Source organism: Oratosquilla oratoria, chromosome 30 (genome assembly GCF_046742065.1).
Source record: "Oratosquilla oratoria isolate Oo_2021 chromosome 30, ASM4674206v1, whole genome shotgun sequence".
Lineage (NCBI taxonomy): Eukaryota > Metazoa > Arthropoda > Malacostraca > Stomatopoda > Squillidae > Oratosquilla > Oratosquilla oratoria.
In genome coordinates, this window is record NC_134806.1 from 43,059,013 (window position 1) to 43,111,512 (window position 52,500).

Consider the following 52,500-nt stretch of genomic DNA (forward strand, 5'->3'; position numbering starts at 1 on the left):
TCCCCAATTGTAGTATACTGAAAAGATTCAGTGCTCGTGAGGCCCCGTCTCCTACGCTCTGATTCATCCTGCCTGGCTACCAATTTGCGGATTTATCACTTGTCAGACTTCGATTTCAACTCATGGATTGGTCTAGATTGGTCTATATTGCCTTCTAAGCTATTCCTAGCACTGCATTCATGCATTTGTGCGTGTGTGTGTTTGTGTGTGTGTGCGCGTGTGTGTCACGACCCACCTATGAGCCAGGCTAGTCGCGACACGAAAAGAAAAACTAAATAAACAAGGCCGTGCGCATCTCGGACGAGTGAGACTTCAGGCAGAATAATTACACTCTTCGTTAAAATTACTTATTATTTACAATAGTAAAATATAAAGAATATATATATATATATATATATATATATATATATATATATATATATATATATATATATATATTGATTTAAAATATTCCTCGTATACTTCCTCCGCCTTCAGTTACACACACACACACACAGACACACACACACACACACACACATATATATATACAGTATATATATATATATATATATATATATATATATATGCATATATATATTGTTGGGTTGCCCGTCTGTGGTGAGGGAAATGCTGTTTCGTTTTTCTTCTTTAATTTCTGATCCTAGTCTGATACAACTGCTGGCAAGCCCAGAGAGACTCTGGAGGTTGCCAGACTTCCCTAGCTAAAAGTTACAGAAAGCAAAAGGGGACGTTCCCCACGAAGGGGTAGCCAATAAGAAACATGGTAAAATTGTGGTACTCTTGAGGGTTGCCAGAAAGGGGTATCGATGTGGAGACCGTTGTTTACCTGTGCAAATCTTCGGCGATGACCTTTGACCGTGCTCGCCTCGCGTCGTCTCGAGTTTGTTTTGAATATGTCCTGTGTGCTCTCTGATATATGGGGGCCTTGCTACGTTCGCCGTCCCTGGGTGCTTGGCCGAGAAGGCCTCTTGTTGTCTCTTCATACCCAAGATGAAAGAAATCATCCGACGCCTCTCGTAGACGGAAGACTTCTCCTGGCGTCTCTCAAATGGTATATCACGTGATGAAGCAGAGTTAGTTTGAGCAGTTGTGCTAGAATTGCTTGACGTTAAATCAGGCTTTGCCTGCTTGGCCACGTTGAGGTGGATGACTTTAGGAGAATTTGCTGATGGCAATGCAGGGAGGAAGTGATTTGCATAAATGATGGCATGTTGAGCAGGATAAATAATGATATTATATTGCTTCGTCAATGTTAATCCTATGAGAATATCAGCAGGGAAATGAATATCAGCTACTTAGGTGGAAACTGAAATGGATGGGCACTCGCTTTTGAAGCTAATGTCAGAGAGAATTTTCCAATGATAGGGAAAGGTACTCCATGCACATTGCACAGATTTACGTCTGGGGGCAAAATGGCTACTCGCTTTGTTAGGGTGCAGAATTTATGAAAACTGTTCACTGACAAGATGTTTACTGGTGAACCCGTGTCGAGAAAAACTGTCAGTTTGGTGTTTCCAAATGTGGCGTTGAAGGTTAATGTATGGGAAAATGTGTTTGGGATGTCCCGTGTGTATACTGATAACGTTGACGTCTGTATGTCTGTGTAAGAGTTCAATTTCCTCGAATGGCACTGAGACTTCGTAGTATGGAGTCATGCGGGAGATGTGTCACGTGACTGACATGCGGGGGATGTGTTACGTGCATATCTCACAGTAGATGTGTGACGTGAATATGCAGGAGATGGGTTACGTGATTACCTTGCCGGGAATGTTGATCCTAGTTTGTGTTGCGTCTGTGATCGCAATACACGACATTTGTCGGAAGTGTGAAAGCACATACCTTGAAAATCGCAGTGTATTTTTGGCTGTGTTGGGTATTTGTGGTAGCACATGCTTTCCGTGTTCCCTGGTTTTTGGCAATAGGTTCAAAACTTACGTGTTTTCCCACAACCTTACTGATATGTGTCTGGTGTCAGGCTATCTTTTATCACCACTCCTATATCTTTCTCTTATTTTGTTTTTGTATCGCATTCACTTCCTAAGTAATACTTTAGAGATGGTCTTTTTGAGCTGTTGTCAATTTCCAATACTTTGCATTTTTTGGTACTGAAATTCTGTTTATGGTCCTATACAAATGTAATGTCTAGACTTTTTGCAACAATAACCCTTTGTGCTGTGTCAAAATATAATTCTCAGATAACCACTCCCTACTCCCTCCCATCCTTGCATCACAGTATCATCTACCCACAGCTATTCTCCACTCACCCCTATCTCCTGCCTACTTCCTTCCTTACTCAGCAGACATTCCCCTCTTGCTCAACGCCCCCTTTTACCCCATCCATCTCATCCTTGACTGTTCCCTCAAGTTCATTTAATCCACTTCTGCCTTCCACACCTCTTTTATTAATCTTTCTTCACTCATTCTTTCTGTGTCCAAACCATCCCAATACTCTTTCATCGGCCCTATCTGCCATCTTTTCCACCCCCCACTCTCCTCCTCGTTTCTCACACTATCCAACCTTGCAACTCCTACCATACTTCTCAAAAATTTCATCTCAAACACATTTAAACTTTTCCTCTCTGCTCTCAAAATTCCAAGTCTCTGTCCCATACAGTGCTGTCAGCACATTCATCCCTTCATATAATTTCCTGTTTGCATTCATTCCCAAATGCCTATTTCTCATGACACTTTAATCCCCAAAGGCATTTGTTTTTCCCAATCTACAATTCACCACTGTCATTGGCATAGATAGTATATATTATAGGTGCTAGCATTGAACATTATGGATCTCTGTTGGTCACTACTCTCACTCCTGGTGCCTTATCCTATAGCACTGTCCTCATCTATATACCAAGAGCTTTTTCTCCTTTATGAGGGAAGTAACTAAGTCACATACTTATTCCCACCCTTTTCACTCCATCACCACCTCCACCTGTTCCCATCTCAGCTCCTCATGAATGATGGGTCATCTCTCCCCCTGCCAACTGCCCTGGGTCAAATGCAATGCAGTAAGACACAGGACTGGCTTAACAAAAAGTTTGAGAATATGAAAAAAGCCAGGTATGTGGCTTAGGGAAAATGGAGAAAGAAAAGAAGCGATAAAACAAAAGAAGATTACAAACAAGCTAGGAATGACTATACCAGAATTCACAGGGAGGAAGAAAACAATTTTGAAAGAAAGTAGAAAAATGCAAAGATGAACCAAAACCATTTTACAGGTTCATATATGGTAAATTGGGACACAGGGAAGAAATTACCAAGTTAATAGTAGATGGTGAGGTCTTTGAAGAGGCCTCAGCTCATTCAGAAGTGATGAATGAAGGTTTCAAATCGGTCTTCACAAAAGAGCACAACTTTTTGGAGAAAAGCAAGTGGAGCAAAAACCCAGGTTTAACAGATATAAATGTAGAAGTGAGGGAAGTGCTCATTTTCCTGGGGTCATTGGATGTGACAAAAGCCTAAGGACTTGACGGGATCTCAAACTGGAAACTCAAAGAATGTAAGGAACAACTAGCAGACAAGATCCAGTCTTATCACATGTTCATTGAAAGAAGGCATTGTGCCCCTTGGTTGGAAAAGGGCAAATATGGTTCCAGTTCATAAGGTGGAAACAAGGAAACACCACTAAATTATAGGCCAGTATCACTAACCAGCACAATAGTGAAATTATGTGAAAGGATTGTGAAAGATCAATGGACCAAATATCTTGAAAAGATGAACATTCTGACAGACAGTCAGTTTGGCTTCAGATCTGGAAGGTTGTGTGTGTCAGACCTTAACTTGTACTCGAGAGTGATTGATAGGCTGCAAGAGAGGGATGGGTGGACTGCATGTACCTGGACCTAGAGAAGACATTTGATAAAGTACCTCACAGTCGACTTATGTGGAAATTGGAGCATGTTGGAGGACTGAGAGGCAAACTATTAGAATGGATTAAAGACTTTTTGAAGGAAAGATACATGAGGACAGTAGTAAAGGACAAGATGTCAAGCTGGAGAGCAGTAATGAGTGGAGTTCCACAAGGTTCAGTGCTTGCACCAATAATGTTTCTTGTCTATGTTAATGACATGATGGAAGGAACAATGAGATAGCCCAACATGTTTGCAGATGATGCAAAAATCATGAGAAGGGTGAAAAATGAGGATGGTTAAATATTGCAAAAATATCTAGATACTATTTTTCCTTGGAGCCAAAAATGGGAAATAAAGTTCAGTACCAAAAAATGCAAAATACTGGAAATGAGCAGTAATGGCCCTTAACAGCTTTCCCCCAATCCCATATATCTGCAAAACCTCCCACAGTGCCCTTCTGTCTACCTTGTCATAAACCTTTTCCAAATCCATAGACTGAAAAAAACATCCTTACCTTTTTCCAAAGCTTTCTCACATATCTGCCTTACTGTAAAAATCTGATCCACGCAACCCCTACCTTTTCTAAACTCAAACTGTTCCTCACCAATTACTCCTCTGTTCCTCTCCTAATCTTCTCAATCAAAACCCACCCATAAGCCCTCCCAACTATACTCAACAAACTGATTCCTAATTACTACACTCACATTTGTCCCCTTTTCCCTTGTAAAGCGAAACTAGACAGGCACTCTTCCAGTCCTCTGGCACCCTACCTTCCCTTAGACACTTTAAACAACCTCACCAGCCAGTCCACTATTACTGTACCTCCCTTCTTCAGGCACTCTGCATGACACCCATCTAATCCAGGAGCCTTACCTGTCTCATCATTTTCAGAGTTACTTTCACCTCATCTTTTCTTATTTCTCTCCCATCACTGTAATTTTCTTAGCACCTCCCACTGCTACCAACACTCCCTCCCTATCCTCAACATTCATCCTGACCTTCAGAAAACCTTTAATCCATTTAAGTAGTTTACTTCGTAGTCCTCCAATTTCCACACAAGTTGACTATGAGTATTATCAAAAGCCTTCCCTGGATCAAGGTACCAACACAGCCTTCTCTTTTGCAATACATCATTCACTCTTGAAATTAGGTCAGAATGCACAATGGGAGACTCTTTTTCAAAACTCCAAGCAGAGTAAATAAATAAAAAAATAAAAAAAAGCATTGCTGACCATTCCCACAAAATATTTTTGCTATTAAACTTGAATTTAGGCAACAAAAATGTGGGATTTTTCAACTTTGACTAAATCGTCTACACTTCAAAAACGGCTTCATTTATCGTCAGGAATCTTCATAAGTGTGACATATGAGTAGCCAAACATTGCTATTCACACATCATTGTTAAATATTGAATCTATCAAATAGTTGTGAGAAAATTGAATAAATTGTGGTCTAAATTTTCTGAAGGATGTTCACTAGATTCAATGTTAAACAATGGCAAAGGCATGTGAATAGTGATGTTTGGCTACTCACATGTCACACTTCTGAAGATTCCCAATGATAGCCAAAGTTGTTTTCGAAGTGCAAACAATTTATTCATAGTTGAAAAATAGTTTCTGTTGCCTAAATTTAATAGCAAAAGTATTTTGCGGGATTGGTCAGCGGTGCTTTTTTTTTACTCTCCCGTCGTGCATTATGACCATAGGTTCAAAACACATGACCTTCCAGTTATAAAGTCAAACTGTCTGTCACAATGTTAATCTATTCAAAATATTTGATCCACCAATATTTCATTATTATGCTGGTCAGTGATACTAGTCTCTAGTTCAGTGTTTTCTATTTCCACCTTTCTGAAATGGTACCACATTGATCCTTTTCCAGTCCTGTGGCACTATTCCTTCTTTTAATGAACACACAGTAAGACTATGATTCTTGTCTGCCACTTGTTACCTACATTATTTGAGTATCCTGTTGGAAATCCCACCAGGCCCTAGTTTTTCTCATCCAATGATTCAGCATAGAATAATGAATATAGCAGTTCCAGCAGCTTTCAAGCAAGTTCATTCACAGAATTTGGTCAGCAAGTTCAATCATGTGTATATGTTCACTCTGTATTTGTGTATTAGTGTGTATGTTCAGGGAACATACATTTTATACCAACCTTGGCAAGTTTCAATCCTAAGACTGATTCTAGTGTCTATGAGTGTGTTTTGGACTAAGGGACATCACAGAAGTTTATTTATAATCATTTATAAATTTTATTTTTCTCCCTGAAGCTTGCAATATCCTCATGTTTTATGGATTGCCAGTATAGTATATAAATTCTTTCTTCTTTTCTACCTCAGTTACACCAGTATGGAGTCATCATGCACATGTGCATGTTTCACCATGACAGCTGTTACCCTCCTGGATGAGAACTCATTGCTCATACATAGACTGATCTATGGGAGAAGCTTTGCCTCACCCACCCCATTGCTCAAGGGGAACAGTAATGGTTTGTAGTGTATGAGACTTTCAAGCCTTGAGTGGAACTCAATCTCTGGCCTGTGTCATCACAACCCTTGGTGCTAACTACTACACTAATAAACAGTGTACTGATGTGTATATTTCATCCACTACTACTCGTTATACATGTAATTCATTATTAACTTTTTTGTAAATTCTCATATTTTGTGTCAACACATTTCATTATTTTCATATATATTTACTTCTATCCTGCAAAATTTATTGCTATAATTGGTCTATGTTCCATATTACCAGTGGGTATAAAAAAATTAATTGTCTATAAATTTTATTATAAATAATCACTGTCAAAATAGGTAGAATTCCTTCGAAAAAAATACACTATTTCACGTTACCGACACACTGTTATTCACATTTTATAACAAGTTCAATTTAATATGTTCATTCTCATAACGAATTCTATTTTCTACGTTTATTTATTCTTTGATAAAGTTCTTTGTTTTTCTGCATGAATGACGAGCTGTTCATCTGTTGCTCTTCCCTTTCGCTTCCGGACCATGTTCATGTATTTCCGGGCAACATTCTCGGTGTCTGCTTTCTCTCCCCAGTGCAGAAGCTCCTCTTCAGTCTGAGGAACCCAGAACGGATCCAAGTCTAAGGTCTCCCAGTGTGAGAAGACAAGCTGAGGCACTGCTTCCCCTGATGTCTGTAAGTGTAAGGACACAAGTTAAAATTAGAAAATTAATAATAACAACAGTAAATCCTCAATATAACAGATGATATAGGGACAGGGGTCTGTCGTTATATCCGAAAATCCGTTATAACCAAGGATCTGTTATATCCAATGGAAATACCAGACAGATCCATTATATCCCGAAGTTTGTCCGGTAATAGAAATTAGTAGGATTAGAAATTACAGTATAACTGACAATATGGGGACAGGGGGTCTGTCATTATATCCAAAGATGTATTATAATCGAGGATCCCTCACTATAACAGATGAAAATCCATTATAGTGAGGGTTTGTCCGGTCAGATTTTTTGTCTGTTAAATCCGATATCCGGTATATCGAGATCCACTATATCGAGGGTTTACTGTATTATGATAATAATGATGACATCTTTTTCCCTCTTACCATTATTCCCCCTCCTCTCTACCCCCTTTCCATTCCTTCTCCTTTTCCTTTCTCTATCCCCTATACCCGCTGTCACTCAGGTTATGGTAAATTTTTTTATTACAGTGAGACCTCTCATTAACACACATTAATTAGCTGTGTTTGCGGTGTTTTGGAGTGGTTTTTGGGTGGCATAGTGATTGCACGCACTAAACAACAGCACCAAAAACACCGAAAACACAGCAAAAACACCACAAACACAGTTAATTAATGTCCGTTAATGTGAGGTCTCACTGTACTCAATTTATGGTTCAGGAGCATTAATGGTTAGGTTAGGTTACTATCACCACCATTAATGCTCCCAAAACATAAACAAAGTAATAAAAAACCTGACGAGTAGTGGTAGGCAACCTGTGGCTCCTTCAGGTCACTTCTGTGGCTCCAGAAGTTTCTTGGAAAATAATTATTCCATCAAATTCAAGGTGTAGGAAAGAGGGGGGGGGGAGAGGGAAGGAGAGGGAGGGAGGGAGGAGGTGAGGGAAGGAATAGGAGAAGGAGAGGGGGGGTTTCCCCCTCTTGCCTTCCCACTCTCTCCCCTCTCAAGGAGAGTGGGGAGGGAAAGGAAAGGGAGTTTCTTCCTTTTATGCCCCACCTTCCCCTCTCCCTCCTTCATCTTCATCTTCCCTTCCCTCTCCCCTCAATGTGGAAGGGAAGGGAAAAAGAGAGGGGAGGGGACAGGAGAGAGGAGAGGATTGAAGGGGAAGGGAAAAGAGGAGAACAAGGCTGGGAGGAGACAGGAGTGATGGGGAGGATATGAGAAAATGGCTGGGAGGAGATGAAAGGAGGGATGGGAGGGGAAGGGTGGAGAGAGAGGGAGGATAAGGGAAGGGGAGGGGAAATGAGATGCAGACAGAAGGGAGGAGTGGAGAGGGAGGAAGGAAGGGAAAGGGGGAGAGGACAGGGAAGGAGTCTGTCTCACAGGATTGCCACTTGCAGGTAACTGTCGCAGAGCCCTGTACTTCAACAATAACTCTGCCACATTTTGAGTGTTTTCAGAAATATATAAAGCAAATAAATAAATAAAAAATTAAAAATTAAATAAAACTAAATAAGACAATAAATAAAACTATGCAGTCAAATGTAGCCACTCATCAAACAATTTGATGCTTTGTAATACTTACAGATTTCCTGAGTTCGTTGGCTATATTTAAGCTCTCCACCACAGGCAGGTAGGCACACACATTCCATGCTGTGGAGCCCTCCGTAATATCGCCGTCCAAAATTCTTCCATTCCTTTTGGCAATGACAGCATACATCTTCCCGACCACCTCTGCCGTCACCGTCACCACACAAGAGTACATAGCCACCATAAGCCGTTGATCTCTTTCCTGGAAAGCTTTCCGGCACGTGTCTTTCACAGTTGAGATGACCTGACCGGACAATCCACCAATAGTTGTTCTGCCAAGTTCTTCACCATTCTCCTCAGGAATTTCAATACTCCACTGATCTACAATAAAACACACACCCATCATGGGTTCTTCACAAAGGGGTCCTGCCGCAGTTGCTAGCTGAAATCCAGTTACGAAATTCCTGTCATACGTAGAGAGTGGCGAATCTACACTCGATGGTGGTTCCCATATGGAACCGCGTGAATAGTTCTTAATTCGATTCAGTAAAATGTTTGGTCCATTATGATTTGGTCCAAAGCTCCACATTTGGTCAATGGCTTCGTCCCATTCACTACCCGCTTCCCTGAAAGCTGCATCTAATTTTGATTTGAAATCTTCAATGGCTTCCAGAGTGGCTTTGGTTAAACTGCCACATTTTCCAATGTTCTGCAATTCTTCGTTCAGTTCCGACATATCAATTTCGCTATGCTGAAGACCTTCACTTTCTTCCTTTAACTCGCTCCCATTCTTTGAATTTGTTTTCCATCTCCTTGACAATAATTTAATTATATCACTATTCTTCTCAAGCAGGGTGGTGACTGGAGGAGGCAAGGGTACAGCACTGATCTTCAAGCAACCAAACTTGTTTGATATTGTAACAGTGCCTTGACTTTCTTTTGAGTTCTTTTCTTCCTTTATCTGCAAATAGAATATATTTAAAAATTAATGAGCAACAATGATTTATACTAATCACAATGAAAGTCGGCCTATTAATATATAGGAAATAAAAAAAGTGAGGGGGTGAGTAGAGGGAGTTATTGTATATAGGGAAGGATAAGAAATCTTTGATTGTGGCAGTAGAAGATGGCAGGAAAATGGGAGAGGAGAATGACAGGGCTATAGGAAAAAAGAGATCAACCAAGCAAATAGCTCTACATATCTGGAGTCACATGTACCAGGAAAAGGAGGAATGGAGATGGAGGTGAGTTACCAAGTAAAGGGAGCAATATATCTGGTGAAAGTAGCAATTGCCTTGAGAAACAAGTATCCAGGGATGTACATTCACCCATGCCACTTCACCTGCCACCTCAACTTGTGGTTGGTATCCCTGCCACCCAGTATCTCCAGTGGTGGCATTCATGGGATGACTGCCACTGTCATGAACTTCCTCACATTGCCTTACAAGAAGCAATTGGCTTGGTAGTGGTTGGTACCCAAGTTGAATACTGCTCTGGAACATTCACTAGGTGACCAATTGGCCTTCCATAACCAATGATGAAGTTATAACTAAAATTGATGATTGTGCCAAAAATCTATGAGTGACATGCAATTTTATGTACCAGTAATGAATGCAGTGTTGCAGCACTATAGAAGCAAGAATGACCATCATTGTCATCCTCAGTCCAAAGGTCCCCGACCTCCTCCTTGTAGGAAGTCTGCATTACCACCAGTGACTCAGCATATATGCTCTGGGTTATGTCACTCTTATAAATGGGAGTCAAACCCATCCTTATGGAAATTGTGTGCAAGTCTGAGGACTGAGCTACTAAACACTATATGGGGAATTCACCCTATGTGGGTGCAGTGTCAATGTTCAGCATTAGTGCAAGCAGCAATCACGTGGATTCAGGTGAGCAACACAAGTAGATCCTTCTTGGAGTCCAACAATTATATTAGCCTCTTCCACAACTCCATAGGTTCCTCTGCAAGCCTGCATGTTGCCTATGCGCAAGACATCTACTCTCCACACAAGTCTACACACCCTCGCCTCTTCAGCTCCTACCCTCCAGACCTCCACATAGGCTTAGGTAATACTCCCCCACTCATTCACACATACTCTACTGGATCATCTATCTCCATATGTTATGGTGAATGCTGGGCTGGCTACTCAGGTATGGAGTATTAAAGTGGCCCTAGCTGGTGCCAGTCACAGGCTGTCAGCTCCCCATATGTGTAAAAGTGTAAAAAATCAAATTGAAGTTGATAGAGCTTGGGCCTGGTCCAGAGCTGCACCTCCTGTTGGAAGTGAGGGGATTGACAGATTTTGATAATGGGCAGCTTTGCTGTCCATCTTGTAGGACCACAATATGCAGGCACATACATACACATGCCAAGGGCTTTTTCCCTTGGAAAGCTCGTTGGCTGAGTGGGTTAGAGTGTCGTTACTTGCGGCGAAGGTCAAGGTGAGGGCATTTCGAATCCTGCCACTGGTGAAGCTGAACCAAGGGCATGGTTCATTAAATTCCACACTACAAAAGCCCTCTGTGAGGGGAACCGTCCTAGCCCCCTGATAGGGGGGGGGGGAGTGTGTGACATTAAACCATATCATCATCACAAGGGAGGTAGCCAAAGTCAAAAGGCATAATTCCACTCCCACACATTTCATCCCCACCCATTTCACCCCCATTCACCACCCCTCCCTCCTACCCTTTCATCTTGGCTCCTCCTGGATGATAGGTAATCCATGCATCTCACCCATTGCCCTGGGTATAAATGCAGGTACCCATCATTAATCTCTGATTGTGGAGTAAGTCATGAGATGTCATCACCCTACCCCCAATCCAATGCATATGGTAAGCAACTTGAACATCTTATCATGAAGACAGCACCCAATAGTAACATCAAGGCATGAGCAGTGTTCTCCCATGTAGTACTAGAACTTTGGAATACCCCCTGCCCAAAGGGAAAGCTACAAGTGTTTATCCATTTGGGTAGACCATTGTGTATGTCCTTGTCCATGTACCCTCCTGGTGCAACCCTACAGACAAGCTCTATCATGACTCCCTGTGATCAACTGACCATGGCTGTGTACAATACCCATGTGTGCCCCTCATACCATTACAATTGGGTACACCAATCCCAATTCAAAACCCTTCCTTAAAACACTGTGTCTGTCAGTGAGCATTGATTTGCTCACTGAGTGTATGATGTACAGACCCCTTCAGGCCATAACAGACATTTCCTCCATCCTATCAATGCCTGTAAATTTACTTAGGCCCACTATCACACACTCACTTCAAACCCCTGCCTAGCACCTTCATGTTTACCTCCCTCACTACTCCATCCATGCGTACAATGAACAGCCATGGTGACACTGAATTTGACCTTTGGAATGTGGTAGTAGTGGTGGTGGGAAGGGAGGTGTAAATAGATCTTTTGGTGTGTATGCTTTAATTCAGTCACATTCCTTCTAGGAGGAACTGTGGCCTTATGGATGAATAAACATAAACATAACATAAATAAATAAACAAATAAATAAGGAGAATGAAAGAATTGTTCCCAAACTCTCACCTCAATAGCTTCATTTAGTCGGTCGAGGGTTGGAGGTGGGACAATAGTTTCCCTGAAGGGCACAATGGGATCAGATGCTTTGATTGGAATCCGGGCGTAGTGTTCTCTCAAGTCCTGAATACATTTCTCTAGATGGACTTCACCAGCTGTAACTATCACATATTCTCCTGTGTCTTGTAGTAATACCTGCACACAAAAGAAAGTGTAAAACAAAGAAAATTATTAAATATATTACCAAGGTAAAATAGCTATCACTTCACTCACACACTTGGAATAAACATGCCCACCTAACACTCGAATCATATATTTCAATCCTAATCCTAGGTATGGTTTGCATTCCTTATATATATATATATATATATATATATATATATATATATATATATATATAAAATCAGTTTACTGTCACAAACTCCTCCTCTTAGAGAGGGCTAGGAGGGTACTAAAAGCCATCTTACCCTTTGCAGGGGGAATGGTCTAGTCAAAACATACAAGTGCCCCTTACGAGGACTTTGTAACATGGAATTTAATAAACCATGGCCTTGGTTCAACTCACTGATGTCAGGGTTTAAACCACTGTCAACTCAACCTCCGTTGCAGGTAGCGACACCCTCACTCACCATCAACTCATTCCGCACCCATCCAAAACCCAATGTCCCTTCTTAGTTGACAGGGAATGTAGTATGACTTAGAATAACCATACAGAACCCAGAAACTACAGACACTGAACCAATGGACTTCAGTAACTATGGACAAATTCTGGAGAATAAAGATTTCAACCGAAATACAAAAATTCAAAAGGAAATGTGGCAACACCAGTTGATTTCAGTGCTTCAGTTGTTTTAGGGCTACATTACTGAATGTTCTTTTAAATAATAACATTATTATATTAATACTATACCAAGATTTAGGGTATGGCTGTATGATTATGTATTTATTTGCAGTCAAGATTAATTACTGACAACTCCGATGATATTAATTGTTTTTAGTTAATATTGGCATGAATAAATTATTTGTGCCATATTTTATCCTTTATGTAATTTTTAAAACATTTGGCAACATCAATATAGATAATCAAGATCTGATACGCTACCGACAACTCAACAACTCGACACTATCTTCAACATGCCATGAACTACCTCATAACTCATGTTGTCAGTCAAGTCAGCATATCCAGGGCATATCAGAAATCTTAATTAACATCTCGATAGTGTCATAGCTACATGGTTTCAAACTTGCAGCTATGATAAAATATGGTAAAATATTTAAAAAAAAAAATAATAACAAAAAAAAATAAAATAGTGGACATGATGGGAGTTAACCACAGTAACAGAACTGCCTCATAGCTTAGATTTTTTTGGTAAGATTAAAATGTACTCTTATAAGACTATGTATTTAGTCCTAGTCCTACCACTCAACATTCAAGATAGGTCCATCCTCAGATTTAAGTTAGTTTTTCTTCCACAATAGGTCGCACTAATTACCGCCCAGTACTGTCTACAGCCATCCAGATACTGTCCAGAGCCATCCAGATAATGTCCAGAGCCATCCAGATACTGTCCAGAACCATCTGGACACTGTCCGGTACCATCAGGACATTGTCCGGACACCATATGTTACCGTCTAGAGAGGGGCATACTAAAGACTGATGAGGACCGACAAGTAACTCAAAATTACATCATATAAATTAATAAAATGCCTGTTTTTGTGGAGAAAATTATATACATACCCTTTACCTATCCCAAACTAAAAAAAAAAAAAAAAAAAAAAAAAAAAAAATATATATATTAATAATAATAATAATAATAATAATAATAATAATAGATAGATAAAAAAAAAAAAAAAAAAAAAAACTCTCTTCCAACTACTCCAGTCTATGACAAATTTGACCCAAATAACAGCTCATCGTTTCTTCCCAAAGAGATCTATGGAAGGACCCAAGGACCATTGCCAGCCATTGCGGGGCTGCAGACTTCCAGCCAGTAAAACTAACAGCAACAACAATGACAGACTTTACAGATTTTCCTATTATAACAGGAAAATTTTATTTACTTGAGAGATCACTCCTGAACTATATGTATTATTATAGTCTATCAAGTTCTTCTTCCCCGCCCCCCCCTTTATAAAGGAGGTAGCCAGCAAAGGCATGAACCCAAACCCCAACCAATTCCACTTCCATCCATCACCCATTTGTTTTCTTCTCCTCAGCTCTTTGTGGATCAAAGATCATCCCTGTCTCCTACCTACTGCTCAGGTCAGGAGCAATGCAGCAAGACACACCACATCCACAGCAGGGCCAGCCAATTCATTAACACAGTGACCCTCCCTTATACAAAAAATTGGGAAGGCAAGAAGAAATCCCTTTAAGTTGCATCAAATTATTGTCCATTCACAACCATTATCCACTCACTCCTATCCCCTACCCTCTCCCTTCCCTACTCAACAGACACTCACTTTTTGCTCAAAGATCCTTTCACTACATCCATCCATCTCATTCTCAGTCTTCCCTTCACATTCACTCCCTCCACCTCTGCTTTCCACACCCTTTTATCTGATCTTTCCTCACTCATTCTTTATATACCAAATCATCCCAATATTCTTTCATCAGCCCTTTACCAACTCCCTTTCTCCCCTGTTCTCCTCCTCATCTTCTCATTTCTCACTCTATCTATCCTTGTAATCCTCACAATATTTATCATACATTTCATTGTATTTGAATCATCATCATTATCAATTGGGGACACACCAGAGAGTGTCTTGCTTAACTCACATGCCAGCACCAGTTCCCAACATCTCTCCAAGTAATCTCCCATGCAGCTATCCCTTCCATTCCAACTAACTCTTGATAGGCTCATTCAATTTGCCCCAGACATGAATCATGTGGGCATCCCCATCATAGGTTCTCTAGGATCAATATCAGAAATGTGCCACATGCCCAAATAACTGGAGTTGAGGTTCACAAATTATGCTGATAACTGGCTTAAACTGAATCTCACAGGTCTCTGGTTTGATACAAAGTCATTCCAGTGATACCCCATTATTCTCCAAAGGCACTGGTACCAAAGACATTGAGACACCTCTTCAAATCAGCATTCAATGTCCATGTCTCATAGACATACACCAAGAGGGATCACAAGAGGGGGGTGTGACTAATTGAAATGGCTTTGCTGTGGATGTGTTGTGTCTTGCTACATTGCTTCTGACCCAGGGCAGTGGGTAAGATACAGGGATGACCCATCATCCATGAGGAGCTAAGTTGAGAGGGAAGAAAAGGTGGTGGATGGTAGTGAAATGGGTGGGAATGAGTACTTGTCTTTTGACTTTGCTACATCCCTTGTAAGGGTGAGAAAGACCTTGGTACATAGATTGGAGGCAATGGAGAAAACCCACTAACTAAACAAATTTCCGAATCCCTCTACAGTGTGACCATGGCATATCAAGAACCCATCTTCAGAACCTTGGTTACTGTAATGTTAAAATGCAGTAACTATGTTGCTTTTATCAGACTAATCAAGCAAATGTTACCTCTTTTTGTTTGTTAAATCAAAGGATGGGTATATAAAACACAAAGATATAACATCACTGTACCTGCACACACGGGTCAGCCTGATTGAGTAGTTTCAAACCGACTCTCAGCTTTGGTAAATCTCGAGGGTCTTCCGGCTCAACCGCGACCCTAAGGATTGGGCTAATATCCTGAGTAAGTTTGGTAAAAGGTGGACATGCTGGGGTTGAACTGAGAGTAGCGCTTTTTAAAATATGCCCCGCTAAGCCTCTGATGCCAACGACACAACCTGCAGAGGCACATGGGAGGGTAGCCATCTCACGTCCAAGAAGAAGGTATATATCTTCTACCTGAAATGAGACATCAAAAAGAAAAAAAACATGCAACAGGCAAAACACTAATACATACATACATATACCAAGGCTTTTCCCCCTTACAAGGGAGGTAGCCAAAAAGAAAAAGACATAAAATCATTCCCACCCATTCCATCCCTAAATACACTCCACTCCCCTCCACCCTCCCTCCCATCTTAGCACCTCATGGATGGCGGGTCATCCCTGCACCTTGTCCACTGCCCTGGGTCAGAGGCAGTGTCGCAAGGCACAGCACATCCACAGCAAGGCCGCTTCATTAAATCGGTCCCCTCTCCATCCCCCCCCATGCATAAAACTAAGTGACAGTAAAATAATGGATAAAGTGGAATACAAGACACCAATTGGGAAAAGTGACCACATACTAATAGAGTTCAAACTAAGAGAACTAATTGATTTGAGGAGAAATGAGAAACATAGAAAAAGGAAGACTATTGTACAACAAAACGGATTTCGAGAAACTCAGAAAATTCTTTCAAAATGTAAATTGGGAAAATTTCTTAAATGAAAAAACAAAGATGGAAAAGAAATGGAACATATTAAAAGAAATTTATAATGAGGGATTAGACAAATACGTACCAAATCAGAAGCAAGAAAGGGTGTACATTAAGTGCTGCTATAACAAAAAATATAAAGAGGCCAAAGATAGAAGAGACAAAGCTTGGAAAAGATGGAAAAAAAAGAAAAGAGTAAGTGGCAAATATATATCAAACTAAGAAATGAATATGTAAAAATACGCAGGGAAGAAAAGAGAAACTATGAAAAAGACATAATAGAAAAATGCAAAGACCAACCTAAACTATTCTACAGGTATGTGAATGGTAAACTGAAAGATACACAAGAAATAGTAAAACTGCGTCAAGGGAATAATGAATATATAGAAGTTGTAGAAATGTCTGAAATTATGAACATCTTAAATCTGTATTCACAACTGAAAGTACACAAAATTGGGAGGAAGGACAGCATTTTTCTAATCTTCTGGTATTTTTCCTTCTTTGAGTGAGGTTCTATTTATGTCATATATTTTGTCGGTTAGTTCTTCTTTACATTCTTTTAATATCCAATTTGCTATTCTGGGCTGTGTGATTTTCTGACATCAAGGTTCATTATTTGATCCATGTTTTCTTTCCGTGTTACTATTTATTTCCCTCATGGGGGGAGGGGGGCTCACTTCCCTCACTTCATCCCGATGTTGCATTTTTTCTCTAGTGACAACCGACGACGTGTTTGTTCATGACTTCAGGCATTTCTGTATCTTCTGTGTATTCCGTATTCCCTTGGCGTAGTTTCACTACTTCCTGTTTATTTTTTAGTTTACCATTTACTATAGAATACTGTAGTTTTGGCTGATCCTTACATTTTTCTATTATGTCTTTTTCATAATTTCTTTTTCCTTCCCTGCATATTTTTACATATTCATTCCTTTGATTAATATATATTTGCCACTTTCTAGGTTTTTTGTCTTTTCTCCATCTTTTCTAAGCTTTATCTCCTTTGTCTTTCGCTTTACTGTACCTTTTATTAAGCCAGCACTTAATATACAACTTTTCCTGTTTTTGCTTTGGGACATATTTATCCATTCTTTCTTTGTAGATTTTCATAAGAATTATCCATTTTTCTTCAACTTGTGTTTCTTCCTCGTCAAATTTTTCCCAGTTCGCTTCAAGAAAAAATGTCCTGTGTTTCTCATTTCTCTTTATATTTCCTATTTTAGTTCTAACTCAAGTAGTATGTGGTCACTCTTCACAATTGGTGTCTTGTATTCAATTTTGTCTACTATTTCAGATTCTGATGTAAATAATAAATCTAGTCTCAATGGTTCTTCATTATTTCTAAATCTAGTGTTTTCTTTTACCCATTGTATCATTGTATGTTCTATTGTCATGTCGAGTAACATTTCACCATTTATCATCTCCACCTTTCACTGTCATCTCTTCCCAACATATTTCTTTGCAATTGAAGTCTCCCATGAGTACCACTTTATTTCCATCCTTCATCTTGTTTAATGAAGTTCTCATATCCTCTTAACATTTTGGAATTATCTCCAAGACCTTGTTTTTGGGGGCACATAAATCACCGCAAACTTTCTGCTTTTCATGTTGCTATTCTCAACTCTTATTGAGATCATCTCTACCCTGTTCTCTCCATATGTAACTTTCGTCACATTTCAGGTTTTTTTTTTTTAACCAGGAACATGACTCCACCTTGTCTCTCCTCACTATTTCTAATCCAGTGATTATATAATCCATGACCAACACTGGTACTAGTGGACCCATTTTGTCTCCACAATTCCTATTATGTCTGGCTTTGCTTCTGACAGGTGATCATTTAGTTCGTTCAATCCTCAGATTAATATATCTATGTTGCCATGAGGTAATTTCAATTTTCTATTCCCTCCATTTCGTTCTCTAAACTTTTTTTTTTTTTAATAAAAAAAAAATTCAGTCTCATATCTAATACTCTCCAATAGAACTGTGTTATCTCAGTCTCTGTTCTCTTCTCATTTTTTTCTTTAGCTTCATTTCTTAATGTCCTAATTTTTTCTCTTTCATCATCATTCATGTCTCTTTTTATCCATATATTTTTATTGTGTTTATTTCTTACTAATTTTCCTGTTCTTGCCAAGATTTCTTCTGCTGCCATTTGTGACCTTAATTTGATCTTTAGTGGTCAACTTTTTCTTTTTTCCTTCTGCATATTTACCCATTCTATACACTTCCTCTACTTCCATTTCTAATTCTTGTTCTTTATCTTGTACTACTTTTAGAACCATTCTTGCCAATTCTTTGTCCTCTTTATCTCTCAGGAACCAATTTAGGTTATGTTTTTCCTTAAGACCATACATTACAACATACACTGGAGGAGTGCCTGTATAGTTCCACTTTACAAGGGAAAAGGGGACAAGTGTAATAGTTTCAGAGGGATCAGTTTGTTGAGTGTAGTTTGCAAGGCTTATGGGAGGGTTTTGATTGAGAGGATTGGGAAAGGAACAGAGGGAGTAATTGGTGAGGAACAGTGTGGGTTTCAGACAGGTTGCGTGGATCAGATTTTTGTGGTAAGGCAGATATGTGAGAAAGTATTAAGAAAAAGTGAGGATGTTTTTTGGGCCTTTATGTATTTGGAAAAGGCTTATGACAGGGTAGATAGGAAGGAACTGTGGGAGGTTTTGCAGATATATGGGATAGGATGTAAGCTGTTAAGAGTAGTCAATAGTTTTTACAAGAGTAGTAGAGCCTGTGTTAGAATAAGAAATGGAGAGAGTGAGTGATTTGAGGTAAAGGTAGGACTTCACCAGGGAGTGTGTTATATCACCTTGGCTGTTCAATTTATAAATGGATGGGGCGGTGCAAGAAGTAAACACACAGGTAATGGGTCAGCGATTGGAGATGGTTAAAAAAAATGGAGAAAAATGGGAGATAAGCCAGTTGTTGTTTGCTGACAACACTGCACTTGTGGCAGGATCAGAGGGAGGATTAAGGAAGTTAGTGACAGAGTTTGGGAAGAAGCGTGAAAGAAAAGAAGTTGAAGAAAATGTGGGTAAAAGTAAGGTGATGAGATGTACAAGGGGAGAATGTGGCAACAAATTGGAAGTGAGTATTAAGAGAGACTGGAGGAAGTAGATAGTTTTAGATACTTGGGTGTAAATGTGGTGAGAAAGGGAGGAGTGGAGGTAGAATGTAGATTGAGAGAAGCAAGTAAATGCCTTGGGGGATTAAAAAGTGTAATGAGAAATAGACATTTGGGAATGGATGTTAAGAAGAGATTGTATGAAGGAGTGATTGTGCCGACAGCACTGTATGGGGCAGAAACATGGAACATAAGAGAGGAAGAGAGGAGGAATTTGAATGTGTTTGAGATGAGGTGCCTGAGAAGTATGATAGGGGTTACTAGGCTGGATAGAGTGAGAAACGAGGAGGTGAGGAGGAGAACAGGGGTGGAAAGGGAGTTGGGAGATAGGGTTGATGAAAGAGTATTGGGGTGGTTTGGACACATGGAAAGAATGAGTGAAGAAAGATTAGTAAAAGAGGTATGGAAGGCAGAGGTGGAAGGAGTGAACATAAGGGGGTGACCAAGGATGAGATGGCTGGATAGGGTAAAAGGGGCATTGGAAAAGAGGGGAATGCCTGTTGAGGAAGGAAGGGAGAGGACAAGATAGGGGTGAGTGGAGAATGGTTGTGTATGGATGATGGTGTGATGCATGGAGGGGAGTGGATAGGGCATGGGGGGGTCAGGTAATATGTGTGAATGATATTTTGACATAGGTCGAAGGAATTTCTCCCAGTCTTCTCTTTTTCTGGGGGAAAAAGCCTTTGGTATATGTATGTATATATGTATATTTAGATTTGATTTCATGTATTGTTTGAGTTTGGGCTATATCACCTTCTAAGCTATTCCAAGTATTTATGCATCTATTTGGAAAAATTCTTGTCTTTCAGACATGTGATCTTTCTTAATTTGTTTCCATGAGTGGAGGGAAATGGGAGGGGAGCCAGTTGTTGATTGTGGGAGCCAGTTGTTGTTTGTGGACCCTGCACTAGTAGCTAGATCGGAAGAGAGTCTAAGATAGTGGCAGAGTTTAGGACCAGGAGGGTATGTAAGAGGTGAGAGCTAAAAGTAAATGTAGGCACATTGGAAGCAAGTCTTAAAGGAGGGAGGCTGGAGAAAGTGAAGAGTTTTAAGTATTTAGAGTCACATGTACCAGGGACTTGAGGAATGGGGGTGGAAGTAAATTACAGAGAAAAGGAAGCAAGTAAACATCTTGAGGGACTGAAAAGCATCATGAGAAATAAGTATCTGGGGATGAATGCAAAGAGAAGACTGTATGAAGGTGTGATTGTGCCCACAACACTGTATGGGGCAGTGACCTGGATTTTATGGGAGGAAGAAAGGAGTTTAAGAAATGCACTCAGCGGTTATGAAGACAGATAGAGCAAGAAATGAGAAGGTAAATAAAGCTTTGGGGTGGAAAGGGAGCTGGCAGATAGGGTTGATCAATAAATTTTGGGATGGTTTGGGTTTGACCACATGGAAAGAATGTTTGAAAACTGACAGCAAAAATAGTATGAATATATATACTTACCTCACAAACACTTATATGATGAAAATCTTTGGCCACCTCAGCAGGAAGAGATCCGTCGTCGCCCAGTAGGTGCACTACATTATTTGGGTCATGTTTGGGCCCAAGGACATAGACCTGCAAGTTCAAATGATCAATCAATCAATCTGTTACTGTGAATCTCTCTTGTGGGAGACCTCTGACCTGAGAAAGTGGCTAAGACCTTCTCCTATGCCTATAGGTCAGTCAATAAAAAGATTTTGAATTGTCTGGCATGAGAAGTAAAGTTTGCTTTTATTTGGCCATCCCCTTATCAGGGGGTAAAGACCTTTTGGTTTGGACTGTGTGCAGAGCAATGTTCTATATCTTCTGAGTGAATCTTACATCATTACATCATATAAACTTATTATTTTTTCTGTTATGAACATATGTGTTCTAAAAGATGAATAAACATTGACTCAAATAGCTGTCTATTACCTTCTGTCCTTTCTTAAGTGTCCCGCTGAAGACTCGAGCAAAAGCTACAAAAACATCATCTTCCTGAGGTGGTGGTTCTTCCACCGTTTCTTCATTATCACCGCTGACAGGCACCTGCTCACCAAGTGTCACTCCATCTGCATCTGTTTCAAACAAGAAATAAAGGCAACTGCTCAAGTAATTCCACTCTATCTGCATTTCTTTTATGTAAGAAATAAGGCAATTGCTGAACAAGTGTCATTACATCTGGATCTGTTTAGAACAAGAAATCTGACAACTCAAAAAGTATCACTTAATCCACATCTGTTTTGAATACTAATTACAACTGTTCAAAAGTGTTACAATCTACATGTGTATTTGAATTATCAATACACCAAAGTCTCTTAATCCAACACTCACCAACTGCCACTTGTGCAGATGTTTGGGCCCAGAACATAAACCCACTTTGGGAATTGGTGGAGTTTTATGTTCTGGGCCAATTCTTGAAGTGGGTTTATGTCCTGGGCCTAAACATTCACACAAGTGGTGGCTGATGAGTTTTGGATTAAGAAGGCCTTTTCCCTACAAAAAAGGGAGTTACTACACACATCCAGTGCACTAGTGGCATAACTTGAAGCATGCTGGTCTCACATCCACTTAGTTGTGGGTTTTAATTCCATACTCCTCTCCGATTCCTGGCAATGACTGTTCCTTGCCCCAACAGTCCAAGTTCACAGGTCAAAGGTGATATCTTTGGCCACAGCTATGCACCTCCTGCCATAGGCTGCTTACCAGCACCTGCACACACCCACATCACAAACAATTGTAGCCCATTCCGTCCCTCCTCCAACCTCAGAACCTCAGGGATAAAGAGTCACCCTTTCCTCCACCACAATGCTTGTGTGAAAAGGTGAGAGAAATACAATCTTGGTCCTGGTCCAGTGACCAAGTTTCAGACCTTTGGGTTCACACCTCCAGATGGAGGTAAGGGTGTTAATAGGTTTTGAAGACAAGCAGCAGGAAGATGATTCTATCTGATGTCTATCATGTAGGACCATCACATACAGGTATCTGTCATTAGTCCTACTTAATTCACATTTTCATACGACAGTCATAATTTTTGGTGGTACAAAGAAATAACCACACTCAACTTCCACAACTGAAATCTTTACACGTAAAATGATGATACATTAGGGCTCATTTACACAGTGACCCTCCCTCCTCACTTGAGGAGATGAGGAGGGAGGGTCACTATGTAAATGAAGCGGCCCTGCTGTGAATGTAATGTGTTTTGCTTCATTGCTTCTGACCTGTGAGAAAGCTTTAGCAAAAGGTAAGGATGTTTCTTGGGCCTTTATGAATCTGGAAAAGGCTTATGACAGGGTAGACAGGAAACCACTGTGGGAGGTTTTGCAGATATATGGGAGAGGGGGTTTGTAGGGAGTGATTACTTGTGAATGATATTTTGACGCAGCCCAAACAGATTGCTCCCCGTCTTCTCTTTTTCAGCATAAGAGGATGGAGAGAGGGGGTCACTGATTAAGTGAAGCAGCCTTGCTAAGGATGTACTGTGTCTTGCTGCATTGCTTTTGATCAGGGCGGTGGGTGGGGTACAGAGATGACCCATCATCCATGAGGAGCTAAGATGAGAGAGAGGAAAGGGTGGTGAATGGAAGTGGAATGGGTGGGAGTGGGTGCATGACTTTTGACTTGGGTACCTCCCTTATAAGGGGGAAAAAAAACTTTGGTATATAAATGTATAGCTCCCAACCAGGCCAGTGGGCAGGACATAGGGATGACCCTTCATCCATGAGGAGCTAAGATAAGAGGGAAACACTGGGTGGGAGTGGGTAGCCTTGGCTGGCTACCCCATTCAAAAAGGGGAAGAGGCTTTTCATATATATATACATAATGTGGGACCAGTGTCCAACTAAATGTTATACAATTTCTTTATTCAAATGAACTTTACCTTTATTCTCCAATGCTTGTGCTCGCCTTCTTATTTCATTTCTCTTTGCCGCCACTTCCTCGTCAGTCAGCAGGCCACCCCTCACTCCACCACTTCGACTGGTAACAATTCTGTCCTCTGGTAAATTCTTCCTTGGTACACAAACCATCTGAAAAAGCAAGAACAATTAAATTATTTCTCAAGATATATTTATCCATCTACATACAAAACCTCTTTCCCCTTATAAGGGAGGTAATCAACCACGGCATGTACCCATCTGTCAGGTTTCATATATACATACATACATACATATACATACATACATATACCAAGGTTTTTTCCCCCTTTCAAGGGAGGTAGCCAAAAAGGGAAAGGCATAAAAACACTCCCACCCATTTCATACATATACATACATACATACATACATACATACATATACATACATATACCACGGCTTTTTCCCCCTTACAAGGGGGGTAGCCAAAAAGAAAAAGCCATAAAATCATTCCCACCCATTCCATCCCTGAATACACTCCACACCCCTCCACCCTCCCTCTTATCTTAGCACCTCCTGAATGACGGGTCATCCCTGCACCTTGTCCACTGCCCTGGGTCAGAAGCAGTGTCGCAAGACACAGCACGTCCACAGCAAGGCCGCTTCATTAAATCGGCGACCCCCCCTCTCCGTCCCCCCATTGCATAAAATGAGAGGACGGGGAGAAATCCCTTCGGGCTGCGTCAAATTTTGCTCACACATACTACCTCACCCCCCATCCACCCGCCCATTCCACCTCATGCTATCACAACATCATCCATATACAACCATTCTCCATTAACCCCTGTCTTCTGTCCTCTCCCGTCCTTCCTCAACAGACATTCCCCTCTTCCCCAAAGCCCCCTTCACCCCATCCATCCACCTCATCCTAGGACGTCCCCTCATGTTCACTCCCTCCACATCTGCCTTCCACACCTCTTTTACTAGTCTTTCTTCACTCATTCTTTCCATGTGTCCAAACCATCCTAATATTCTTTCATCAACCCTATCTCCCAGCTCCTTATCCACCCCTGTTCTCCTCCTCACCTCCTCATTTCTCACTCTATCTAGCCTAGTAACCCCCATCATACTTCTCAGACACCTCATCTCAAACACATTCCAACTCCTTCTCTCTTCTTCTCTTATGTTCCATGTTTCTGCCCCATACAGTGCTGTTGGCACAATCACTCCTTCATACAGTCTCCTCTTAGCATCCATTCCCAAATGTCTATTCCTCATTACACTCTTTAATCCACCAAGGCATTTACTCGCTTCTCTAAATCTACATTCTACCTCCACTTTCACTCCACCTTTCCCTGCCACATTTGCACCCAAGTATCTAAAGCTATCCACTTCCTCCAGTCGCTCTCCCTTAATGCTCACTTCCAGTCTACTGCCACTTTCACCCCTTGTACATCTCAACACCTTACTTTTACCCACATTTATCTTTAGCTTTCTTCTATCACATACTCTCCCAAACTCTGCCACCAGCTTCCTCAATCCCTCCTCCGATCCTGCCACAAGCGCAGTGTCGTCCGCAAACAACAGCTGGCTCACCTCCCACTTTTCTCCATTTTCTTTAACCATCTCCAATCCCTTGCCCACTACCCTTGCATTTACCTCTCGCACCACCCCATCCATGTATAAGTTGAACAGCCAGGGCAACATAACGCATCCTTGACGAAGCCCCACCTTTACCACGAACCACTCACTCTCTCCATTCCCAATCCTGACACAAGCTCTACTATTCTCATAAAAACTCTTGACAGCTCCCAGAAGCTTTCCTCCTATCCCGTATATCTGCATAACCTCCCACATTGCCTTCCTGTCTACCCTATCATAAGCCTTTTCCAGATCCATAAAAGCCCAAAAATCATTCTTCCCCTCTCCTATAGCTTTCTCACATATCTGTCTTACCACAAAGATCTGATCTACACAACCTCTACCTGTCCTAAATCCACACTGTTCCTCACCAATTACTCCTTCTGTTCCTCTCCTAATCCTCTCAACCAAGATCCTCCCATAAGCCTTCCCAACTACACTCAACAAGCTAATCCCTATGAAACTACTACATTCACACTTGTCCCCTTTTCCCTTGTAAAGAGGAACTATACAGGCACTCCTCCAGTCCTCCGGCACTCTACCCTCTCTCCAACAAACATTAAATAACCTCACCAACCAGTCCACCATCACTGTACCTCCCTTTTTCAGACATTCCGCATGGCATCCAGGTTTCAATCTTTATATATATTTTTCTCACCATTCCCATCCTGCTCATCCCATATATCTTTTCATATTTTATGACTTCCTCCTTGAAACATACCCATTCTTCCTTTATCCCTCATACCATCCACAACAGGAGGAAAATTTGTATGAAGTTTCTAGAATCAAGCTATCAAAATGTAATACCAATATGTTTAATCTACGAACTGGTAATTATGAGAAATGACATTCAACCAACCTTTGAGACATATACAATGAGAGGGGCATTTTCATCTGAAGCACACTTCACAAAAGCTTCCTTAAGAAGTTGTGTTTGAGATGGAAGAGAGTCAAAACGCTGTGTAGCACTACACATGAGCTTCATAGCCCGTTCTTCACTTATGTCACCTGCACTTGGCAAGTGGTAGATCACACATTCTGAGGAAAGCCAAAATAGTATAAAATTAAACAAATATTAATACAGATACTATAGAGGAGAATAAACCATTGCAAAGTCACATCTGAGAAATCTCTCTGTTCACTGTTGGAGATATCTATGACTTTTTTTTTCAAGGATGCAGAAAGGAGGAGACTAAGTATGTTCGAGATATCTGGTGTTGAGAAGTATGGTGGTGTTTACAACAAGGATGGATAGAGTGATATATTGTGAAGGTGAGGGGCAGAGAGCTGGGGTGAAAAGATAGCTGGCATATAGGGTTGATCAAAGAATTATTATCATCATAAATACTTTGTATACACTAGGGAGTATGTTGCTTTACTCACATGCCAGTGCCAGTCCCCATGATAAGCTTGATAAACTTTTCCCAGCCATGAATTCTGTGATCAAAGAATACTGGGATGGTTTGGGCATATGGAAATAATGAGTAAAAAAAAACTAACAAAGATTGTGAAAGATCAAGAATGTAGTGGACGGATGGGGTGAAAAGGGGCACCAGCAAGCAAGGACGGGACAGGGCAAAAGACAGGTGCGACTATATTAAGTATGAATGGACAAGGAAATTATATAACCCAAAGGAATTTCTTCTCGCCTGCTCTGTAATTTTTTGAGTGGATATGGGGGCATGTAAGGTATTGGTGGGAGTATACCAGTTATAGCCGTCAGGCCCTGCTGTGGAGGTGCTGTGTCTTGCTGCATTACCTCTTGACTCCAGCACTGGGTGGGGGAAAAGGATGACCCTTTATCCATGCAGAGCCGAGATGGGAGTAACAATGCATGGATTTTTGGGTAAGTGGTGTGTAATGGGTGGTGAATTGGTATGTTTTTTGACTTAGCCACCCCCTTATATGGGGGAAGGGACTTTATGTATGTAAGTTTGACACAGCACGAAGGGATTTCTCCCAGTCTTCTCTTTTTCTGCACGAGGGGATGGAGAGGGGGGTCATCAATTAAATGAGGCGGCTTTGCTGTGGATGTGCTGTGTCTTCCTACATTGCTTCTGACCCGGGGCAGTGGGCAAGATGCAGGGATGACCTGTTATCCAGGAGCCAAGAAAAGATGGAGGGAAGGGGGGTGAGTGGGAGTGGAGTATGTGGGGATGAAATGAGTGGGAGTGGATTTATGTCTTTGGCTTTGGCTACCTCCCTTGTAAAGGGGAAAAAGCCATTGGTATATGTGTGTAAGTATGTATGTGAAGAATGATTAGCAAAAGTGGTGTGGAAGGCAGAGGTGGATGGAGTGAACTTGAGGGAACAACAGAGGATGAGATGGATGGATAGGTTGAAAGGGGCTTTGAGCGAGAGGGGAATGCCTGATGAACAAGGAAGGGAGAAGGCAGGGTATAGGGGCAAGAGGAGAATGGCTGTATATAGATGATACTTTGATCCAGCCTGAAGTGATTTCTCCCTGTCTTCTCTATTTTCCACATGAGAGGATGAGGAGGGGGGCTACCATAAGTGAAGCCGCTCTGCTGTGGATGTGCTGTGCCTTGCTACATTGCTTCCAACCCATGATGAGCTAAGATATGAGGGAAACAAGGGTGGTGTATGGGTAGGAGTGGGTGTGTGCCTTTGATTTGGCTAACTCCCTTATATAGGGGAAGAAGCTATTGGTATATAGATAATTTTCATATATGTGTTGATATAATAACTGAACAAACCTAAGACAGCTGGAGCTAGGGGAAGCCACTTTGAAATGATGTGATTCAGTCGAGCCCTTGTATCCGGGGTCTTCATGATGCTCATTGGTACCTTGATCCCTAAGGATTCTGCAACTCTTTCGGTCTCAACTTTGTCCTGGAAAAATAAAAATACAAAAATAATAATTGTTGCTTCAAGTTTCGCTAAGTGGTGAGCCCTCATTCCTACAGGAGGTGGCAATGGTCCTTGGTCCCTGGGAAGAAAATTTGAACTGTTGTCTGTGTTGTATTAGTGTAGGACTGTTTCTAACCGAGAGTAGCGAGAAGAGAAGAGCAGTTGCCAGTCTGTCAGCCCTCCATGTGTAAAAGGTGCAAGAAATACAGTTGAACCTGACAGAGATCCTGAGCTCAGTCCAGAGACCAAGTGTCAGCTCCTCAGGGTGGCACTTCCTGATGAAGGTGAGGGGGTTGTCGGGTTTTGGGAATGGGCAGCTTTGCTGTCCATCTTGTGGGATCACCACATGCAGGTACCCATCATTGATCCCTCCAGGAAAAAAGTAGATTAAGCTCACTTTTTCATTTTCCTATCTACTTTATTCCCCACACACAATTATTATGTGCTTACCAAAGGTCTTTTCCCTCTTATAAGGGAGTAGCCAAGTCAAATCACACACACCTTCTACATACACATTAGAACCTATCTAATGGCCCTCTCACCTTAACACCTTATGGGTATGGATGAAGGGTCATCCCTGTCTCCTGCCACACTATTCATGTCAAAGGCAATGCAACAAGACAACTACTTCCACAATAGGATCCAACAGCCAGAGTTAGCTTGCCTTGACTCCTTCATTAATGGCAACCCTCCTCCTCCTCCTCCTCCTCATCATCATCATAACCATCATCATCATCCACTAAAAGGTTTTACAGAGCAAACAAGAATATCCCTTTGGACTATATCATCCTTTCATCTATTCACAATCTTCCTCTACTCACTCCCATCTTTTGAACTCTCTCAACCCTGCTTGACAGACATTCTTCTTGTATTCAGTGACCCCTTTAACCCATTCATCCACCTCATTCTTGTTCTTCCTCTAAAGGTCCCTCTCTCCACATCCATGTTCCACTATTTCTGTTTCTTGTCTTTCCTCAATCATTCTTCCCACAAGCCCAAACCACCCTCCTATTCTTTGTTCTAATCCATCTGACAGTTCTCTTTCTATTCCCATTCTCTGCCTCACTTCCAAACTTTTCAATCTCTCCATCTGTCATGAAAACAGTACCAACACAGAATTGGCCCAACCACAGATTCAAACTACCCCAGATGCAACCACCACACAGACACAGAACACCTAATTCTATAATCCCCCATGTTAACAATCCCTATACAACAACACAATATCTCTTCTCTAAGTGAATTATGGTCCCACCTGGAGGCTGCAGGTCTTCTGCAGGAGACCAGGGGCAATGGATTGATTGATCAATCTCTCCATTCTTGTAACACCTAAGATATTTCTTTAACATTCTATCTCAGCTATCTCACTCTTCTTTCCTGCCTCCCTTAGATTCCAAGTCTTGGCTTCATTGAGTACCATGGGTACTATCACTCCTTACAACCTGTTCCTGGCAGTCATCCCCAAATACCTGTGTCTCATAACAATTTCCTTTCTACCTTAACATTTACTTCCATCCTTTATTCTATAATTCACCTCCACTCCATTCACAGTTATATGCGACTCCAAATACTTAAAAATCCCCACTTCCTCCAGCCTCACCCTTCAAGCTCACATCAAACCTGCCACCATCATCACACCTTGTACTCATCACTTTATTTTTGCCCAAATTTACTACCCTCCTTTTACACACTCTCAAACTCTGTCACCAACTGCTTCAGTCTCTCCTTGGAATCAACCAAAAGGACGTCCTCAAACAACAACTGGCTCAATTCCTATGTCCTTCCACTCCAACCCACTAAACCTAAGCCCAAACCTCTGTCTCACTGTTACATTTACCTCTTGTCTTCTACAACTATGGAGAGGGAGGGTGTCGCTGATTAAGTGAAGAAACCTTTCTGTGGATGTGCTGTATCTTGCTGCACTGCTTCTGACCCAGGCAGTGGGTCATCTTCAAGGAGCTAAAATAGGAGGGAAACAAGGGTGGTGGATGGAAGTGGAATGGGTGGAAGTGGATGCATGCCTTTGACTTGGATACCTCCCTTATGTGGAGGAAGAAGTTCTTGGTATATAGACAGATTGATACATTTACTACCCTATCAGGGATCAATGACAGGTACCTGCTTGTGATGGTCCTGCAAAATGGACAGCAAAGTTGCATATTTCCAAACCCCATCCACCTCAACCCATCAGGAGGTGCAGACCTGAGGAGTTGACAGTCTCCTGACTGGACTCAAGATCTCTATCACTTTCAATTGTATTTCTTACACCTTTTCATACATGGAGAGCTGACAAGTGGTGATTGCTCCTCTCCCTCAACTGCTTTCACCAAGTGACAGATAAATAGTCCCAAACACATACAACACAGAAGCAATTCTGACATTTCTTCAAAGAGAGATCTGTGGGAAGTTCCAAGGACCAGTACCAGCCACCATCCAGCCTTTCTAAGCTACCAGAAGAGGCTGGATGACCACATCCCATAATATACAACATATTATAAAAGACTCCACTGTACACAATCACACATGCCAACAACACAATATACAATCTATAAGGGATTTGTGAGAAAACCCTGTTCCAGCTATGTTGTTTCTCAGGGAGGTGGGACTCCTCGGCCAGTCAGTCTAGGGAATGACAACAACAACAACTGTGGGGCTGCAGGTTTTCTGCTCAGTGATAACTTTATGGATAAGAATGACAGATGGTAAAGGACATAAACTGCCTAGTGCAGACCTTATGATCTTTTGCAGTCCCCTCAATTCTTATGTTCTTAAGTTCAATTATCATTAATACTACCCCATTCATAAAAACATTAATCAAACATGGCAATATAACTCAACCTTGACAGTGTCCCACAATCACCAGAATATTCATGCCAAAGTATAAAAAGCTGTAAGAGAATGACTAATTAAAGAAATGAAATATTGCAATAAAAAATTAAGTAAATCATTAGTGTAGACTAATTCAAACATTACTAACCTTCCTAATCATGATGGTTTCATACAATTTGTAAATGTTGTCCAGAATAAGTGTCACGAACAACGGATTTTTCCGCTTGTCTCTTGCCCCTTTCACAATGCGTTTACTGCCTCCCTTGTTTGTGATGTAGAAATCCCCAAACATGGTCTTGTTCAGCACAACCTTGTTCATGCCCAACTTGGATCCAAACTGACTTGCAAAATGTCTTATTCTGAAAAAAATATGTATGCATAAATAAATACAATATTATAAATAAATAAAAATAAAATAAAACAAATAAATAAATACATACATACATACATATACCAAGGCTTTTTCCCCCTTCCAAGGGAGGTAGCCAAAAAGGGAAAGGCATAAAAACACTCCCACCCATTTCATCCCTAAATACACTCCACATCCCTCCCACCCTCCCTCTCATCTGAGCACCTCCTGGATGACGGGTCATCCCTGCACCCTGCCCACCGCCCTGGGTCAGAAGCAAATAAAAAATGTATAATTTGATGACCCATTTCTGATGGGATGCTCACTTGCAGTACTAAGAGAGCATATTATATATTCTCTGATTCAGAAAGTCCTCCATACAGAAGCAGTCCTATCCCTCTCTCAGAGGAGTTTGTGAAGTTATAATGAAAAACAATTCCTTTAAATGTGTACTAGCCAGGGGCCACGGATGACCCTTTATCCATGACGAACTAAGAACAGAGGGTGGATGGGAGTGGAATAGGTGGGAATGAAATGGGTGGAAATGGGTGCATGCCTTTGACTTAGCTACCCCCCTTAAAAGGGGGGAAAGCCCTTGGTGCATTAATAGATTATCCATGAAAATGAGGCAAATTACAGAGTGAGGGAAATAAGTAAACATCTTGGGGAATGAAAAATGTCACCAGAAACGGGTATCTGGGGATGGATGCAAAGAGAAGACTATAAAGTGGGGAAGGGTTTGTGTGTATGACACTGTGTGGGGCAGAGACCTGATTTAAAGTGAGGCAGGAAGGAGAAATTTAAATTTATTTTGATGAAGTGTTTGGGAAGTATGGTGGGGGGTCATAAGAATGGATAGTGGAAAATTATGTGAGAAGGAGAGTGGGGGTGGAAAGGGAGCTGAAACATAGGACTGATGAAAGAATACTGGGATGGTTTGGACACATGGAAAGAATGAGAAAAGACCACCAAAAAGATTGTAGAAGGTATAGTTAGATAGAGTGAACATGAGGGGACCATTGAGAATAGGATGGATGGATGAATGGGGTGAAAGAGGCCTTGGGTAAAAGAGGAATGCCTGTTGAGGAGGAAAGGAAGAGGGCAAGAGATAGGTGTGAGTGGAGAATGGTTGTGGATGGATTAAATTAATGTGGCAAGACAGAATTTCTTCTTGTCTTCTCTATTTTTGCATGTGAGGGGATGAAGCGGGAAAGTCATCATGTAAACGAAGTGGTGGGACCCTACTATGGATGTGCTGTGTCTTGCTGCATTGCTTCTGACCCAGGGCAGTAGGTGAGATAATGGAACAACCTGTCATCCAGGAGGAGCCAAGAAAAGAGGGAGGGAGGGAGGGGTGGTGAATGGGAGTCGAGTATGTGGGGATATAATAAAGAACCCATGTGTCCACATGCCTCCATCCCCAACCCTACCCAACACATACACATTAACAAATAGAATTTAAAAAACACAGGTCAAATGTTACCCCTAATTAATTTTTCTAACATGTTCCACTACCACAAATGACTTAACACACATGACTGATGATAAATGACTGATTCAGTTTTATGTTATTAAATCCATCATTTAAGTCACGGACATAACCTTACTATCAAAACATAACACTTACCCAAATCCCCAACCATCATAGGCACTGGCAAATATAACATTTCCTCTTTCTGGTGTAAAGTACAAGTTAGAATCATCAATATCTTCAATTCCCCAATCAGCAAATATGTCACTTTTCTCTTTTTCATCATTTGCTTCTCGCTCTGATTCTCTTCTTTCCCGATCGACTCTCTTCAGCCTCTCCACCTCCTCCCACGTACGTCCAAGGACTTCAGTGTTGTACAACTCTGCCATGTATGCATTAACCTAGATAAGGAAATAAAGAAAATAATTACATTGTGGTGGTCCTGCAAGACTGCACATTTCCAAAACCCATCAACCCCCTCACCTCCATCAGGAGATGCAGCCCTGAGGGGCTGACATTAAGTTTCCAGACTTGGCCCAAGATATATCTCTATCAACTTCAACTGTATTTCTTACACTTTTCTGAACAGGGGGAGCTGACAACCGGCAACTGCTCTCCTCTCCCAAAAATTTTCAGCTGGTAACACAGAAAGAGTCCCACAATGATACTGCACAGTCAGCAGATCAAGTTTCTTCCAAGAGAATAGCACATTAATGTCACAAACTCTCCCTCTCAAAAGAGGCAAAGATGACGCCTCCTTACAAAGGACTTTCTGAAGCAGGGAATTTAATGTAGTATCACTTTACTATGACCTTACTTGCTAGGCAGAATTTGAATTGCCTTCACTCCCAACCTCCACCACAAGTACCTACATACATACAGGGATCAGTACCACCTGCATAAAAGCTGGTGACGGGTATGCTGTGGCCATCTGGCCCCCAATTCTTGGGGTTAGGGGTGGTCCTACAATGCAGACGTTGCCACACTGTAGAAAGTGGTCGGAGCCCTCTGATCCAAACATCTTCCAATCATCATCACCACCACCATAACATGATACACCCCAGTTGACAGCGGTGGTGCCAGGAATTTTTAGTTGGGGAGGTTAAGGGGGGGCTGAGCAAATTTTTGGGGGCTAATAGTAATATGATAATACACATATATCATCCTCATTTCAGAAGGGGAGGGGGTTAATGGTTGGGCTAGCACTGATGGCTGACAAATCTTTAGCCCTGGCAATTAAAAATTCCACTTAATAAAATTATTTCAATGAGTGTTTTAAATTTTCAATTTGCTCATTTCAGTTGGGGGGGGCTAATGGGGGGGCTGGCCACTTTTTTGGGGGGGGCTAAAGCCCTCCCACGCCCCCCCCTGGCACCGCCACTGCCAGTTGACCACAGACACACATACAGTAATTACAAGAGAACAAACTGGGAAACTTTCACTGAAGTGACAGAACAACAATTTGAGACAAAAAACAGTACACCAATCAGACATGCTGTGCATACCCTCAATACATACATATACATACAACTTTTTTCCCCTTACAAGGGAGGTAGCTAAAAAACAAAGACATAAAATCCACTCCCACTCATTCCATCTTCACATACTCCACTTCCATTCACCCAACTCCCTCCCTCTTATCTCGACTCCTCCGGGATGACAGGTCATCCCTGCATCTCACCCACTGCCCTGGGTTGGAGGCAATGTAGCAAGACACAGAACATCCACAGCAAGGCCACTTCATTTAATTAGCGATCCCCCCCTCTCTCCGTCCACTCATGCAGAAAAAGGAAAGATGAGGAGAGATCCCTTTGGGCCACATCAAAATATCATTCAAACATACTCCCTCCCTCCCTCATCCCCCACCCACTCCCTTTCATGCATCACCCCATCTTCCATACACAACCATTCTCCACTCACCCCATCTTCAGTCTCCTCCCTTCCTTCCTCAACAGACATTCCCCTTCCCCAATGCCCCTTTTACCCTATCCAACATCAATATATCTTTATAAATACAAAAAACACAGCCATAAAACACATCCCCAGAGGTAACAGCAAATCACACAACCCAAACTTTACGCCAGAAATCCAAGGCCTCATCAGATAACGTGACACACTTAACACTATACCCCCACACCTATCCCTCAAAACATAAGACCACATACAAGCACTAAACACTGTGATCAACAACAAAATACATGAACAAAAAACACAAAATTGGCAAACATTTGTCAACACAATTATGAAACAAATACCAAAAAACTGTACAAGACACTCAACAGCATTACACTATCCAACTGTAACACAACACATTCTCACACAGCATTAACCACAACAACAGTCAGCTTACCCTCAAACAGACAAGCAAACAATCATAAATCATTTTGCCATCTCACCTCTCACCCTGACAACCAACACATCATTTGATGTAAGAAAGACTTCCCCACAGACCTGAGTACACAGCCTTCATAGACAACCAGATGAAGCATATAATCCATAACCTCAAGCACTCATCTGCCTGTGGCCCTGGTAAAATAAGTAACATCCATCTAAGACACCTTGGACCACATGGCATACATGCACTCACCTACATTGCAAACTACATCTGTTCACACAACACTATACCCGACGTCTGAAAGCATGGGAAAATCATCACCATCCCTAAACCCAACAAAGGCCCAAGAGTTCCAGCATCACACAACCCAATCACACTACTATGCACCCTCCAAAGTCATAGAAGGCTTCATAATACAACTCGTCACACCACATGCCCCCCTTGCTTAATCACAACATGGTTTTCGACCACTACATTCCACAAACACTCTTCTGATAAACCTCACACAAAGAGATTTCAATGGCATCAATTCAGATAAGTCCCCACATGGAACACTTCTCATAACACTAGACATTAGTAAAGCTTTTGATGCCATCCCCAATCATAATCTCACAAACAAAATATATAATACAAACATGCACATTAATACCAAAAGATGGTTGGCCAATTATATAGCAGGTAAAAATACCTGTGTCATATAATGGCCAATCATCACACACCATAAGCTTTAAGAATGGAGTACCACAGGGCTCATTTCTATCCCCCACACTCTTTAATCTATATATGTACAATATATCCACATCCGACATCTCAGAAATACAAATCTCTTCTTATGCAGATGACATAACAATTACATGCACACACTGTAATGTCGACAAAACTGCAGAAATACTACAACCATACCTTGATACACTCAACACCTGGTTCACTACAAAAAGACTAAATAGCCCTACCAAATCTACAGCCACACTTCTCACCAAATGTACAGTGTAACACAAATACATACCTCATCTCTATCACCAAAAATCTCATAGCACACACACATACACCCAAAATTCTTGACATAACATACAACACATCTATGTCATTCAAACAACACATCACAAACATAAAGACAAAATGCACACCTACACTTAAAGCAGTTAAATCAATTGCAGGAACAACATTCTGACAAAACAAAGAAAATATCACTACAGTATACAAAAAATAAATATGCTCAGTGACAAACTGTGGAAGCCCCATGAGCTTCTGATCTCAGAACATACCACAACACCCTACAGACCATACAAAACAAAGCCCTAAAGACAATTACAGGCTGCACAAATACAACACCTACAGAACATTTACACCATGAAATGAAAGTCCAGGACAAGGATCACCTTGACATGAGAAAAACACAAGAGTTGGAGTAACAACTCGCTGTGCAGCAATACTGAAATTATTTCAACTTTGGGTAGGATTTGAACCCGTACCACCATAGTGGCAGCTGCTGCATTTCTATATACAGACGGTCCTCAACTTACGTTTTAGTTACGTTCCGAACGGCCGAACGTAACGTGAAAATGAACGTAAGTTGTTACTGTACTATACATCCATAAATTCTATTACCGTATCTTATAAAACACCCCTAAATCATTAATTATAAACATAACATTGTTTGAAAAGAATAACATTAATTTCAAATAAATTAAATTCAAGCAACATAAATTGAGATGGTGGAGGAGGAAGAGGCAAGGCAAGGCATGTTCAGTCTGTCGTTTGTGCCATGTAAACAATGGACGCAGCATCATGCGTAAGTATCGTTTGAACTACGGAGAGCGCGCTAAACTAAAAAATTCACTCAAAATTTATTTTTTTTACAATTTTTTTTTACAGTCAGTTCAAACGTAAAATTGAAAAAACATAAAACGAATGAACGTAAGTAGAGGAGCGTCTGTACTAATAAAAGAATTCTTGTTGATATCAATCTAAATCAGACCAAACACCAGAAATCCCTCAAGGGGACACATCCACTCCAGCCCCTGATTGGCTGAGAGAGTGGTGATGTCATGGCAATAGAGACAACTGACTGGCTGAAGACAGCTGCAAGCGAAGCGAGCTCGCCCAGCCCAAAGGGCCGAACCCCCGCATAGTGGGTTCGGGTGCGGCCCTTTGCTCATATGCATATATATATATATTATATATATATATATATATATAAAATACATACATATACCAAGGCTTTTTCCCCCTTACAAGGGAGGTAGCCACAAAGAAAATGGCATAAAACCATTCCCACCCATTCCATCCCTAAATACACTCCACTCCCCTCCACCCTCCCTCTTATCTTAGCACCTCCTAGATGACGGGTCATCCCTGCACCTTGTCCACTGCCCTGGGTCAGAGGCAGTGTCGCAAGACACAACAAGGCCACTTCACTAAATTGGCGGCCCCCCCCCCTCACCGCCCCCCCATGCATATAAAATAATAATAATAATAATAATAAAAAAGAGCATAACTACACAAAAATTAAATGTTTCAACACATTTGTAAGATAACTGTAAATCACACATTCCGATCATCTTTCAACAAAGTTTCTTTTCTCTGAATATCGGATTTACAGTTTATAACCACATGACTTATTACATTATGATGGAATCAAATCCTTCAATCACATTAGACTTACCTGTTCTAAAACACCACTGATAGTGTAGTATGCATCCAAAGGGCTAAGTTGTGTCTCTAGAATAAGTCGGTCAATCTTGTTGAGGACGAGAATCGGCTTAATATTTTCAACCCAAGCTTGTTTTAAAACAACCTGTAATGAGAAGATAAAAATAAAGTTACGAAAAATATGTGTGAAGATTCCTTCAACTCAATAAAGCTGCCTGACAGCAACGAAAGTAAACGCTTTAAAGTCATAAAAAACAATGAATGGGTTTCTTGAAATAGGCTTCAGATAATTTTCAACATTTTGATTAAACAAGGAGCTTTCCTCAACTGAATAAAATTGGCTCACAGCAGCCAGAATAAGTGATGAAAGTCATACAACACTGACATATGATGAGGTGATTGTTAAGCCCTACTGTGGAGATGTTATTCCTGCATTGCTTCCAACCCAAGCAATGGGCAGGAGACATGGATGACTTCCTTCATCCACAAGGAGCTAAGATTTATAAAAGGGACAAGAAATGGGTGCTGGATGGGTGAAGGGCAGGTATTTGCCTTGGCTGAGCCATCCCACTTGTAAAGGGGAAATGCCTTTTGGTGTGTATATAATAAAATGAGAGGATTAATCATCACATGTTCAAGATAGTTAACATTTCTGCTAGAAATTGGGTTCCCCCCACTGAATAAAACTCCCTGGTGGCAGTGAGAACAAATAACTTGTAAAATGCAACATAGGTTAAATCAAGGTAAGTTCACGACAATTTTCAACTTTTGCCAAATGAATGTCTCCTCAAATTGAATAAAATCATCTAGATCCCATTATTAGTCTTGAACAAGTCAGTCCTTACCTTTGTCTGTGCACAAACACCTTCTATGACGTCCACAACAATTATAGTGCCATCACACAATCTGACTGCAGTAGACACTTCTGTGGAAAAGTCGACATGCCCAGGTGAATCGATAAGGTGAATGAGGTGATCTGTTTCATTATAGTTGTGATGTAAGGATACACAAGAACTCTTCATTGTTATTCCTCTCTCAATTTCATCCTTCCGACTGAAAAAATAAATTACAATAAAAAATCAAATAAAAAGTACATACATATATAAACCATTATTTTTTCCCACTTATAACTCTATGCGCAGTGTCTTGCTGCATTGCTTCTGACCCATGGCAGTGGGCAAAATGCAGGGATGACTCATCATCCAGAACCCAAGAAAAGAGGGAGGGAGGGGTGTTGAATGGGAGTGGAGTATGTGGAGATGAAATGGGTGGGAGTGGATTTATGCCTTTGACTTTGGCTACCTCCCTTGTAAGAGGGAAAAAGCCCTTGGTATATGTAAAAACACTCAATCTATTTCTACTCTCCAAACAATTTTTGCTAGTGTTTTCTCATTAATTTTCCATATCCCTAAACCAATCCAGTATTCTTTGATCAACCCTATCTGCCAACGCTCTTTCCACCCATGCTCTCCACCTCACCACCACATTTCTAACTCTATCCATCCTTGTAATTCCCCATACCTCTAAAACACTTCATCTTATACTCATTTAGACTCTACCTAAATTCTACTTTCAACAAATATAAAATATCTGCTTTATTCAGTGCTGAGGGCACATCACTTTATCATACACACTACTTGGATCAAAGGTAATGCAGCAAGACAGCACAGTATCTATCACCCAATTCATATCATTTAGTTCATCCATCCACTAAGTATCCTGGGCAAAATATTCTAACCAAGAGTTCAATACAACTTAGGAAATACATGTTTCTCAAAGTACATTGGATTGCAAGGAGTTACAGAGGCAAGATAATATTTTTTTCAGTTCATAATGAGGTCAAATGGAGATATTGGATGGCAAAAAATAAATTGAACTTACCTGTCCATATACCTGATACGTCCAACCATCCGCTGAGATATTATGCCATTGGAAGCGACAAGTGCATCTGCTAAAGAAGTCTTCCCATGGTCCACATGTGCCATGATGCAAATGTTGCGAATGTTTTCTGGCTTCCCTTGCAGGGAGGTCACCCGATCTGCAGTCATGCCTGCCATTTTTTCTATAATGTCAAGAAGAAAAGGTAAGAAAATAGATTCAAAACAAACAAGCCAACACAATAGCAAATGTACTAAAATAAGAGTGTGTAAAACCTGGTACACACTCATTCCATAACATTGTTTTACATAACCCCACAGAACACTATATGAAAGACACACATTTCTATGCAAATGTCCTAAATCCTATCCAATAACAACAACAATATCAACAACATCATCATCATTGACCCAATGGACTTTAGACTCTACCTATAGTTCACAGAAAAGGAGCAATGCTCTTACTCTCCAATGATCATATCTAGCTTCAAATTCATGTAGAGATCCAACTTAGACTATTAAACTATATCTTATTTTCCAATTATCATATTTACTTTTGAATTCATGTATTATCTGAGCTTGGGCAACATTGCCTTCTAAGCTATTCCAAGTATTTATACATCAGTGTGGAAAGATGTATTTTTTCATTTCCTTTAGACCTTTCGTCTTTCTCAATTTGTTCTTATGACCTTTTAAAACCCTCCCATCCCTAATCAAAAGATATCTTCTATCAATGTAGTCTATCCCATTTGGCAACCTCAATATTGTAATCATGTCACCTCTCTCTTTATCTACCAAGCTGGAAACCAGTTTAGTTGCTGCCCTTTGTATTCTCTCAATCCTGCTTATATCTTTCGCTCTGTGTGGGAACCATACCATTGACACATACTCTAGTAATGGACAGATTAGGGTTTCTATGAGTTTTTTCATCATCTATTCATCTAAATAGTGAAAAGCAACCTTTATGTTCTTCAACAGTTCATATGTCTCTCCCATAATCTTTATGATATATCTTTAAGGTGATAGGTTGTCTTTTATCAACATTTCCAAATCTTTCTCCTCTTTTGCCTTTTACAATGGATTTATTTCCCAAGGAATAGTTTCAAGGTAGTTTTTTGAGTTATTGCATGTTCTGGTATTGAAATTCATCTTCCATTTTTGGCTCTATATAATTATATCATCTAGATCTTTTCCCTTGAGCCAACAGCCCTCCTCATTTTTCACTCTTCTCATGATTTTAGCATCATCTGTATACATGCTGGGATAGTTCGTTGTATCCTCCATCATGTCAGTGACATAGATAATAAAATATTATTGGTGGTAACACTGAACCTTGATGAACTCCACTGGTCACTGTTTTCCATCCTGACATCTTATCCTTTATTTGCACAAATGAAATGATATGAGAGGCCTTTGTTCAACAATGGTTGAATGACTGATTCATATACTGAACAACTTCCTATCCTGACTCAAATTATGTAACTTGATATAATCTATACAGTATTTCTAAATAGAATAATTTTAACCTTAGATTTTTTTTTTTTTTTTTTATGTGGTAGGACAGGGAGGAGTGGAAGTGGAGGTACAATGAAGATTGAGAAAAACGAGTAAATGACTTGCGGGATTAAAAAGTGTAATGAGAAATAGACATTTGGGAATGGATGCCAAGAGGAGATTGTATGAAGGAGTGATTGTGCAGACAGCACTGTATGGGGCAGAAACATAGAACATAAGTGAGGAAGAGAGGAAAAATTTGAATGTGTTTGAGATAAGGTGCCTGAGAAGTATGATAGGGATTACTAGGCTGGAAAGAGTGAGAAACGAGGAGGTGAGGAAGAGAGTGAAGGTGGAAAGGGAGTTGGGAGTAGGTGTTGATGAAAGAGTATTGGGATGATTTGGACACATGGAAAGAATGCGTGAAGAAAGATTAGTAAAAGAGGTATGGAAGGCAGAGGTAGAAGGAGTGAACATGAGGGGGTGACCAAGGATGAGATGGATAGATGGGGTAAAATGAGCATTGGGAAAGAGGGGAATGTCTGTTGAGGGAGAATGGGAAAAGACAGAAGAAAGGGTATATGGAGAATGGTTGTGTATGGATGATGCTGTGATGCATGAAAGGGAGTAGGTGGGGGATGGGGGGGTGAGGGAGTATGTATGAAAAAATCATTTGACACATCCCGAAGGGATTTCTCCCCGTCTTCTCTTTCTGCATGAGGGGAGAGGGGGAGTTACCAATTTAATGAAGCAGCCTTGCTGTGGATGTGCTGTGTCTTGCAAAACTGCTTCTAACCCAGGGCAGTGGGCAAGATACAGGGATGACCTGTCATCCAGAAGGAGCCAAGATAAGAGGGAGGGAGTGAGGTGAATGGGAGTGGAGTATGTGGGAATGGAATGGGTGGAAGTGGTTTTTATCCCATTGTTTTTAGGCTACCTCAACCCTTTGACAGATTTGTTTATCCTGACTAAACACTTGTCAGTAACTCCCATACCCTTTGGCCTGTGAAACCAACCCATTTTCTTTGAACCACAGGAAACCATTATTTATAAATTACTTTGTAATAATCATGGTAGAAATTCCCCTTTAACTAGTACACCCTTTGCCAATTATTGAATATTAATTACCTGTACAGAACTTTTGCTATTTCTTGTCAAGTCAGCTATAAATCATTTATTGTAGATCTAAGTATCTCTAATCTATTGTTTTTTCACTCTTATATTCATAAAGAAAAAGTTGATGAACCCAGTGTTTGCCCATTAAGATTTCCTTATGGAAATATTATTCATGGCCTCAAGTTATGGCAGACTTATTTACATCATTTTTTTTTTCCTGCAGTATACATATTCCACACACCTGATTGCCCTGCATCCCATCAGCAATTTGGTGGTGGTATTTTGGAACGCTTGCAAATATTACTAAATCTAGAGAGGCATCCATGAATACTGTTAAATGTGTACTACTTAGATTCAGTGGGAGATTTATTCCTTGGAAGCAACTTGGTCTTACTGGAAAATATTATTTGAATGACTTGCCAATATCATATGGAGATTCAAACACAACTCTGTGAGAAGTAATTGACTTGTGTCCTAAATTCTATTTACATATCTCCAATTGGGTCCATAAGGCCAGTGGAGTGTCAAACAGTATCCTGAGGCCTATAGTAAACCATGACTTTTTATTCACGATGCCATTACATATCTCTCATATGCACTCTTTACTGGAATACTCTTCACTATAGAATCTGAAATATATTGGCAACCAGAAATTGCTAGAATCAATCCTGGATAGAATCTAATAATGATGAGTTATCACTGCCTCTAACTCTAGTAAATTGTCACATGTTGATATAAGAAGGCATCTTAGCATATTCACTATCAGGTCCACGTTGTATAGCAATTTTTCCAGTCTATTTCTCTTAACATGTTATCAACTGATTCACTCTAATATTACACCCTTTCTAAACTGAACTTTGTTCATGAATAAATAACCTTGGTTTGCAAATGCTAGAGGACAGAAGAACCAGAGGTGACATGATTGAAACATATAAACTTATACATGGATATAGAAATATCCCTTACACCAGATTTTTCCAGCTCAACACAAACCTGCAAGGACACTCCCTGAAGCTATCCATGCCTGGACACTGGTGGACATCATTAAAAGGTAAATGATTTGCCCCCCTGACTCATTGTCACTGACAAATGAAATGTACTCCCCAAATGTTGTAACTGCTAAAAAAAAATAAAAAAAAAAAAAACACATTTAAAGCAAGATAAAACAGACTAGTTTATATATACTGGCTGACATGTTTTCAAGGCAGGGGTCAATACAAGATGTCTATTCTTATTTTCCCCTTATCTGTTCATAGGTAAGCATAACCATTCATAGGTAAGCATAAGCACAGAGATCTGGTAGTCTACCTAATATTGTGGTTGTAATCTTATGTAGAATTCTATAGTTTATACATACATGGGTAAATATTTAGAAGTGCACACCTATACAATATAGCAATAGAAAATTAAATATAAATTTTGTAAATTATGATACATCAGCATAATATACATTTTTCTTGGTAGAAATCAATAACAGAAAAAGTTGCTAAAGGTGGTAAACAGAAATGTGACCACTTTGAGTACCTGTAGTAATGCGGTACCTGTAATTCTAGAGGTTATCAGGGTCATTATCTTCGACCTCTGAATCTATCAAAACAAAGATGGCACCTAAAGGAGTCAATGTGACTCCATTTGTTTGTGTATACCTTTTAACAACATTGGTGTTATTTTAGTTGTGCACAACTATGCAATATAGCATTAGAAAATTAAATATTAATTTTGTAAATTGTAATACATGAATGTAATATGCAATTTTCTTGGTGGAAATACAAAAAAAAATACTTTGCTACAAGCAAATATACTAACAAACGAAGTTGCTAGCATAGGATTGGGACACCATCTTGTCATTTGTCAAGTGTTTGTCATCTGCCCGGTCCAGTTGAAATGTCAGTTACATGATGGACATCACTTTGTGCACCTGTTGTTCTCCCACTCCACACGATGTTAACAAGCAGTGTTATAAAGACAACAAGGCTTCTCTAGATTTTCTGAGAGAACACGGGGTTCTGCCAACCACAGTTAATTGCCCAAAATGTAATAAACCGTGCTGGTTCCATGAAGATCAGCATATGTGGGTGTCACGATGACGATCCAAATGACCTTTAAATTACAGGTACCTATTTACTAAATACAGGTTAGGTTAGGTTAGAATAGATGAATTTATCCTTTCATTTCTTCAATGTCAGCATCTATCAAAACAAACATGGCATACCATTTGTCTAGCGCGACTTTGTTAGTTATGAAATCTGTTTTAGCAACTTTTTTATTTTTCATTTCTGCCGAGAAAATTGCATATTACCTTCATATATTATAATTTACAAAATTAATAATTAATTTTCTATTGCTATATTGCATAGTTGTGCACAAATTTTTTTTTTACCACATTTTCTGTTATTGACTTCCACCAAGAAAAACATATGTTACGTTGATGTATTATGATTTACAAAATCAATATTTAATTTTCTAATGGTGTGCACTTCTAAAAAAAATACCCATACATGCCAGTAGCACTGTGTGTGTTTCTAATGTTTACATTAGGTAGGTCAAACACCACCAGAGGCGCCACCGTCGATGACGAGCACAATAGCGCGTCATTTTATGCGCACGCCGTTCAAACGGCCAAATTTACATACCGCGGGAAATTTAATTAATAAAAATGTTGCGTGAGTGTATTTACTACGATCGTAATAAATTTCAAACATTCACATCATCAGTTACATGTCGGTCAATAAAAACATTAGATAAACATGGCGGCCTGCATTCAGCAGTATATCAAAAATTGGTATATGTTTCAACGTAAAAAATGAGCTAACAAATTTATTGTGCGGGCAACTGACCATAATTAACCAAAACTACTAGTATCGTGGATTATTCTAATACCAAAATAAAGTCAGTATGTTACGGTAGAGCTGAGAAATTGGTTGTTTAAATTAGTTTTTTTTTCTATCGGGTCGGATTATCGGATAACAACATCAACATCCATCCCGCCATCTTATCTATCACTGGTGATATGGACCAAACTTCACTCTATTAAGTTTCTTACTATTATGTTATTAGTGTAATAGACTTATAGTTGAATTATTTTAAATATTTCCTTTAAAATGTGTGATTTTCATGTAATTTGATCGAAGAGAAGTTACGTTTTCATCCTCCGTAATATTACGGACCACAGCTACGATTCGTCCTGCCCGCTATCTATGATCATTGGTGGTATGGATCAAACTACACTATTAAGTTTGTTACTATTGGGTTATTAGCGTAATACCTTGCATATAATTGAATTATTCAAATTATTTTCTTTAAAATGTGTGATTTTCATGTAATTTTACGGTATTCGTAGCTGTGGTGGGTAATTTTGCAGAGGATAAAAACGTAATTATATGATCAAATTACATGGAAATCACACATCTTATAGAAAATAGGTCAAATAATGCAACCATATGCTAATTTTTTATATAAAATTGTGCCTGTCAGTAAAAACCGTCATTGTTTACGTTTGATCGGCGATCAGTCAGACCGCACGTTTCGGCCCGATTTCCTCGGACAAAATAGGCCCGATTTAATTCCATTCAAAATGCAATATCTCGAGAACTAGGACAGCTAGATGGATAAATCAAATTGCATTATACTCATAGCGACTTTTTCCATCCCATGAGAACTACTTCAGTTCAAATATCAGGAATTCCATTTTCATATTGACCTAGCTATTTACATCACATGCTACAAGATAATAGATTGGCATCTTCAGAGACGACATAATCATATTGACTTTCCAATGATGGCACTTCTTTCCATACTAGAATGGCAACACCTCTTCTAGCTCTAGGATTTCTCATACTCATAACCACTCTACCACTATATGTCCCCTTTGCTTGCTACATTAGCTAAATTTACTAATTTTGTTAGCAGCATATGGTGCACTTTGACTTTCCAACTCTCTTGTTCTCTGTCTGCATATTCTTTTCTTTAGGGCTGGCATACAAGCAATAAATGGTTTCATTAGTCTCTGAGTACAGCTGGTCAGAGAAGCCCACTATCTATGTAAAGAAACCAAACTTTTTTGTAAACCAAATTATACAGACTACAGTTGTCATTGTCATCTGTACTCTGTAGTTCCAGTGACTTTCAAAATCACTATTTCCCAGCATCTTAGGGTCAAAGTATACCAGTTCTTTAGACAATGAAACACAATATCACTGTACCTTGAACAGATCTATTCTTCAGAATGATCAAATCATCTCCCAGGATTAAAAATAAATGTTCTTTTAGTCTTGTCAATCCATACAATTTTGCTTTCACTTTTGAAGTGCGAGTATAATTTTCTCGTCGAAAAGCAACAGACGTATATTTACAAATTTAAGTTTAGGGTTACTTTTCCTAGCCCCATTACCAGTTTCACATCAACAGACCATACACTTGTGCAGTCATTACAAAAGTCAAAACCTTTGTCATTTTATGTCTGAGTTGCATCTTAACAACACGTTGCAATTTTCAAAGTGAAATTACACCCAATACATACAAATGAAATCTAAATTTACCGTAAATTTTGGAGATTCGCCTACTCCTTTAACTAGACACAAGTTATTCAGCAGTTTTCACAACCACGAAATTACGAATTTAATACCAATTCATCCAGGCACTCCCGACTTCCTGCACATGTTTTCATCACTTGCCGCAATCAGCTGTGATTTTGTTCGGATGATATATATTGACGTGGACTTCGACTTAAAAAATGTCATTGCTGAATTAACATCGCAATTAAAAATTATACTCTTGTAAGTACAAGTGTTCTCATAATTACAATCACTACCGCAAGTAGTGTTAATGGTATGGGGAAATATCAGCCCTGTGATGCTTTACCCCTACCATAGAAAATGACACTTTCATTTTAGCTGCTGTCATGTCTTTTCAACTTAATGGGTGAGCCATCCATATATTGATCCAATCACTAAAATTCGTTACTTTCAGACATTCACAACAATCTGTAACTCACCAAATAGCCGCACAGTAATAGTCAAATTCAAGAATACAAGAATGGATCCTGCCAGACTATTGCATTCGGTTTTGTCGCGGTCTTTTGATTGCACAAAGTGTTGAAATACGCATTTTCCCCAGGAATGCACCCTAGTCCATATCATGTTTTAAATTGCGTCGTTTCACGAATCTGATTTAGCCATCACAAAACAATTTCATTCCCTGTCCGAGAGTTGACACCTTGACGTGGGGTAGGCTTGAGAATCTTTTAACTACAAAAGCAACGTCGAAAATTTCTGCATGGTCACCCATATCGAATAGGTCTTATATGAAAGATGAGAGAAAGAGCAGCTCGCATACACAGTCGCAGGACCCAATGCTATAAATGACACGTCCCAGATAGCGAATAGGGAAATTCCTTATTGACATAATTATGATATATCGTCATAATAACGGCGTCCTTTGGGTACCCTAAAGATATGAAAGGCTTCACCGCAAATGCAGTAATTCTTCTCTTTATAGTATAAGTAGTAATTATTCCCTATATGGTATTTGTAGTACTTAATCCCTATATAATAATTGTTTTATGTATGTAGTCTGCGTAGTCATTACGTAATTATTCTACTTAGTAGTTACCTGCGTCGTTAGACCTACGCAGTCCTGAGCACTGTTATGTTATACTGTATAACCTTATGCAATCGCTACCTTCTATTTAACATTATATGCACTCCGCCTTTGTGCTGGTGACATATATATATTCCATAAGCATTCACGTAATTTGTATAGCGTTACCTCTAATAATTTGGCATGCAGGTTCCTCATTTATATACGTGTGATTCCCTTATATTTATTTTATGTTATATATATATATATATATATATATATATATATATATATATATATATATATATATATATATATATATATATATATATATATATATATATATATATATATGGTCACATGAAGACTTGTCACCCCAAAACGCCCACATGAAGAATCGTCACCCCGTGAGATCCTATCTAAAGAATTGTCAACCAAGTACGCCGAATATTAACAGTGGAATAAAAATTAGGTTAGCCTAGGTTAGATTTGGTGAGGTTGAATGAGGTTTATGCTTATTGTCATCAATTTATATAACTGAAGAATCGTAAACCCAGGATGGCCCACATGAAGAATTGTCACCCAAGGAAAGTCCACATGAAGAATTTTCACCTTGTCAAAGTCTGGGATGACGATTTTTCATGTGATCATATATATATATATATATATATATATATATATATATATATATATATATATATATATATGCAAGATAACCACTTTAGAAAATAAACAAACGGAGTAGAGCGCTTTCGAATATTACATCTTCAGTGTAGATTTTATAAAAAAAAACTTTCCCAGTGTTTTATTGCTTACACACACACACACACACACACGCACGCACACACACACACACACACACACACACACACTTGGAACAAGTTAGATAAGAAAGTAGTGTGTGCAAAAACAATACATGAATTTAAAAATAGTTTAGATAAAATGAGATATGAAGACGGGACTCCACGAGCATAGCTCCCCTTCCCGTAAAATACAACTAGGTAAACACACACACACACACACACACACATATATATATATATATATATATATATACATATATATATATATGTATATATATATATATATATATATATATATATATATATATATATATATATATATATATATATAACGTAGAAACCACTGTTGGAGTAGAAAAGACTGGAAACGGGGAATCTATATATTTCGATTGCAAACTGCAATCCTCTTCAGTAGATACAATTAAGAGAGAGCGTGCTGCTTAAGTAGCACCCTTAACAAAAGAAAGGGGAACATGGGAAGATGTCTCTACCCTGGCTCACTCTATTGAAAGCTCATTTGCCTCCTGACCTCACATACGGAGTGAGCCGAGGGTAGAGACATCTTCCCATGTTCCCCTTTCTTTTGATAAGGGTGCTACTTAAGCAGCACGCTCTCTCTTAATTGTATCTACTGAAGAGGACTGCAGTTTGCAATCGAAATATATAGATTCCCCGTTTCCAGTCTTTTCTACTCCAACAGTGGTTTCTGCATTATTGACAAATGTGTGATTACATTTTTTCACCTGTAATATATATATATATATATATAAATATATACATTTATATATATATTTATATATATATATATATATATATATATATATATATATATATATATATATATATATATATATGCAAGGTAACCACTTTAGAAAATAAACAAACGGAGCAGAGCGTTTTCGAATATTACATATTAAGTGTAGATTTTATAAAAAAAACACGTCCCTAGTGTTTTATTGCACACACACACACACACACACACACACACACACACACACATATATATATATATATATATATATATATATATACATACACACACATATATATATATATATATATATATATATATATATATACATACATACATGTGTGTGTGTGTGTGTGTGTGTGTGTATTCACCTCGGATCTGCTGCAGTCTCTGTCGTGTGTGTGTGTGTGTGTGTGTGTGTGTGTGTGTGTGTGTGTGTGTGTGTGTGTGTGTGTGTGTGTGTGTGTGTGTGTGTGTGTGTGTGTGTGTGTGTGTGTGTGTGTGTGCGTGTGTGTGTGTGTACATGCCTATCTATATTGTTCTACCAACAAATTCCAGCTGGCAACAAGATCGCCTGAATGTGTGTCAGACTCTAAGGCCAGGCCTATGCCCGAGGGAGTTAGCGTTAGCCTCTTGTAGCGACCGTTCATGGCTAGTTTGATAAAATAAACATTTTTAATATCTTGCCAGTACTACTTGTTTTTCACTTAGCCATGCAGAGTTCCTCTCACCACCACAAATATACTGAATAACGAGGCACCAAAGAAATATCTCACCAGAAACCGGTTGGCAGGGAGGCAAGATTAATGCCAAAAACCCTTCATATCAAACATGATTTGCACAGGCAAAACAAAACCGTGCGTTTGTGTTGGATCATCGTCTCTTAAAGGTCCAACCGCATTGCCCTGTGTGCTTATGGTCAGTGTGCCACTGAATGTGAGTAAGCACTGTCCAAGCTGATCTAAGTCTTGGACACTAAATAGCATGGAGAATATATATATATATATATATATATATATATATATATATATATACTTACAATGTGAGTAACTCCCACAGAAAACCACAGGCTGGTGACTAATGGAAGAACTAGACAGCATCAAGTGTTACATCGTGGGACCGAGTAAAGTCCGAAGGGAGGAAGAAAAGCTGATACAGTTACAAAACAGTCACCACCTGTTATACTGCAGAGGCAAGGAAAAGGAAATATCTAGTGGAGTAGGATTCTTGATAAACCGAGAGGTTCCTGGTAACGTAGTCAAGATCAATAGTTTATCAGATAGGGTAGCTTAGATTTTTATAAAGTTGTGCAAAAGGTAAAATCTAAATATGGTTCAGGTTTAGGCACCAATTTCACAGATTTCAGACGATGAAATGGAGTCCTTCTATGGTTATCTTAGTTAGGCAATGAATCAAGAAAAAGGTAAATACATGTTGGTAACTGGCGTCTTTAATGCTACAACGGGAAGAAGATGGTATATGAATCATGCAATGGGAAGTTTGGAGTAGGTGAAAGAAATGACAGAGGCGAGATGTTGGTCAATATGTAGGAGACTCAATTGGGGCATCTGCCAGGGAGCCCGCTGATTTACTCACACGCCGGAGCCAGACCCAACGGTCTCACCGAGCAAGCTCCCATGTAGACACCCTTACCTCCCCACCCCCAAACAACTTTCGACAGGTTCGATCAATTTGCCCCAGCCGTGAATTCTGTGGGCGTCCTCTTCATCTCCCTTATCGAGGGTTGTCTCTTGTGGAGACAGGAACCCTGTGAGTAGGATCAACATCAGGGTAACGGGCCACTTGTCCATATACCCGAAGTTGGCGTCCACGAATTATGCTAGAGGTAAGTGGCCTAAATTGAGTCTCACGGTAAAGTCTCTGGTCTGATACGAAGGCACTTGGTACAAAAGACATCGAGACGCCTTTTCAAATCAGCATTCAGTCCATGTCTCACAGCCGGACAACAAGACAGGGAATACAAGTGACTTGTAGATTCAAATCTTAGTCCTCCTGTATAAATAACGACAACACCATATACTCAATATGAGAGAGTCCATAACACCACCATGGGCAATGCCAGTCCTTCGAAGTACTACCTGTCATGACCCACCACTGTTATGCACTACACTACACCAAGGTATGCAAAACTTTCCATGAGCTCAATGTCCTCGCCACATACAGACAGACAGAACTCTGTTCTCCAGTAAGCCTCCAAAACTCTTGGACCTTGGTCTTGGTCCAGGAGACCTCAAGACTAAGTGGTCTCAACTCCCTGTGCAGTGACTCGAGGGCTGCAATCAGAACCTCCAAAGACTCCGCAAAAAAGACAGCATCATCAGAGCCCATACATGCCTAAGTGCCGCCCCGGGGCCAAGTTCTCAGTGACGCCCCCCACCCCATCCCCTTTCCCCCATCACCATTTCCCATCTCCACCATTCCTTAATGCCTTTTATAGCTATTGGCTTGCGAAATAATTTAACATATTCTAAAAAAATTATTTAGTGTCCCTATTGCAGAAAGGACAAGGGAAGAATATTTCATATTCTGTTGATTCTAACGCAAAATTCGTATATTACAGTAAAATATTCAGGGGTCCTTTGACCTTTTTTTATTATAATTATTTTGTCAACCTTGTGGGCGGCATGTCCAGACTGGAATTGCCACCTGAACATCATAAGCAAACGCAAGGTCAGTGAACCTTGGTGTTACCAATAGATGCTCGGCAACGACATTGATCGAAAACTCTGTCCAATATCTAGCTCATGCACTTGTTAAAAAAAATTGTGGCAAGATCACATCCTTGCCTCACTCCTGAATTATCAGGGAAGAAGCTAGAAGAACTACAACATGCAAATAACGAACATTTTCTTCCAAAAGCGTGTAGGTCGTAAATGGACCTGGAGAAAAAAATATATTAAGAGATGAGAGCAGGAGTGTTAGCAATGTACCGGTCATGAATTAAGTAAATATAGATTGTGGCCATAAGATGGTAGGTTGCACAGTTAATTTCAATTCCGGATTCGAGAGAAATTATCTACTTTGGAAAAAAATAATCATTACAAAGGTTAAGGATAATACGAAGGAATTTCAATTAGCAATTAAAAACAAATTCGAAGTTCAAAGAAATAACGAAGACACCATCGAAGGTATAAATTTGAATATACTGTATATCATTAGGGAATCGACAGAGAAAGTAGGAAGTAAAATAGGCATCAGAGAAAACAAATGCTCTAAAGCTACAAGTGTCCCAATCAAGGCTATGCAGATTAAAAACAGGAGAGACATAGCAG

The 52,500-nt window shown here is 39.9% G+C and overlaps 1 protein-coding gene across 4 annotated transcripts; it reads right to left on the minus strand.

The window, feature by feature from the left end:
- Positions 1-6,632: 6,632 nt before the first annotated feature.
- On the minus strand, positions 6,633-47,229 carry LOC143041113 (elongation factor-like GTPase 1). 4 transcript variants are annotated; one of them, XM_076212841.1, is made up of 15 exons: positions 47,070-47,229; positions 39,471-39,651; positions 38,435-38,642; positions 37,603-37,734; positions 32,759-33,003; positions 30,931-31,141; positions 27,800-27,935; positions 25,942-26,120; positions 23,468-23,615; positions 21,520-21,662; positions 21,067-21,180; positions 15,699-15,965; positions 12,111-12,296; positions 8,613-9,518; positions 6,633-7,023 (listed from the first exon to the last, which is right to left on the minus strand). In XM_076212841.1, the coding sequence occupies exons 1-15, from the start codon at positions 47,212-47,214 to the stop codon at positions 6,790-6,792; spliced, it is 3,435 nt and encodes a 1,144-aa protein (XP_076068956.1). In that variant the 5' UTR covers positions 47,215-47,229; the 3' UTR covers positions 6,633-6,789. The 4 variants fall into 4 exon arrangements, with proteins under 4 accessions (XP_076068956.1, XP_076068959.1, XP_076068957.1 ...); XM_076212844.1 differs by lacking the exon at positions 47,070-47,229 and adding an exon at positions 46,701-46,839; XM_076212842.1 differs by lacking the exon at positions 47,070-47,229 and adding an exon at positions 46,615-46,772.
- Positions 47,230-52,500: the final 5,271 nt, after the last annotated feature.

What these genes read in the sequence shown, in the direction of transcription:
- LOC143041113 (XM_076212841.1), bottom strand. Translation starts at nt 47,214, where the DNA reads ATGATATGGACTAGGGTGCATTCCTGGGGAAAATGCGTATTTCAACAC. An exon ending in CACTTAAGAAAGGACAGAAG is followed by an intron (nt 21,181 to 21,519) that starts GTAATAGACAGC and finishes TTGAACTTGCAG; the next exon opens with GTCTATGTCCTTGGGCCCAA. An exon ending in GACTAAATGAAGCTATTGAG is followed by an intron (nt 9,519 to 12,110) that starts GTGAGAGTTTGG and finishes TTCTATTTGCAG; the next exon opens with ATAAAGGAAGAAAAGAACTC.